The 71,512-nt window shown below is 49.5% G+C and overlaps 1 protein-coding gene across 4 annotated transcripts; it reads right to left on the bottom strand.

Moving 5' to 3' along the window:
- Positions 1-7,018: 7,018 nt before the first annotated feature.
- Positions 7,019-35,320, bottom strand: RAB11FIP4 (RAB11 family interacting protein 4). 4 transcript variants are annotated; one of them, XM_038757290.1, is made up of 13 exons: positions 35,242-35,320; positions 19,627-19,862; positions 18,866-19,042; positions 17,280-17,414; positions 16,826-16,861; positions 16,018-16,117; positions 14,916-15,019; positions 13,803-13,943; positions 12,619-12,700; positions 11,518-11,655; positions 11,256-11,414; positions 9,804-9,947; positions 7,019-8,366 (listed from the first exon to the last, which is right to left on the bottom strand). In XM_038757290.1, the coding sequence occupies exons 2-13, from the start codon at positions 19,776-19,778 to the stop codon at positions 8,250-8,252; spliced, it is 1,485 nt and encodes a 494-aa protein (XP_038613218.1). In that variant the 5' UTR covers positions 19,779-19,862; positions 35,242-35,320; the 3' UTR covers positions 7,019-8,249. The 4 variants fall into 4 exon arrangements, with proteins under 4 accessions (XP_038613218.1, XP_038613220.1, XP_038613219.1 ...); XM_038757292.1 differs by having other exon boundaries at positions 8,250-8,366; positions 18,866-18,991; XM_038757291.1 differs by having other exon boundaries at positions 8,250-8,366; positions 35,298-35,319.
- Positions 35,321-71,512: the final 36,192 nt, after the last annotated feature.

Here is a 71,512-nt window from a genome sequence, read left to right on the forward strand (position 1 = left end):
CATTCATATATGTATACATGCTTCTCTCTCTCTATATACACACTCATATATATATATATGTATATATAGAGAGAGAAGCATGTATACATATATGTGTGTATATATATATGAGTGTGTATATATAGAGAAGCATATGTGTGTGTGTGTATATATATACACACACATTCAGTTGGGCATTCAATTATTTATTTAGGCATTTCATCCTGAAAGATTTGTGCTACTAGAACCATTTCTAGAAATTCCAAGTGCCCAATATTAACCATAATAGTGATGGCATTTATTCAGCACTTAGTTTGTGGTATGTGTCTGGGGTAGATTAAAGTTCAAGAGGTCCAACAGACTCCCTGTCCCTTTCAGGGCTCCCAATCTTCCTTATACCCATTTCACAGGTGAGCTGCCTGAAGTCCCCCACGGAAGGCTGGTGGCAGAGCGGGTACCCGGACCCGAGTCTTCTGCCTCTCGGCCCCGTCTTTCCCAGAGGTCACGCATAGCGGGCGGGTGCCCTCCCCTTTCTCTCTCTCTCAACTGTTGTGCTTTTAACCATTCTTAAGCCCAGATCTGGGAAGCCCCTGGGCTGATATTTGTGTTGGAATGAGCACCGGAGCACGGTCTGACTCCCAGAACTTTCCTATTCACCTCTGTTCCTTCCCCTACCACCCGCTGTCTATGATTACTGGCGGGTCTGTACCCCAAGACCAGGGCTGGGGGCTCCCCATTCCCAGGCTTGTGGCCCTTCCTTGGGTCAGTGCTGGCCAAGATGAGCTCTCAGTGTGAGCCTTCCACCCCATCATCATCATCAATCGTATTTATTGAGCGCTTACTGTGTGCAGAGCCCTGGACTAAGCGCTTGGGAAGTACAAATTGGCAACATATAGAGACAGCAGGCCCTCCGTGGGGCAGGGGAGCGGGAACTAACGCAGCCTTTTGGGATAAGCAAGCACGAGCCACAAAACAGCCTTGAGGAAGGGTCCCAACTTACCAAAGTCAAACAGGGTGTTCTCATCCTCCCAAAGTCGAGCAACTGGATTGAGGCATAGATTGGTCACCCTGATGGGCAGTGAAGTGCCATTAGTCGTTTTCACATGACTAGTCGGCAAGAGGAAAATAAAAATTGGGCCAGGGAGTGTGGATAGCTCAGTACAGACCATCCCCTCTGCTGAAGTTCATGTCCTGCTGGGGATGGGATATATCTTTCCTCTCCACCTTTGGTGTGTGACTGATGCTCAAACGGCCAGGGAGCGGAAAGGTGGCGGATTATCTTTCTTCCACGGGGCCTTGTGTGTTAGAGATTCTCTCAGAGACATCAGGGGACTAAATCTCAGCAGTTTCCACACCGCCACCCTCCTGCCTAGACAGCAAGCCAGGAAGGGGCCTCTCCAATCTCTCTCCTGAGGCTTTTAAAGCTATGGACAACTTGTCTTGGATTGTGTGAGGGTATTGACTGAATTTCAGGCTCGGAATTGTGCCTGGCCTAGAGGAAAGATCGCATGAGTGAGCGCCCTGAGACTCAAGCTCTAGTCTTCAAACTGCTCCTTGTCTGCTTTGGGTCCTTGGGCAAGTCACCTAGCCTCTCGGGGCTTATTTCCTCCTCTATAAAATGGGGATCTGAGAGGAATTATCCACAATTCCTGTGAGATGTAGGACTGGAACGCATCAGATTATCCTTAAAAATACCATCATTTTGTCATTTCCCAGGCAGTGAGACCACCCCCTCACCCACCACCCCCTTTCCCAGCCAAAGACGCTCTCAGAGACATGAGGAAAAACAAGTCGTTTATTTACATCTCTGCTCATACCACATCGCATGTACCACTGGCTTATTCCCCAGGGCAGAGAGAGGGATCTGGTTGTCTTGACTCTGAGGAAGGTGGGGAGGCCCCGTGAGAACAACGGGGTCCCCGCCCGGGGCTACCCATTCACCGAATGTCTCCCCACCACACAATACTTCACTCCAGGTCTGCAACAAGGCCTAGGTCTCATCCCTGAGGCAGCTCGGGGAACGTAGAGCTGCGTTAGGTCCTGCCCCTCCATCCCTCCTGTTCTGAGGGTACAAGATGAGGAATTTATTGCTGGGAGAAATAGGAGAACTTACCCCCTTCTCCCATGGTTTGTGAAGCAAGAGTGAGGGACCTGCCCAGGAGGATTTTGGCCACCCTGTCTCCAGACTGGAGCAGACTATCTCAGGGAGTGGGGTAGAAGAGCACTGACCTTAGAGGACTGGAGTTGGCCTCGACTTCTAAGCCCCACGGTCTAGGGTCTTTCCCTTAACGCACCGGTATCCACTAGCCACCTCGACCTACCAGTTCGGGAGATGTCTGTCACATCCAAGTGACTCAGAGGGTAATTGCTCTCATGACATCTTCCTCCTAACCTTGAAGCCCAAAGGAAACCAATCTGACACGGGAAGTCACACCCACTCCCGCACTAGAGCCTCAACCCCCGGTGGCTGCCGTTCCTGTGAAATCCAAAGGGCAACCTGAGGAAAGCACTCGTGGGTTATCTAGGCCTGAGTGAAGTCAGCACTCCCCTCTCACCAAACAACACCTTCGCAGAAGGTGAGGTGGCTTTTCTTGCCGGGTCACGCCTCTTCTTTATACATAAAACTTCTGAAATAAATTGCCAAAGGGCAGGTCACCTCCTAGAGGGTCTTAAAAAAAAAAAGTAAGGTAGACAAGCCGAAACTCTAATCGTGTCTACCTAGGGACCAGATCTAACACACATTGAGGTTTTTCTGGTCCTTGAACATCCCGCTGCACTGGGGCTGTGGAGATGTGGTCAGTGATTTTAGGTGTTTGGAGAGTTTTTCCCTTCTGTCTTCTCGAGGCACGTTACGAATCTAATCTAGTTTACAAAAACCCACTCCAAGTCCAGGACAAAGACCGGGACCAGAATTGGCAGAAGAAATGTATTAAAAAAAAAAAAGGCTCGGAATAGCAGGTAACATGAAAAGATCTGTACAATCGAGACATTCAAGTAAAGGCACGAAGACTGCAAACCATGCAAACAATAATACAGTTTGTGCAACAAGGCAGACAGTCGCCCAGTTCTGGGCCAAATTACCGCAGCTGCCTTGCAACGGGATTGACAAACTCACCGGAAGCACTGCCTCACCTGCCCCACACTGAGGACTGAGAAAAGCCTGTGAAATGTTACGTTAGTGAGCCCGGACCTCCAGTCAAAGGAAGATGTAATGTGTGTGCTGTTTTAGCGCAAGATGAACTTTCCGCAGCAAGCGTAGCTTGCTGGCCCCTTTTAGACTGTGAGCCCACTGTTGGGTAGGGACTGTCTCTATATGTTGCCAATTTGTACTTCCCAAGCGCTTAGTACAGTGCTCTGCACATAGTAAGCGCTCAATAAATACGATTGATGATGGAAGCGAGTTTAGCAGAAACCTCTCCACAGGCAATCTGCCATCAGGGTGTCGGGCCTACTGTTTTCCCAGTGAAGCAGCAAGTGAGGTTCAGTCCAGGAAATGGTTTCAGAAAAGCCCAGGTTCCTGAGGTGGCCCGCTTCATCACAATATCCGTAGGATGAATTTGGGCCCGGATCTTACCTCACGCACTCTCCGGCTGCCTGCTCACACAAGGTGGCAGAGCCAATGTCTGTTAACGAGCGATGGGGGATCCATCAGTCAATCTATGGTTTACTGAGGACAGAACACTGCACCAAGCGCTTGGGAGAGTACAGTAGGGTTAACAAACATGATCGCTGCCCTCAAGCAGCTGACCATCTAGTCGGCCCATCTCTTTGGTCCAATTGTAGAGCTGAACGGTGGGGTAGCAGAACCCGGTGCTCTGAGCACTGGGCATCGTGGTGGCGATGGAATGAGGAGTTGCAGGTGATCAGCTGGCCCTGGGCTTCTAGAGTCCTACCAGAGCTTCCGCGGCCTCTGACCAGATACCCCCAGCCCCCCCTCCTTCAGACCTGGGCAGACAGGCCTAAACTTTCAGGGTTGCCCAGGGTCACAAGGCAGGACGGCTCCTCCTTCGTCCCATCCCCCAGGGCCAGCAGAGGTTGAAGATCAGAGGCCTCGGTCCCAGGGAGCTCCCCGTACAGGAGACTGGTTGGCCCCCGAGGCAGAAAGCCACAGCCAATTCGGCACCCGTGACCATCCCAGATCCTCCAGGACTCTGGCCTCTGAACATGCCAGCTTGGCTCAGCTGTCCGTGGCTCGGGGCACCTCGCAAACCACCTTGGTCAGACAGGGTCTCCGTCCACCCTTGACCAAAGTTTTCCCAGTTTATAAAACGCAAGGCTCCATCGCCTCCAAGTCGTGAGAATAACCACAATTGTAGTTTTGGGGGGCAAGCACCGGGCTAAAAGCTGAGATAGACACAAGATCACCACATCGAATAATTCCCGCCCCACATGGGGCTCACAGTCTAAGGGGCAGTGCTGAACCCCGAGGGGCCCACTCACACACAGATTCTACTGGGGGCTGCCCAGGCTGAACAGTAGCACCGTCCTTTCCTGAGGAAAAGGACTGTAGTAGCAGCAGTGGTATTTACTGAGCACCCACTGAGTGCAATACATTATATTAAATACCTAAGGAAAGCACAACAGAAACACAAGATGCATTCCCTGCCCACAAGGAGCTTCCACTCTATGGCTAGGGGAGCAACCCCGTGACTGACACATCTACTTTCAGTCATTTTCTTGGCTAACGCTTCACCCATGAACCCATCAAACTCCAAATCCTGCTCTCAACCCCTGTGGCTTCATTCTCTCCCTCATCCCATCTAACCCTTCCCCTTCTTTCCTTCTCAGATGCCTGCCTTACCAAACTTCTCCCTTCAGCCCAATCCCCTGCTCCTTAACCCTGGCAGCCAACCAGCTAGCCATACTGCTGGATTTCAGAGCTTCGTTCTTCAGAGTCACTACAAAGCCCAAGCCCCATCCCAGTTTTGGGGGACAGCTGAGACAACCTAGAGTGGAATTGCAGGTTCCCATTCCAGGAGACGCAAATATATTCCTGAGAGGGAGGCAGTAGGGCCTAGCAAGAGAACATGAGCCTAGGTTCGGATCCTGACCCTGGCCTGCTTTGAGTATGTCCCAACTTTTCTGGGTGCCCGTTTCCTACCTCTCCCTACCCCATGAGGGTTTGTATGAGGATAACCTAAGACGGCATCCAAGTAGTTTGGCGAGGAATAAAACTCTTGATATGTCCAAGAGATTATTAACTGCTTTCCTCTGCTCTCACTTCTCAAGGCCTGAGTCTTGCTAAGAAATGAAAACCATTAGCTTGGTTCATTTGAGATCCAGTGGGTACTTCATTTGTCATGGGATTTCACCTGTGTTAAAGAGAGAGGAAGAGAGGGAGAGTAAGACAGTGAGTGAGAGAGAGGAAGGAGAGAGAGAGAGGGAGAAAGAGCCTGCACACATTAGCAAGAATAAGGGTGACCAAGGGAAGAGGAGGAAGCTGTCAGCCTGCTGTTTCATTATTTCCTAACAATAACCAACTGATTATTAAAGGAGTTGGTCTCCAAGCCGCAGCTAGTGGCCAGCTCATAAACCCCATTCAGACCTGACCACACCAACCTGACTCAGTAGCACCCATAGCCTCAAACTATCACCTCACCAGCTCTGACCAATTAAGGAGGTAAACCAGCACCTCCCCACAGCTCTCCATCCTTCTCCTCGCCTGGAAAAAAAAAATCTGCCAGGACCCAGTGAGAGACATTTTTCTCTGACAATTTCAGGATGGTTGCTGATATTAAAATCATAAACCTAACTGTGGTTAAATAGAAAATATAAACATATCCCACTGGGTTTTCACTAGAGCTTTATTCTTCAAAGTCACTACCAAGTATGACATGCAACAAAAGGGGGAAGCTCTTTCTTTCCCTTACAGAACTGCCATCTCTTGGCCGGGCGGTGAGATCCAGTCCATAGGACCGATACAGCTGGGCCTATTTTTACTGCTATTTTAGCGAGACTGGCATTTTTTTAATTTAAAAAGAAACTCAAATCAGACTGTCTGATTTGGGGAGACAAGCGAGGGATTTTACCGGGGGCTTCTCAAGAAAGAGCCATTTCAGTGCAAAGTTTCCTTAGTTGTCAAAACAACCAATGGCCACTCCTAGCACGCTAGGGAAGGCGAGGGAATGGGCTGATTACCTTGCATTTACCCCAGTCCTTAGCACAAAGTAAGCACCTAATATGAAAATAAGTTTTCTTCCCGTGTTCCTTCTGGAGGTCACTGGGAGTGGGGAGGGCTGGGGATGGAGATTGGGTGAAGTTTGTTTTGATAGTAAGGAGCCTTTAAGGAACTAAGGAACTTAAGTCATGTGAGGCAGAGTGCCTCTGTGGATTACCATTATGGTGGTTGTCACAGCCACAATTTAAGGCAACACACGATTCTACAGGGTCAACCAGAGTAACCCCCTGTCCTGGCTCAGTCTGAGCCTCAGTGGCTGGGGCCTTTTCAGCCACGGGCCCCAGAGAAGTCCGAGGGCCCCCGTTCCTGGCTCAAGTTCAGGCCTGCTGTCAAGGATGAGGCCAACCTGGGCCCTTTTTACAGTTCCTAAGGCTTACGATTTCAACCAGGAATGGTCCTATTCCCTCACAGGCCCATTCCAGCCAATGCTGAGAGTGCATCTCCCTTCCCCACCCGGCTAACTAAGCACCTGCGAGGATCCAACTCGGAAAGACGATCCTTTTCCAAAGACGCTTCCGGCCTTAAGGCATCATCGCTGTAAAGGGGAGCCATCAGGACAATCTTTAATGGAGTTGGAAATTTTGTGGTTTACTAAGGAAAAGCAAAACTTGCACTGAATCCCACCCCATAAATCATGGGCCCTAATGAAATAATCAACCCCTGAACTGTCAGAATGAATGACGGTCTCATCACCCTGGTTCCCCCCGCCCCCACAACCGTACCCCCATGACATCGGGTTTGGGAAGAGGCTAGAAAACAGGTTTTTTTCTCCCCCCATTTTCTGGCCACCTCATCCCATCCCCCAGGTCTCCCAAGCATTTTTTTTTTGCCCATTAGAAAACAGAAGATAAGAATACAAACTGCAGAAAAATAGAGAGATATATTTGATTGAGGAAAATGCATCACAAAAAAAACAACATTAAAAATTTGCAACAACCTGGGAGTTTCCCAGCGGCACCGAACCAGACCCTCTGTGGAGAACAAAGTCCTCAGAAGTGTGAAAAAAAGTCTCAAGCATCACTTCCTATTGCATCCCAGGAATCCTTCACTTCCCCAACTATGTCCCACTGACATCCCAGCATTGCCTTCCCTTCAGAGTGCGAGTGCCCCAAGGCTGGCATCTACAGTCCTCGGACCCGATTACGTGCTCAACCGGTTTGTAAATTCGTCACCAACCCAACCAGCCCTACCCGTTATGGGGGAGATGACCCGTCACAGAGTGGCCATGGCCCCCGACCCTGGCCACAGTGTCCTAGATAGGCACCTTTGAGACCAACGTGCTAGAGATCCCAGACATCTTTGCTACAAGAAGACAAAGATATTTCACCTCCTCCTTCTCTTCCCTCCCCCAATCATCTGATTTTGTTGGAAAACCCAGGATCCCTAAGACTTACGAATGCCACGTGTGCACCCAGGAGGAACCTCCCCACCCACGGAGAAATGGAGGTGAGAAGCAGATGAGGATCCTTTGGTCCTAGTGGGCCCCTGATACCACACACCGAGCATGCAATTGACCAGTGGGAATCAGAGGAGCCGAAAGGCACCGGATCAACACCGGCAGACAGACCCGCTCATCCGGGCACCCCAGCTAAACCCAAACCCATGTCTGTTGGCCTGAGGGCCAGCCACCTCCAACCTGTGCCCGTGTGGAGGTGAAGCCGTCAAGGTCTTCAAGATAAAGAATCGTTCTCTCCCCTTTGCGGAGTGGGTAGCACAGGGTGGAGAGAACGGGTCACCCTTGCCCCAGGTCTTTGAATCCTTGCAACCAGAGGTAGAGTCATTTTTACCCAGCACTGAAAACGCAGGATTCCAGTCACTCATTATTACATTAATACAGAGCAGCCACTCTTCAACTCCCACCTCCCAAAGTGCATAAATACCTACCCAATCTGAATCTGTAGGATTCCGATCAGCCGTGGCCCCAACCGAATTAAAACATCCACTCACTCAGCCACACTCACACACGTCACACATACATATAGATATATATATATATTTTTTTTGAGGTCCATTTACAGTGTTCGAGTGATGTTTAAATCCAGTGACGTGTGCGGGAGTTCTCAGGCACGTGCAGGCTGGGGCAATCTTCCTTTCAATTTTTGATTTCCAGAATCGACGGGTTGTGGTCCAGGATGGCGAGAATGATTTTGTCCATGTACTGCCTCAGTCTGAGGTTGATCTCCTCCTGCTCTCTGAGAGCTTCCATGAGCTGGAACAGAAAGAGCACACATGGGAAGACAAAGGGCTCACAGGGAAGCCGTGTGGCCTGGTAGAAAGACAGCGCCGAGGTCTGCAAGTCCTAAGGACCTGGGTTCTAATTCCAGATCTGCCACTTATCCGCTGTGTGATTTTGGACAAGTCACTTGATTTCTCTGTGCCTCTGTTGCCTCAGTGTAAAATGGGGGTTCAATACTTGCTCCCCTTCCTATTTAGACGGTGAGCCCCATGTGAGACAGGGCCTGGGTCCAACTTAACTTGCATCTACCCCAGCACTTGCAACGTAATAAGCGCTTAGCAAAGACCACTGAAAGATGTGGCCTGTGAGACTGCAAACTCGTTGTAGGAAAGGAAGCAGCATGGCCAAGTGGGATAGAGCACGGGTCACAAAGTCAGAAGGGCCTGAGTTCTAATCCCGGCTCCACCACTGATCTGCTGCGTGACCTTGGACAAGTCACTTCGGTTCTCTGTGCCTCAGTTCCCTCGTCTGTCAAATGGGGCTTAAGACTGTGAGCCCCATTTAGGACACGGACTGTGTCCAACCTGATAGCCTTGTATCTACCTTAGTGCTTAGTAGAGTGCCTGGCACACAGTAAGTGCTCAATAAATACCATTAACAACTTCTTTATTTTGAATTACCCAAGTGTGTGGGCACCCAGGGGGCTCTCAATAAATCTTCCTACTATTGCTATTTGGGAATGAGGCCATTAGGATTCCAGACCCATGGGCTGAAAGAGGCAGCGTGGAAAGAGCCCAGGTCTGAGAGCCAGGAGAACTGGGTTCCAGTCGCAGCTCCACCCCGGACTGCTGGGTGCTCTCGACTCCAAGTTCCTGAACTTGGGTTGACACCTGAGGCACTGACTCCCAGATTCCCAAATCTTTGAAAACGAAACAGCATGACCTAACGGTTAAAGCACAGGCCTGGGAGAAGGACCTGGGTTCTAATCCCGGCTCCTCCTCCGGTCTGCTGTGACCTTAACTTCCCTGCACGGGAAGACGACCTTCCTGCTAACTGTTGTATAGTACTCTCCCAAGAGCTCAGTACAGTGGCCTGCACATAATAAGTGGTCAGTAAATACCATGGATTGATTTGATTCTCTGTGCCTCAATTACCTCGTCTGTAAAACGGAGGAGATTAAGGCAGTGAGCCCCGTGTGGGACGTGGACTGGGTCCAACCTGATTAGCTTATATCTTCCCCAGGGCTTAGTACAAAGCCGGGCACAGAGTAAGCACTTAAGTACCCATTTAAAAAATAAAAATTCGCTCCTTCAGATTTGATTCTCACTTCAGCCACCACCTTTTTCACCCACCACCTTGTTCAACTAGACTGCACACCCCAGTTCACCCTCTCCAAGGCCAGGCCCGGAGTCCCGGGCCGGGGCTGGGGTCAGGCCGGAGGCCCTGGGCGATCACGACAGGGCCACTTACCTCATCCCTCGAGGCCGTGTCAATTTCGGCGGCCAGCGACTGGGCTTTCGTCTGGGTGGCAAAGAGGTTCTTCGCTTCGTACAGGCTGAGACTTAGGATCTGCCCGTTCAGATCGTCGTTCTGGTCCCGGAGCTTCTGGTTTTCCTGCCGAGCGCGTGCGCGACAGAGAAGGGAAATGAGATAAGTTGACTTTTAGAGCACCGGGATGGCCACATTCAAGGGCGTTTAGGACGGTGGCTGCGGTTGGCATTTTCGGGAAACTCGGTCTGAGCCGAGAGGAGTTCGAAACCCTGCTCTGCTGTTGTACTTGCTGATCTTGACTTGTAAATTGTTGGGCCTTCTTTCTTGATGCATCTGTTGCCACCCTCTTCCCCATCCTACTCAGACTGTCAGCCCTTTGAGGGGCTGGGACTGTTTATCTCACCTGTGTGCTCTTTCCCCGTGCTCTGTACAATGCTTTGTTCATTTTAAGCACTTATTAAGTACTATTACCACTAGTTGATCAACGGTATTTTTTGAGTGCTTACTTTGCGCAAAGCACTGAACTGAGAGCTTGGGAGAGAATAACAGATTAAGTGGATAGGATCCCTGCCCCCAAGGAGCTTCCAGTCTGCTGGAGTGGTGGAGGGAGACCTATTATCAACACCACTCAGTCACCAGGATAATTGGGCCCAAAATGTGCCTTTGGCGAAAATGACCTAGATAATTCTCTCTGGTAGACTTGGCCTCAGTGTGAATTGAGGATTTTTCTCGACTTGAAACACCACTCAGTTACCAGGATAATTGGGCCCAAAATGTGCCTTTGGCGAAAATGACCTAGATAATTCTCTCTGGTAGACTTGGCCTCAGAGTGAATTGAGGATTTTTCTCGACTTGCAACCCACTGGTTCATCAGGGTTTTGTGGATTTATCCACAGCAATTCTGTGGGCTGTCTTCAGGAACGTCCGGATTGGGGACAAAGGGGTGGGCTGATGAGAGCCCCAACCCTAGCCGTTCAACAGGTAGCGACAACCCTCGGACTGAACGACGAGCGGTTCCCAGAAGCCGGATCTTGGGTCGCAACTTAAATCGGAACCCACTATTCCCCATAGGGACAATGGTATCGGTGGAGGATTGGTTCCTGAACCAGGGTCAAAGCCTCCGGTCTTAGCAAAAACTGACTTAAAGCTGGGTATTCAATCCATTATAGGAGTAATAGAGCCACATGAACGCATTTATATTGACTCAGGTTCCCTGAAAGCGCAGCCCAACAACCCACGTCGGTGGAGCCGGCTTCCTAAAGAGCAGGCCAGCAATGCCGAGCCCCGTAAAGCCGCAACAGGTTGTGAATTAGAGATGCCCTGAGGGAGGTTTGAAGCCAGGAACCGTCCGAAGCCCCAGGCGGGCCCCAGCCAAGAGGTCCGTGATCTTTCATCCTGGGCCTGGGGGGCCATCGGCAGCCCCGTCCTCACCTGCTTCAACCGCTTGACCTCGTGCTCCAGCTCCACTTCGCGGGCCTTGGCGTTGAACTCGCTGAGGCCCGAGGAGACGCTGCGCCCTCGGCCGGGCCGCTCGCAGTCCAGTTTGTACAGCTGCAGGTGCTCCAGCTCCTTCCGCAGGTCCTCGATCAGCTGCGGGGAGCGAACCGGCGCCGACACCGGTCACCCCCCGGGATCCCGACTGCCCTCCCCGGGGACGGGGTGGAGACCGAGCGGGGGCAGGGGGATAACCCACCTCTTGAGTGGCCTCCCGCTCCTTGTGGAACTCTTGTCGGTTCTGCCGTAGCTTGTCCATCATCTTCTTGTACAGGTCCATCTCGTCCTTCAGCCGCAGGCTGGTGTCTTCCAGACGGTCCGACATCCGCTGCCGCTCCTGGGAGAGACGAGGGGGGAGGCGGGACCACGTGGATGTGGATTGTTAGTCCCCCTCCGGGAAAGCCGCCACTCAAAGCCAGAAGAGCCTCTTTTAGACCCCAGACACTCACTCTATACTGCAGGTCCCCTTTGGCGGTGGTGGTGGTGGGGGGACACACCCACATTTAGGGGGTGAATTCCCTCCAGTCCCTTAGCAGTCTTCCTGGACCACCAATATGATTCTCTGGAAGAACAATTCCAAGGCCCCTTCTGGGTCTCTCTAAGCCCCTCAGAGTTTTTGGTGGTGGATCACTTTAGCAAGTAAAAAGATGCACAGACCCCGCTACTGTTCCCAGGGTTAGGAGGAGTTTCCCCGCTTAGTCTTCCCTTGGGCAGCCTCCAGCTCCCAGCTGTCCTGAGGACAACATTCCTCAAATCCAGTCACAGGGAGTAGTGCCCAGGGTTTCTGTCCTGACTACTTGGGACTTTCAATTTTATACACACACACAAGATAATTCAGGACAAACATACACATACATATAGAAAACAACGGAGATGAGGGAGGCGTTCTACCATTGGGCTTTCTAGTACTCCAAGCGGAAGGGAGTCATTTCTCTAGGGACCGTCTCTATACGTTGTCAACTTGTACTTCCCAAGCGCTTAGTGCAGTGCTCTGCACACAGTAAGCGCTCAATAAATACGATTGAATGAATGAATTTCACGGCATCACATTGGTAAGCTTGGCCCCATGCCACTGGATGCTCTGATAACTCCCTCTCCCCATGCCTTTTGTGCTACCAGACGTGGGAAGGGAAGTCAGGCAATTGTGAGGGGATCTCCCCGGGAACCAGTCAACATCCAGAACCCGCAGGTATCCGAGACCCTTTTGGAGACTGAATCATCAACTCCCAATAGTCTCGCTCTGCTCCCTCTCCTGGGGTCCAGAGCTTTAAACAGAACGAGAGATTCACGATGCTCTTACCTCATCTAGTTTCTCCGTTTGTGACTTGAGGCGTGTGACTGTGGTTTTGAGTTCTCCGTTTTCTTCTTCCAGCTGCAGGACTCTGAGGAAGCAGAGAGTTGCATTAGTTGGATTCCATCATTATCGTGCATTCAGAGCCTACTGCACGCAGGGCACTGTATTAAGTGCCTGGGAGAGAGCAAAAGTAAAGTTTTAGATTCCTGCCCTCAAGAAGCTTACAACCTACTGTGTGCAAAGAGTACAGGGCTGGTCGTCAGAGGGATCTGGGTTCTAATCCCAGCTCCGCCATTTGTCTGCTGTGTGACCTCGGGCAAGTCACTTCACTTCTCAGTGCCTCAGTTACCTCATCTCTAAAATGGGAATTAAGACTGTGAGCCCCAGGTGGGGCGTGGACTGGGTTCAACTTGAGTAGCTTAGTACACTGCCTGGCACACAGTAAGCACTTAAATACCATAAAAAAATACAAGTTACTTAACCTACCTTCACTTCTCTAGGCCTTAGTTCCCTCATCTGTAAAATGGGGATGAAGACTGTGAGCTCCCCCCATGGGACAACCTGATCACCTTGTAACCTCCCCAGCGCTTAGAACAGTGCTTTGCACACAGTAAGCGCTTAATAAATGCCATCATTATTATAGAAAAGCAGCATGGCTCAGTGGAAAGAGCACGGGCTTTGGAGTCAGAGGTCATAGGTTCGAATCCCAGCTCCGCCACATGGCTGCTGTGTGACCTTGGGCAAGTCACTTAACTTCTCTGAGACTCAGTTACCTCATCTGTAAAATGGGGATTAAGACTGTGAGCCCCACGTGGGACAACTTGATCACCTTGTATCCCCCCCCCCCGCACTTAAAACAGTGCTTTGCACATAGTAAATGCTTAACAAATGCCATCATTATTATTATTACCTGTGCCTCAGCTTCCTCATCTATAAAACAGCAACTTAATATCTGTTCTTCCCCTTTAGACTGTCATGTGGGACAGAGACTGTGTCTGATCTGAATGTACTGAATCTACTCCAATGCTTGACACCTAAGTGCTCAATAAATAGCGCTGTTAATCACTGATCCAAGTGCTTGGGAGAGTTCAGAGTTAGCCATGATCCTTGCACTCCAGAGATGACTTGCGGCTTCCAAGCCGGCCTTCCCCCTGGCACAGGGGCCCCCCTGAGGCTCGAGCACCCGATACCTGGAATTCAGCAGCTCGAGCTCCGTGCCCATCTCCTTCTCTAGCTTGCCGTAGGCATCACGATGCCGCTTGGTCTCCTCTTCCAGGGTCTGCTCAGCCATGGTCTCCTGATCTTTCATGATTTCTTCAAGCTCATGCACCCTGGACAAGAAGCCACATGCTAATAAGGGGCCCCCTTCATCAGCTTGGGCTTTCTCCCTCAGCCCACAGCATCCGGGGACAGAATGGTTGAGAGACTCACCTCCTTCTCCCAGAAACACTATCTAACCTTGGTTTCACAGAAACCACCCTCTCCTGGTTCTCCTCCTATCTCTCTTGCCACTCATTCACACTGTCTTTCACGGGCTCCTCTTCTGCCTCCCATCCTCCAACCGTAGGACGCCTTCGAGGCTCGGTTCTGACTCCCCTTTTATTCTCCGGCTACGCCCACTCCCTTGGAGAACTCATTTGCTCCCATTGCGCCAACTAGCCTCTCCCCAACCCACTCTGCCCCTGCCGGATGCCCTGAGCCGAGATGTGAAATTAACTTGTACCTACTCTGCCAGCCAAGCCGGGAGAGCCAAGAAGCAACAGGACACGTCTGTCTTTGTGAAAAAGGGCTGGGTGGTTGGGCAGGTGGAGGGAGAGCCTGAGCAAAGTCCCGGGTCGGCTCTTCTTCCTCCCCCTCGCCCATGCCTCCTGCTTCTCTTCCTTCCTTCCCCCTGCCCGGCTTCTGTGCTTCTTCCTTCCCCCAGCCCACGGATCCTGCCCTTCCTCCTCCACGCCCATTGCTCCTGCTCTCCCAAGGGCTCCTTCCAGTCGGGAGCAGAGAGGAAGACGGGGTAAGGCGGTGCAAGCCGACAGCTAGGCCGGCTCCTCCCTCATCATGCAACAGCACGGTAATTGGATGTTCCCATTGCCCGAGCTGGCCTGCAAACTCCCTCATGCCAGGCAGGGGCCAAGATCGCCCACTTCCATCGGCCCTCAGCTCTCTGGGAAATGGTAGCCCTCTCACCACTTGCCCCCTGTGATTCCCCAAAGTTTTCTTCAGCCCCGAGTGCTGCCTCTCGGGGGACAAAATTAACTCTTCTTTCCCTCTCAGGCCTAGCTTGCCTGCACCCCCCTGGGTGCTACCTGTGCACAAGCTGGATGTTCTCTTGTTTCAGTTTGCTCTTCAGGTCACCGTTGGTCAGGCTGTCGTTCTCCAGCTCCGTCACTTTTTTCTCCAGGAAGCTCACCTGTGGTGCAAAAAAATGGAAGGAAGGAAGGGGAAAGAGGTTGGTCCCTCAGAGGCCAACAACTCCGACTCCCCGAGGCTAGAAAAATCAGGCCTTGAGGAGTCGTGGAGTGCAACAGCTGACTGGTCAGAGGAGACCCCGTCAACTGGGTGGGAGGAGAGACTTACCCAGGCACCTCTGGATGGGGATAAAAAGAGATATACCCAGGCCAGATGTCTCTCCAAACACAGTGGAAATGGGGAAATCAAACTACATGGTAGGGCCTGAGTGGCCAGAACACTGGATTAGTTGATGGGAGACCAGAAAGATTCAAGAAATGCAAACCCTGCCCTCTTGGAATTTAAGGTGGGGAGGAGACAAACAGATTAATATAGTATGGATAAGAGTGACAGTTATAATTACGTGTATTATTTTTAACTATACATATTAATACTTGGGTTCTGGGGCAGCTGGTGGGATGTCATCCTTGGAGCAGAGAAGGGATTAAATCAGGAAAGGTTTCCTGGAGGCGGTGCCGTTTTTGGAGGACTTTGAAAGCAGGGGAGAAGGAGGCTTGGCAAAATAGAAGAGAGAAAGTGATTCAGCCTGAAGTGGAGGGCTGGGATGGGGGGGTTGAGAGAAAAAAAGGTGGGATTAATATTTATACACACCTCAGCACTTGGGCACATGTGTTTATTCAACTGCACATCTGATCATTTCCATTACTTTAAGTCCTTTTATATTAATCTTCCCTTTTCCAATGGAAGTTCCTTGTAGGCAGGGAATGTGTTGCGTGCTTATACTGTACTCTCCTAACCACTTAGTGGTGTGCACTGCACTCAGGGGCGCTCAATATATGCTACTACTTCTACTGGTTAGGTGAGCTGGGGAGCCTCAAGGAGTAGAAGCTGCGGGGGCGATAGGAAAAGAGAGCACAGTGGCTAGTCATCCTATGCCTGGCCTTGGAGGCGAGGGTCCTGGTGGGATAGGAGGCGGTGCTGGGGCCGGAGGGCCCTCACCTTCTCCGTGAGGTCGTTGTCGCAGGAGTCGATGCTGTCTCGGAACAGGTCCTCTGTGCTGCCATTGCTGCTGCTCAAGTTGCTGTGGTGGAGGAGCTGGCTGTGGAGATAATAATAATGATGGTATCTGTTAAGCGCTTACTACGTGCCAAGCACTGTTCTAAGCACCGGGGTAGATACACGGTAATCAGGTTGTCCCACATGGGGTTCACAGTTTTACAGATGAGGGAACCGAGGCACAGAGGAGTTATTGCCCAAGGTCACACAGCAGACAAGTGGCGGAGCCGGGATCAGAACCCATGACCTCTGACTCCCAAGCCCGGGCTCTCTCAAAGCTACGGGTGCGGGGGGCTTGTCACAGAGTTGCTGGCCGGCGCTCTGGGGAGCGGGTCAAGAAACGACATCCCGTCCCCGCGGCCATTCCAGCGGCTGGCAGCATTGTCTGAGCGGCCCTGGGGGTGGGCCATTGCCCTGCATAGGGGGTGTGTGTGCCTCGGGGGAGGCTGGGGCGGAGGTCACGAGCCCTTGAGGAGCTCCATGGCCATCTGACTGGGCTCCAAGCCCGCCTCAGTTTCCCCTTTTTCTCAGTGCACCCTAGCCAGCCCCCAGAGTAAGGACTCCAACAATTCTGGAGCTGGTCTCTAACCCCATGCACCCGAGGGCTCACATGTACTCAAGTGACATATGAGAGACCCAACGGTCACTTGGGATATTGTCTGTCCCCACCTGGATCCCCAGGGCGGGCGGAAGCATGTACACACACACACACCGCCGCCCCCCAACTGGGAAAGGGGAGAGACTCACTCACCGTCCAAAGGCCGTGCTGGAGATTTTCCGGTTGGGGCTGTAGAAGGGAAACAGTCTTGTTGACACCCGATTCTCTCCCCGCCACTTTCTTTGCACCGGGGCTTTCGCTTTCCCGGCCAAGAGGAGAGTCAGTCCTAGGCCCACTACCCGCTAAGCACTGTGCATGGATGCCCTGCTGGTTGGGAAGCCTGTCCTCAGCCCCACAACCCTGCCTCCGATCCTAAAGGCTCCTTTCTGGGGAAAGCAAGCATCCAAGGTTTCCCCCTTTAGCCTGCCTGGGGCTGACCTCCCACTGCTCCCCCACGCTGCTCCCCTGCACCTCTCCCGTGTCCCAGCTGCACCAAAGGGACATCACCGAGCCACAGTTGATCTGCTCTCCGCTCCGGGTTAGCGGGCACGGGGCCGCAACCCTCCTCGCTCTGCCTGAAGAGCCCCCCGCCCCGGCTCCCCCTCACCTGCTGGCCTTTAGGTGCTTCAGCCTGGCTTCCAGATCATTTAGCAGATTGATTTTCTTGCAGCACTGGGAGCAGTAGACATCCAGCAGCTCGTTATTGTAGACGTGTCGCACCTTCCTGGGGGTCTGCCCGGCACTGTCGGGGGGAAAAAAACCAAAACACCAGTCCCTGGGCAGTGAGCGGCCAGCCCTCTGGTCCAGCGACGTTACCCAGTGCGACCAAGGCCCTTCCTAGTGGAGCGGTTTGGATTGGGAGAGAGAGAGAGTTGGGGGCCCACGGCCGACATTTTATCGCTATTTATCGCTATTTTACCGCTATCCTAGCAGAGAAAAGAGCAGGTAACATAGGGTCTGGGGTTAAATCCGACAAGCTTGAGGGGCCAGGAGTCGGGGGGGGTCAAGGAGCCGCACCTCCAGATGGGCAAAGGTTTCAGTCTGGCTCAGTCAGCAGTCAGGACTATTGTGAAGCTTGTGTGTGTGTGCGGGGGTCCATTTTGGCATCTAGTTGTGTCACTACCTTATTAATAAATGTTTACATTGCTCCGTGAGAGTTTATGTGGTGGAGTAGGAGGTACCGTGGCCTAGTATCAGGCACTGTACTAAGTGCTGGAGGCAACGCGCTAGTAATGGAAAGAACACGGGCTTGGGATGCGGAGAATCTGAGTTCTACTCCTGGCTTCGCCACTTCTCTTTTGTGAGGCCTTGGGCAAGTCACTTTGCAGATGAGGGTACAGAGAAGTAAAGTGGGGATTTCATACGTCTTCTCCCTCCTGGACTATGAGCCCCTTTTAAGACCCGATTATCTTGCAACTACCCCAGTGCTTAGTACTGTGCTTGGAACATAATAATTATAGTAGCCATAGTCATAATATCAATAACAAATTAGCATTAACAAGTTATAGCTATATATTAAGTGTTCTTCCTTCCCCCTTTGACTCTGAACTAAATGTTGGACAGGGTCTGTGACTGTGTCTATCACCCCAGCACTTAGTACGGTACTTGGCACGTAAGCCCTTCAATGCCACGGTGATCATTCTTGTTAGCTTTTTGTATCACTTTGGCTAGATTTCTGTTGTTTTGGTCCATTTTCTGGACCTTGGGAATGCATCCATGTCCTTGACATTGTTTTCTATAGTAAACGGGACTCATCTTAGAGCTCTTTCCACGGAACCAGTGCCCACCAAACTGCTGCTACGAGCTGTGGTAGAGGGGAGGGCTGTGGACCCCACTGGACCGATGCCAACTTTGAAGGCTTGAAGCCAGCTGCTGTAGCGTGGGCAGAGTGGAAACTGGGACACCCCGCCGGGGTGGTCAGGGGACCAATAAAACACGGTTGTCCTCAGTGGGCAGATTGACACAGCGGCTGGACCGGCCTGAGGCTAGCACGGGTCAGAGTGGCGAAAGCCTGGAATTTCCCTGCTGCCATAGAAGGAGGGGGTTCTGTGGGAATCCCCAGCAGGAAGGGAAGGAGGAAGGACAGCACCTAACTACTAGCGGATCATAGCCGAGGACACGGAGCGCGGTCACTCAGTCTGGCCCAGGCTCCACCCTCCCTTCCGGGCCCGCCCGGTCCTAGGCAGCTCCTACCTGGAAGACACGGATGAACCAAGGTCAGAGCAGGCATTGGTTCTGGTCTCGTCGTCAGGGCAGGGGCTGCTAGGAGTGTAGTCCACATCTTCTCCTTCCCCGTAGTCCTCGAACTGCTCCTCGTTACTGCCCAGGGAGGCCGTGGAGTGTGAGGAGAGGTCGGATGGGTTGTGGGAGCTGGACCGGGAGGACAGAGGGGAACCTTTGGGGTCCCTCCCTGAGGAGTTCGGGCCATCCCAGATAGGGGCAGGGGGTGGTCCAGGACAAGAGGCGGCTCTGGCCCCCTCCCACAACAGCAGGGGAGGGGACAAACCCCATGCAGTGTGCTCTGCTCCCTGGCACTCCCCTCCCATTTCCACCCACCCCAAACTGCCAACCCCCGTTGGCCACAGTTCCCTTACAAAGCAACCTCACCTCCATCCCACTCCCGACACTCACTTCCCCACCTGCTCCACAGCTCCTGATCAGGTGAGAGCTTGCGTAGTGGAGAGCTGTGAAGGAGCACTCCTCCACAGTTCGCTGTAAAACTGCTACTGCTTAAGTGTTTAAGCATTCCCATCTACAAATCCCTTTTTCCTCTTACTTCTGTCTGTAAATTTAGTGCTCATCTCCCCCACTAGGCTGTAAGCTCCTTGCACGCAGGGATTTTGTCTAGTAACTCAACTGAATTCTCCCAAGCACTCAGGGTAGTTCTCTGCACCAAGGAGACACTCAGTAAACACCCCTGGCAGAGAGGCAACTGCATTCCCAGCCCCACTCACTTGTCTCCGGGGAAGAAGAGGCCACCCGGGCCACTCAGGCCTCCGTCCTTATCCTCGCCCGGGCTCACATCCGACAGCTCGGAGTTCGGGGCACTCTCCATGGCGCCGTCCATGTCCGGTTCATGGTGGGTCTCCTGCCGGGCCAGAGTCATGGTGCCTTCATGGGCGAAGAAGCCGGGTAGAGCGGGGATCCCGTCCTCATCCAAGGCGGCGGCAGGTTCTTGGCTCTCGCTGCCCTGAAGGCAGAGACAGAGGGCGGGGCAGTCGGGGTGAGCGGGAATGCCATGCCCTGCAGTGGGATGTGCCCGGCCAGCTGCCGGGAAATCGTGAGGCTGGGGAACGCAATGGCTTTAGCTGCTGGGTAAATAACACACCCGTCTCCCATCTCACACGTGTTAAACAGAATACCGTGGGGCACTGGGTGAAATGTGTGCCACACAACACATGTGCTCGGGAGTCGGAACAAATGTGTGGGCCCGTAGTACAGGTACTGGCCTTTCATCTTGAGCATTGGGATGGAAGGGGGGCAGGGATTTCAAGTGAGGGTGAGGTTTGGGAGGGGGCAGAAAGCTGCCATGCTGTGCCTTAGCCCTAACTGAAAACCCTCTCCCATCTTCTCATTGAGCTGGGTGGGGGTCCAATTAGAAGAGCTGTGGGGGCCATTGTCCCCACCCCCATAGTCTGGACACCTACACCTGCTCAAGAATCAAGAGAGCAATCCTCACCTCCCAAAAGACCAGGGGGAGCATGTACTGCTTTCCCTGTGCAAGGATGACACGCAAATTGGTGAAGCGTTCCATTTTTTAGACTGAGCCCCTTCCTTCCTCTCCCCCTCGTCCCCCTTTCCATCCCCCCATCTTACCTCCTTCCCTTCCCCACAGCACCTGTATATATGTATATATGTTTGTACATATTTATTACTCTATTTATCTTACTTGTACATATCTATTCTATTTATTTTATTTTGTTAGTATGTTTGGTTTTGTTCTCTGTCTCCCCCTTCTAGACTGTGAGCCCGCTGTTGGGTAGGGACTGTCTCTATGTGTTGCCGACTTGTACTTCCCAAGCGCTTAGTACAGTGCTCTGCACACAGTAAGCGCTCAGTAAATACGATTGATTGATTGATATGCAGCAAACACTCCAGGCTGTCCACTCCCAGACACAAGGCATCCAAGCCAACCCTCTCTCTTTTCAGATGGAGAAATCCAGGCAGAGAGAGCTTCAGCTACACAGAGCCACTGCAGAGCAGACTGTCCAGAGTGGAAGCCAAACTCCCTGAGCCTCAGAGGACCATCTCTCTCTCCGCCTGCCCCTTATGCTGGCCTTGCGGGGAAGAAGTAGGCCGCCGGAACAAAGGTATTTCTTTATATCAGCTGGCCCTCCTCCACTGGTCCCAACTCCCTGAAAAACGCCACTGCTCAGCAGCTTCCAGAAGGACAGGCGGGGAGGGACGTGAAAGCCACCCATATTTGGAACGGGAAGCTCCTTTTGGGCAGGGAATGTGTCCTGGACTTCTACTGAGCTCTCAGTTATTGAAGGCTTACTGTATGCAGAGCACTGTACTATCGTACTCTACAGAGCACCTACAACACAGCAGATGTAGACAGGTTGCCTGCCCATGACAAGGTCACAGTTTTGAGGGGAGACCGACATTACAATAAATTATAGAAACGTACATCAGTGCTGTGGGGCTGAAGATGCAATTCAATCGTATGTATTGAGGGCTTACTGTGTGCACAGCACTGTACTAAGCGCCACACCCAAGTGCAACTGTAACCCTTAGCCTCGCAGAGATCCACTGGACTGAGGAGCAGTAGTGTCGTGTGATGGGTTATCTGCAAGGGATGGATGCGATCCCACCCAGGACAAGGTGGACTCTGACCTCTGAGGAGCCTCCAAAGACTAAAACCCTCCATTCTTGGCCCTGGGCTATATGACACAGATTCCCCCCTTCCCTGGAGACTTTACCCATCTACACATCACTCACCCTCTTGTCAGTCAGCCCATAATTCTCCCAAGTTCATTCTGGAGGAAGTTATGCCCTCGAAGCAATTATTGCTGTCCAAAAGGGAGAAAGGCAGCAGTGTTGGGAATCTTTTCCTTTTCCACCGACAGCTCAGCAGACCCCCCCCAAACCTCCAAAGAAACCTCTGGTTTCTTCTCCAAGATAAGGTGGGTCAGCTTTGGGCTAGTCTCATTAGCAAACAATCCCAAAGAGACTGACCTGGGGGGATAGGGCAGGAGCTAAAAAAATAACCAGAGTGGGGGAAAATCCTGACCTCCAAGCTGCCCCCTGACACAGGAAGGGAGTGGAGAAAAAAGAAAAGCAATCGCTCCCCTTTGAAGGCTCATCTGGGCTCACATTAGGAAGGAAGGCACACAGTAGGCATTTATTCATTCATTCGTATTTATTGAGCGCTGACTGTGTGCAGGGCACTGTACTAAGCGCTTGGGAAGTACATTTAGTAAATCCTATTAATTGATCAGTCAACAAACTTGCTGCTCCGCCGGTGGCGCTCCAGACCAAGATGCCAGACTTGGTCCTGGCAGCCTGACCTACTCTGGAGGGGGTTTTGAGAGAGGAAAGGACCCACAGGGAAAGACCCTCAGGAGCCTCTAGCCAAGGGTAGACCCTGCAGGACTCCTAGGTTGAGAGATTAAGTTTAGGGTTACCTCCTCCCTTGTTCTTCTCTTCCCCATACCCGGGAGGGGTAGTGGTTGGGAAAGAGTCTCTTAAAGGTCCCACTGCAACTGAATAAATCATTTTAGACGGTGCAATTCATTAGTTGTGATATTCCTTAGGCACTTACTAAGTGCCAAGCACGGTGCTAAGTGCTGAGGAAGAGTCAGACAGTCAGATCGGACACAGTCCCTGCCCCACGCCGGGCTCAGTCTGAGAGTTAAGGGGTGCGGGGATCTTAGTCCCACTTTACAGATGAGGAAACTGGGGCCCAGAGAGGTGAAGCGTCCTGCCTGAGGTCTCACAGCAGGCACGGGGCAGAGCCGAGACTAGAACCCAGGTATCCAGACTCCCAATCCTGTGTTCTTTCCCCTAAGCCAAGCTACCTCCGGAAATAGGATAGTCTGTCCCACTCAACAGGTCCATGGCACCCACACCGAGTCACTCAACAACTATCTCCCTGCCGGAAACTTCCCTATTCTGGCTAAAACACTGGTTGAGCAAGAGCCAACACTGGGCTGAGAACATTCAACAAAAATAACGCCAAAAAAGAAGCATCCGCGATGGTTCAGCAAGCAGCACACATGTGTACCAAGCGTGTGTGTCACATATATCCTTACTACCTAGCAGGTGCTAGTGTAGAGTGAGAAACAAGCAGGGGGAGGAGGGGGAAGAAGTGGGATTCTGACCGCCTGGTCAGTGATGAAATCAACACTGCGGGTGGTGGGGAGGGGGAGAAAGAGCGTGAGAGAAACGGAGACAAGGAAACAGACCCACAGGCATTAAGTGACGTGGTCCAAGGTCACACAGCAGGCCAGCGGTACTAGAAACAGCTCTGACTCCCATTTTTGTTCTCTTTCCACTAGTCCACACTGCCTTACATCTGCCAAACAACAGCTCTCTCGGCTTTAACAGCCCTTCTGAAATCCCACCGTGTCCATAATTGATTGGTATTTGAGTGCTTACTGTGTGCAGAGCAGTATATTAACCACATACACAGTCTTTTAGACTGTGAGCCCACTGTTGGGTAGGGACTGTCTCTATATGTTGCCAACTTGTACTTCCCAAGCGCCTAGTACAGTGCTCTGCACACAGTAAGCGCTCAATAAATACGATTGATGATGATGATGTGGGAGAGCACAATATAGCCTAGTTCCCTTCACTCCAGATCATGTCATCCCAATGATCACCTTAGCACATATGGCTATAATTAAGTGCTCTGCCCACCGTGGGCACTCGATCAATAGTATGGATCGATTGGCCTATTTCTCAACTTTTCATTACCATTTGAATGACTTTTCCACTAAGGGGACAGCTAGCCCTGATCCCTGCCCTCATGCAGCTGACTTGAGTGCAGAGTTACAGTCCCCAGGCCTGAGTCGAACAACCTTGGGAGGAGTTGTAGAGGGAGGAAGTGAAGAAAATTTAGACGCAATCAGCAGCTCGGACCTCGTGGCCAGCCACGGTCCAGAAAACCAGATCTTGAAGGCCATTTGGAGGCTCGCAGGAGAAAGTCCTTCACGGCACCCAGGATGGCTTCACGTCTCCCCAGAGACAGAAAACTACAGCCAAGAGACTGGCAAAAGCAACCCAGTCCGCAAACCCTCCGTTGGACTTTCAACATCCTCCTCAAGCCCCACTTCCACGTCGTTCCTCTTTTTTCAAAAGCGGCATTTATTAAACTTTCACTATATGCCGAGTGCTGAGCACAAAGGAACGCTAGCGCTTAGAACAGTGCTTTGCACACAGTAAGGGCTTAAAAATGCCATCATTATTATTATCAGATCAGACGCAGTCCCTGTCTCTCACTGGGCTCACAGGCCAAGGGGAGGGAAAGACTGAGGAACTTCTTCCCATTGATACGGATAAGGAAACAGACCCAGAGAGGTTAAGTGGCTTGCCCAAGGTCACACAGCAGACCGGGAGCAGAGATGACCCACTAGGCCATACTGCCTCCCTCCTTCTGACCCATCCCTGGGGGTCAGCCCCTGAGACCGGAGAGAGCCTGCTCCTCTTGCTGCTGCCTGGCCCAGGTCTGGAGCACCATGGAAGGCAAAGTCTTCAACCAAAGAGGAACGACCTCAGGCCAAAACACCCTGAGAAAGCTACTATTTAGGGCAACAAATTACAGTTTTCAAGCAGCACATTGTTACACAGGAATATCTGATTACTTGCACAACTAGAGGCGGGGGGTAGGGTGGAGCACGGTTGATGCCTGAATCTCTTGGGAGTTGGGATTTTCGGTTACCAAGATCCCCACTAAGACAGGATGTCTCAGCCAATGCTGGAAATTCAGGTTCCTGGCCCAGCATGCCTAACATGATTCTTGTAGCTAAACAAAGGCTTAGCACAGTGCTTGGCACAAATTACTTACTTAAATAGCTGTTTTAGTATCATTAATTTTTACGTGCACCTTGGGGAAGTACCTGAAGACAGGAGTCCCCAGCTTAGGAAAATCATTTCACCAACCTTCCCAAACCCAATTTTTTGGGGTGACCTTGGAAAGACGGCCGTTTTACAGTAGGATGAACTCTGTTACCATACTTCCGTAGACACTTACATCTGGTACTATCTAAATGATTACTCATCCACACAGCCACTTTTCCAGTCTCCACTCCCTCCTACCCGTGATGATTTTCTGGTTCTCCCTCTCTAGATTGTACGATCTTCAAGGGTAGGGATCAGATTTTAACTGCTGCCGTTTGGGGAGCGCTTGATATAGTGCTCTGTGCCCAGGAGACATTCAGTACATATCACTGGTTGGTTGATGTGTTAAGGGAGGACCGTCTAGCAGGGAGACTAGTGAGTTTCATGAACTGTTTAGCGAGGGACACTTGGGCAAAGACCTGGGAACTTTTCTCCTGGGCTGATTTGTGTGCAGGCCTTCTCACGGGCAGTGGAATGGACCGGATGACCTTAAAGATCCCTGGTCTGAAGGATGAATGCAATTTGAGCTTCAGATAGGTTTCTCATTTTTTCTCCCAGGCGCTTAGTATAGTGCTCTGCATAAAGTAAGGGTGCAACAGATATGATTGATTCTTTCTCGGCGGAGAAAGAAGCCTGGCTGTGGAACGGACACAGGCATCTTCGAAAGTAGGCTACTGCTCCATCCCAGCACCACCCAGGGGGAAAAGGTAGCAGATGGAGCATTTGCTGCCCAAGCAAAGGGTGGGTTTGGGGGGAGGCAGCCTGCAAGACTTCAGGAAGAAAAATCAAGACCCACGGCGACTTTCCCACAACTTCCCTCGGCTGGAGAAGTCCTAAGTGGTGACTGGGAGATGCCCGATTGGGGCGGCTGGCTTGCTGTTCTACAGGTGGAACAAGTGGGGAGGGGCTGGAGGCCCGGCTGGGGTCTGGCCCGGTGCCAGGCAGCAACAGCACTGACCCCCAAGCCCGGGAAGGGGTGACATCGCCGGCCTTCAGGGTTGGAGATGGACAGTTTTCAAGAGGGTGGAGGGGAGACCCCTCGCAGTAAATACCATTGATTGATGGGTCAACAACCCAACTGCTCTCCCTGTGGAGCTCAGGGCCAAGCTCGCTGTGGTCAGGGACCGGCTCTTTTTATTGCTCTACTGTACTTTCCCAAGTGCTTAGTAATAATAATAATAATGATGGCATTTATTAAGCACTTACTATGTGCAAAGCACTGTTCTAAGCGCTGGGGAGGTTACAAGGTGATCAGGGTGTCCCACGGGGGGCTCACAGTCTTAATCCCCATTTTACAGATGAGGGAACTGAGGCCCAGAGAAGTGAAGCGACTTGCCCAAAGTCACCCAGCTGAGAATTGGCGGAGCCAGGATTTGAACCCATGACCTCTGACTGCCAAGCCTGGGCTCTTAGTGCTCTGCACACAGTAAGCTCTCAAGTACAATTGAATGAATGACTGTGGGGTTGTTGGGGGTAGAGGAGGGGTTGATTTATAAGTCTTCTACTGACTCTTCTCCAAACCCCAGCCAGCCTGGGCGTCCTCTCACTGTGGGCAGGGAATACATCTGTTCATTACATTGTACTCTCCCAAGTGATTAGTTCAGTGCTCTGCACACAGTAAATGCTCAATAAATATGACTGAGCAAGGAGAACCAGAGGTCATCTAAAAGATTTGCTCAAAATGGAGGAGACAGAGGTGGAAGCTTTCTATCCACCTGGACAGAGAGGCAACTTCATCTAGTGGATAGAGGGCAGGATTGGGAGTCAGAGGTCCTGGAATCTCATCCTGGCTCTGCCACTGGTCTGCTGTGTGATCTCAGCCAAGTCACTTAACATCTGTGACTCAGTTATCGATGTAAAAATCGGGATAAAGACCGTAAATCTCAAATGGGACAGGGACTGTGTCCAACCTGATCATATTTTATCTACACCCAGCAATAAGTATAGTGCTTGGCACACAGTAAGCACTTAATATCATTTTTTTAAAAATAAAGAGCCCCCTACAGATAAAAGTTGCCTATACACAAGGGCCCCCAAACTTAATTTTCAATTCTGAGCCTTCTCCAAGGCAACACTTTGTCCAATCCTAAAGAATCTGGAGTATCTGGTGGCGAGAGAAGAAGAATGCGGGTAATAATAACAGTGCTCAGTCAGGTGAATGGCTATTGTTCAAAGAATGTCCTCCAGCTGCACAGAAAAAAAAAAAATAGTCCTACAGCAGGAGGGATCTGGGTTAGACACGAGGAGGATTTTTCCAGAGAAGGGAAGACCCAGCTCATCAGTCAGTACCTTGTGTCGAAGGTCCTCTGGCATAGGCATTGTACCCAAATTAATATTATCTACTGAGCACTAGCTATTTGCAGAGCACTTTACTTGGCACTTGGGTAAATTAGTAGACAGAATCACTGCTCTCAACGATTTTATAGCCTAGCAGAGGATTTAGTCTAGTGGGTACTGTGAAAATTTAGAGTAAAGCACTCTCAAGCAGGCTTAATGTGAAGGATGAAAGGTTTTATCAAGGTGGTTTGGGGTGGGTGGGTGGGGAAACCAGTGAAGGGGAAACCGCAGGTGGGTGGAATTAGGGGAAAACTAGGAGGAGGGGAACAGGAAGAATGTGTCTTGTGAACCCATCAAGAATCACTTTAGAGTTTTCATCTCTAAAGACCATCCAGCGGTGGAAAAGTGGTTTCTCCATCTTACCCCACCCACAGCTCTCTTTCTTCCTTTCTCTTTCGCCTGTTACCAAATGAACACAGTCCGCTGCTCTACTCAAAGACGGAAAATCCAAAAAGCAAGACAAGAGAACGCTGCAGGGCTGAGTTTAGTTTAGGATACTCAATCCTGTTGAAGGATTCTGCAGTCAAATTGAAGAAGAGTGGTATTCTTAGATCTGTGAACAGTAGAGTTTTCGGCGCTTTGGGCTCTTGTGAATCTGCTTATCTGAATATCTCACTTGTAGATTAGGATATCTGTACTTGTCCTGACAGCTTCTTTGAGTGCTTAGAACAGTGCTTCGCACATAGTAAGTGCTTAACAAATACCATTATTACTATTATTATTGTTGTAAACTCCTCAGAGGTGGGAATCGGTCCCATTCTTTGACTAACTCGGGCTGGCACAAAATGGGTGCTCGAAATCATACTGTGAGTTCCTGGAGGGCTGGGTCCATGTTTTCTTTATTGTTCTCTCCTAATTGCTCAGTACAGGATTCCTCACCCAGGAGATGCACAATAGATACTACTGTCTGTTCATGTCGTATACAGCATAACAGGGACAGATTCTGGGTATGCAGTGTGATAGGGACCATCAATTATCTTTTTGGCCCCACCCACAGATAAATTCTCTGTCCGGTGGCCCCTTGACAGTTGGAAGAGATATATACTGCGTGTGTTCGTATCTATGTTAGCAAAGGTCCACTGAGAGTACATGTAATCAAATATCAAGTCCTAGAGGGCAGGGATTCTCAATCAATCAATCATGTTTAGGGCTTGCTTACTGGTGCAGGGCACTGTTGTAAGCATTTAGGAGAGTTCAATATAATTGAGTTGGTAGATAGGTTCCCTGCCCACATAGAACTTACAGTGTAGAAGGTTCGTCTCTCCCTTAAGCACTTAGTACAGTGCTGGGCACACAGTACGTGTTCAATAAACACCAGTGATTGATCGGTAGGCACTGTTTGATGTGCGAAATTTAACACCCACTCCCGGCAGCTGGATGATCTGCCCTGACCTCTGGAATAATAATAATAATAATAATAATAATAATAATAATAATAATCATGGCATTTACTAAGCGCTTACTATGTGCAAAGCACTGTTCTAAGCGCTAGGGAGGTTACAAGGTGATCAGGTTGTCCCACAGCAGGCTCAGAGTTTTAATCTCCATTTTACAGATGAGGTAACTGAGGCCCAGAGAAGTGAAGTGTCTTGCCCAAAGTCACACAGCTGACAACTGGCAGAGCTGGGATGCGAACCCATGACATCTGGCTCCAAAGCCCATGCTCTTTCCACTGAGAATGCCTTCGCGGTTCCAGATTCTGCCTTCTGAGGCACAGAAGGGAGCCATTCCACGCACAGGAGCCCCAGGCCCAGTGCCATCGAAACTCTAATGAGATACAGAGGTCAAGAGGGGAATGTCCTGCAAAAGACGGACCGTGACTGGCTCGGGAGCCGTGGGGGCTGCTTTGGGGAGTTCCTGGCCAGAAAAACAAGCCGGGCAGCTCCAGGTTGCCACAGGGGCCGCGGGAGTCAGTGGCAGCATAGATGAGGTCAGGCCCCTCCGGCTTCTCTAGGTTTCAGTTTCCTCATCTGCAAAATGGGGATTGTTCTTAGGCTGTGAGCCCCACGTGCAGCAGGGACGCTGTTGGAGCTGATAGCACTACATCTACCCACAGCACTTAGCACAGGGCTTGTGTGCCCTCAGCAAATACTACAATCGGTACTTTTCTTCTCCTGTTGATTCACGCCCTGGGCATCTGACGGTGCCAGACCTCCCCGACTAGAGTGTAAACTCCTTGTGGGCAGGGACCATCTCTCATGCTCTCTGTTGCACTTCCCCCAAGTGCTAAATGGTATTAATAATAACTCCCCAGGGAAACTCAACAGATCTGGCTGCTTTGACTACAGGGAGCTTGGGAACAGAGAGTAGATTTATAGCCTGATGACCCCAGAGAATCAACTGCTGAAATGGGGACCACTACCCACCCTGGAGATACAATAAGTATAAATGCTGTTTCAACCCCCCCGTCTAAGTCATCTCCTAGCGAAAAGGAAGCTTATCTCCTCTATGGCCGGTACAGAGTCCAACCCGCTGCCAGCACATCCATAAATATTGATAAAATAATAACAAATGAATTCAAAGATCTGCGGGAGCTATCAATAGCTCCTGGAACTGGTAAGCGTGGTCTACTGGCAAGAACCTACAACGGGGAGTCGGGAGGAACTGGGGTCTAATCCCAACTCCGTCCCCAGGCCTGCTGTGTGACCTTGGACAATTTATTTAACCTCTGCGGGCCTCAATTTCCTCATTTTCATTACTTCATTCAATTGTATTTGAGTGATTACTGTGTGCAGAACACTCTACTAAGCTCTTGGGAAAGTACAGCACAACAATAAACCGACATTCCCTTCCCACAATGAGCTTACAGCCTGGAAGGGTAAAACAGAGGTAGGAAACCTGCTCTGCCCACCTCTTAGGTGAGCTTTGTGTGGGACAGGGACTGTGGCCAAACTGATTGTATTAGATCTACCCCCAGTTTTTGCACCTAGTAGTTACCAAATAAAACTTGCCTCTAAGGTAAAAGAAAATTAAAAACCTCAAATTGTAAGAAATCTCTAAAAAAGCCCCACAAGTCATGGGTTATCCAGGAAGTGACCATAGGGAAGAGATGATTGATAGCCTGGACCCACTGAATTGAGTCTATAAGCTCCTATTTCGTTTCGTCCCGTCCCCCCATAAAAGGCCCAGTTTTCCTGGAACCTGTTTGCCTCGGGTACAAGGGAGGGGCCATCTCGAGCTTCTAATTAAACTGAGGAGACACATCTAGTTGAGTTTACTAAGCTCCCCCAGATCTACACCTCGGCATTTGCTAAACGGCATTAGAGAAGCAGCATGGCCCAATGGAAAGAGCACGGGCTTTGGAGTCAGAGGTCATGGGTTCGAATCCCGGCTCCGCCACATGTCTGCTGTGTGACCTTGGGCAAGGCACTTAACTTCTCTGAGCCTCAGTTACCTCATCTGTAAAATGGGGATGACGAATGTGAGCCCCACGTGGGACAACCTGATCACCTTGTATCCCCCCTAGCACTTAGAACAGTGCTTTGCACGTAATAAGTGCTTAACAAATGCCATTATCTTTTAGACTGTGAGCCCACTGTTGGGTAGGGACTGTCAACTGATATGTTGCCAACTTGTACTTACCAAGCGCTTAGTACAGTGCTCTGCACACAGTAAGCGCTCAATACAATTGATTGATTGATTGATTGGTGTCTGCCATCACCATCCCAGCAGAGTGAAGGCCTTCCCCGCTCTGCACTTCGGAAAGTCTCAGTGGGTGGCAGGCTGAGTCAAAGCACAGTCAGCTGACTTGGGCAGCGCTGACTACTGCAGGGGAGGGGCACGGCGACACACACACACATAGGCCTTGTCTGTGGGTCCCCGGGATGGCCACCATTTCAGGGAGGGGACGTGTGAAGATGAGGAAGGAGAAAGTGGGGGCGGAGGATGGGAGAAGATGATAGAATTTCAGATCCCTAAAAAAGTCCTATTGGAAAATCAGCCTAGGGACAAGTGAATGGGGACAGTGGTTTCATCCCCTGCTTCACCTGAGCTGGATGACCCAACAAACAACAGCAAAGCCCTTCTGTGACTAGAAAGTCCAGCTAGCAGCAGAACAAGAGGGGAAAAAAAAAAACTGATTAAGCCTCACTTCTCCTTTCACCTTCCCTTCTGCCTATGCATTTGAATCTGTACCCTCTAAGCCCTTCGTTATTCACCCCATCTCCACAGCATTTCTATACGTCTTACAGGTTGCCATTTCTCCCAGCTAATTTATTTGAGTGTGTTTCCCTCTCTGCCCAAATTCCTTATGGGCAGGAACGTTGTCACCAACTCTTGAACTGCACTCTCTCAAGTGCTCCATATAGTGCTCCGCCCATCTAAACACTCAGATTAATTAAAGAATGCGGCCAAAAGCGTGAGAAGAGGGGAATTGTTCAGTACAGTGCTCTGTCACAAAGCATTCAATAAATACCATTGATTAGGTATTTTATTTGGCTTACAGTGCTCTGCACATAGTAAGCGCTCAATAAATACAATCGATGATAAATACGATTGATGATGATGATGGGGAGCTTGGCCATCTCCCAGTGAACCAAACCAAGACCAGAAAACCCCCACCCCCACCTGGGACAAACCTCCACTCAGCAATCAATCCAGAGATCAGCCCATGTGCTGAGGCCTGGATTTGAACCCTGGCTCTGCCCACCTGCATGCTGTGTGATTTAGCAAAGACATTTAATTTCTCCGGCCCTCTGTTTTCTCATCTGCAGGGTTAAAATGTGTGGTCTCCCTCTCTCAGACTGTGAGGCCCCGGTAGGACAGGGACTGTGTGGTGGTGAGATCTGTTGAGTGCTTACAATGTGCCACACGCTGCACAACGCACTGCAGTAGATGCAAGATAATCCAGCCCGATACTGTCCCTTGGCTCACAGTTTTAGCAGAAGAGAACCTTCCTCTCCCCCTCGTCCCCCTCTCCATCCCCCCATCTTACCTCCCTCCCTTCCCCAAAGCACCTGTATATATGTATATATGTTTGTACATATTTTTTTAACTCTATTTATTTATTTAATTTATTTGTACACATCTATTCTATTTATTTTATTTTGTTAGTATGTTTGGTTTTGTTCTCTGTCTCCCCCTTTTAGACTGTGAGCCCACTGTTGGGTAGGGACTGTCTCTATATGTTGCCAATTTGTACTTCCCAAGCGCTTAGTACAGTGCTCTGCACATAGTAAGCGCTCAATAAATACGATTGATGATGATGATGATGATGCACACAGTAGGCGCTCAATAAATACGATTGAATGAATGAATGACGACACGTTTTGAATCCCCATTTTAAAAGTGAAGGCACAGAGAAGTTAAGTGACTTGCCCAAGCAGGCAGGTGGCGGATCTGATTGCATTATATCCACCCAAGAATTTGGCGCAGGAAAAGTTAAACAAACATGGCTATTATCATCATCATCAATCATATTTATTGAGCGCTTACTATGTGCAGAGCACTGTACTAAGCGCTTGGGAAGTACAAATTGGCAACATAGAGAGACAGTCCCTACCCAACAGTGGGCTCACAGTCTAAAAGGGGAGACAGAGAACAAAACCAAACATACTAACAAAAGAAAATAAATAGAATAGATATGTACAAGTAAAATAAATAAATAAATAGAGTAATAAATATGTACAAACATATACATATATACAGGCGCTGTGGGGAAGGGAAGGAGGTAAGATGGGGGGATGGAGAGGGGGACGAAGGGGAGAGGAAGGAAGGGGGTCAGTCTGGGAAGGCCTCCTGGAGGAGGTGAGCTCTCAGCAGGGCCTTGAAGGGAGGAAGAGAGCTAGCTTGGCGGATGGGCAGAGGGAGGCCATTCCAGGCCCGGAAAGTCGTTTGGCTGTGACCTCTATTTCCCAGTTCGAGCCACCTCCTAATAGCAAGGACCCAGGTCGGAGATGCAGACCTTCAGCAGGGCCCAGGACGAGGGGTGAGGCACAGGTGGTCGAGCCAGGCAGGTGGGACCCAGGGTCCAGCAACCCCATTTAATAATAATTACGGCATATGTTAGAGAAGCAGCGGGGCTTAGTGGAAAAAACACGGGTTTGGGAGTCAGAAGACATGGGTTCTAATCTCAGCTCCACCACTTGTCTACTGTGTGACCTTGGGCAATTCACTTAAAGTCTCTGGGCCTCTGTTACCTCATCTGTAAAATGGGGATTAAGAGTGTGAGTCCCACATGGGACAGCCTAATTACCTTGTATCTACCCCAGAGCTTAAAACAGTGCTTGGCACAAAGTAAGCGCTTAAGAAATACCATTATTATTATTTAGGCATTTCATTCATTCAGTCGTATTTATTGAGCACTCACTGGGTTCAGAGCACGGTACTAAGTGCTTGGGAAGTACAAATGGGCAACAGATAGAGATGGTCCCAACCCAACAACGGGCTCCCAGTCTAGAAGGGGGGAGACAGACAAAAAAAAACCCCAAAATACGATTGAATGATTGAATGCTCTGCACCCAGTAAGCGCTCCATAAATACGATTGGATGAATGAATGAATGCTCTGCACCCAGTAAGCGTTCCATAAATACGATTGGATGAATGAATGAGTGCTCCGCACACAGGAAGCGCTCCATAAATATGATTGGATGAATGAATGAGTGCTCCACACTGTACTAAGCGCTTGGGAAGTCCAAGTTGGCAACATATGGAGATGGTCCCTACCCAACAGGGGACTCACAGTCTGGGAGGGGGGGCAGACAACAAAACATAGTAACAAAATAAAATAAATAGAATAAATATGTACAAGTACAATAAATAGAGTAGTAAATATGTACAAACAGATGTACAAAGATGATCCGGGCAGCAGTGTGAAGTATAGATCTACACACAGTAAGCGCTCCATAAATACGATTGGATAAATGAATGAGTGCTCCGCACCCAATAAGCGCTCCATAAATACGATCGGGTGAATGAATGAGTGCTGTGCACCCAGTAAGCGCCCCATAAATACGATTGGGTGACTGAAGGACTACTCTGCACCCAGTAAGCGCCCCATAAATACGATTGGGTGACTGAAGGAATACTCTGCACACAGTAAGCGCCCCATAAATACGATTGGGTGACTGAAGGACTACTCTGCACACAGTAAGCGCCCCATAAATACGATTGGGTGACCGACGGACTACTCTGCACACAGTAAGCGCCCCATAAATATGATTGGGTGACTAAAGGACTACTCTGCACACAGTAAGCGCCCCATAAATACGATTGGGTGACTGAAGGAATACTCTGCACCCAGTAAGCGCCCCATAAATACGATTGGGTGACTGAAGGAATACTCTGCACACAGTAAGCGCTCCAAAAATACGACTGGGTGACTGAAGGAATACTCTGCACCCAGTAAGCGCCCCATAAATACGGTTGGGTGACTGAAGGAATACTCTGCACACAGTAAGCGCTCCAAAAATACGACTGGGTGACTGAAGGAATACTCTGCACCCAGTAAGCGCCCCATAAATACGGTTGGGTGACTGAAGGAATACTCTGCACACAGTAAGCAGCGTGGCTCAGTGGAAAGAGCACGGGCTTTGGAGTCAGAGGTCATGGGTTCGAATCCCGATTCTGCCACATGTCTGCTGTGTGACCTTGGGTAAGTCCCTTAACTTCTCTGAGCCTCAGTGACCTCACCTGTAAAATGGGGATTAAGACGGTGAGCCCCACGTGGGACAACCTGATCACTTTGTACCCTCCCAGCAATTAAAACAGCGTTTTGCACATAGTAAGCGCTTAACAAATGCCAACATTATTATTATTAAGCGCCCCATAAATACGATTGGGTGACCGAAGGAATACTCCGCACACAGTAAGCGCCCCATAAATACGACTGGGTGACTGAAGGAATACTCTGCACACAGTAAGCGCTCAATAAACACGATTGGATGAATGAACCCACGACCTTCTGCCCCCCACGCTGCTTCCGATCAACTGCTGTTGCCAACTTGTACTTCCCAAGCGCTTAGCCCAGTGCTCCGCACACAGTAAGCGCTCCATAAATACGACTGAATGAATGATCAACTTTGGCACCACACAGACACCTGAGCTCTCCGAGCACAAACAACCAGGTAACCAGGTAACCTGAGCAGAAGGGCGCCAGCCAGCCAGCCAGGACGGGCCCCCGGCCAACCCAGGTGTCCCAGCCCCCAGCCTCGCTCGCCCCCGGCCGCCTTACGTGTCCCCGGGGTGTCCCTGGGGTGGCCCAATGGCTCCTTTGCTCGCCCAACCGACCTCCTTCCGGGCCGCAAGGCAACGGTTGAAAGCAGCGATGGCAACCCCGCCTCCTCCCGTTGCCAGGCAACGCGCCCGGGCCCCGCCGTTTCCGTAGCAACGCCTCGGTGACGTCACGGGCGGGGGAGGAGAGAACGTGGGAAAGGGGCGTGGCTTATATAAGGGCGTGGTTTGCGTCAGGGGGCGTGGCTTGCGTCAAAGGGCGGGGCTCGGGTGACTCCCCCGGGCGGGCCGCCACCGTCACCAGGTGGCCAGCAGAGGGCGGTGGAGGCGAACGGGCCGTGGGGCGGAGTCATTCATTCATTCATTCAATTGAGCGCTTACGGTGTGCAGAGCACTGGACTAATAATAATAATAATAATAATAATTGGCGTGGGGTGGAGTCATTCATTCATTCATTCATTCAATTGAGCGCTTACTGTGTGCAGAGCACTGGACTGATAATAATAATAATAATGATTGGCATTTGTTAAGCGCTTACTAGGTGCAAAGCACGGTTCTAAGCGCTGGGGAGGTTACAAGGCGATCAGGTTGTCCCACGTGGGGCTCACAGTCATCCTCATCAATCGTATTTATCGAGCGCTTCCTGTGTGCAGAGCACTGGACTAAGCGCTTGGGAAGTACAAGCTGGAACCACGTAGAGACAGTCCCTACCCAACAGTGGGCTCACAGTCTAAAAGGGGGAGACAGAGAACAGAACCAAACATACTAACAAGATAAAATAAATAGAATAGATATGCACAAGTAAAATAAATAAATAAATAGAGTAATAAATATGTACAAACATATATACAGGTGCTGTGGGGAAGGGAAGGAGGTAAGATGGGGGGATGGAGAGGGGACGAGGGGGAGAGGAAGGAAGGGGCTCAGTCTGGGAAGGTCTCCTGGAGGAGGTGAGCTCTCAGTAGGCCCTACTGAGAGCTCATCATCATCATCAATCGTATTTATTGAGTGCTTACTGTGTGCAGAGCACTGGACTAAGCACTTGGGAAGTACAAGTTGGCAACATATAGAGACAGTCCCTACCCAGCAGTGGGCTCACAGTCTAAAAGTCTTAATCCCCATTTTACAGATGAGGTAACTGAGGCCCAGAGAAGCGAGGTGCCTTTCCCAAGATCACACAGCAGACATGTGGCGGAGTCGGGATTCGAACCCATGACCTCTGACTCCGAAGCCCAGGCCCTCTCCACTGAGCCACGCTGCTTCTCTGAGCGCTTGGGAAGTACAAGTTGGCAACATTTTCATTCATTCAATCATATTTATTGAGCGCTTACTGTGTGCAGAGCACCGGACTAAGCGCTTGGGAAGTACAACTTGGTAACATGTTCATTCATTCCATCGTATTTATTGAGCGCTTATTGTGTGCAGAACACTGTACTAAGCGCTTGGGAAGTACAACTTGGCAACATGTTCATTCATTCAATCATATTTATTGAGCGCTTACTGTGCGCAGAGCACTGGACTAAGCGCTTGGGAAGTACAAGTTGGCAACATGTTCATTCATTCAATCATATTTATTGAGCGCTTACTGTGTGCTGAGCCCTGGACTAAGCGCTTGGGAAGTACAACTTGGCAACATGTTCATTCATTCAATCGTATTTATTGAGCGCTTACTGTGTGCAAAGCACTGGACTAAGCGCTTGGGAAGTCCAAGTTGGCAACATAGGGAGACGGTCCCTACCCAACAGCGGGGTCGCAGTCTAGAAGACTGTGCTCACAGTCTAGAAGAATAATAATGATTATGGTATTTGTTAAGCACTTACTATGTGCCGGGCACTGTACTAAGCGCTAGGGTGACTACGGAGAGTGAAGCCACCGACCCCCACTACCCAACGCCACGTGGGGTTCACAGTCGCAATCTCCATTTTACAGATGAGGTAATAATCACAATAATTCATTCATACAATCGTATTTGTTGAGCGATTACTGTGTGCAGAGCACTGTACTAAGCGCTTGGAAAGTACAAGTTGGCAACATATTCATTCATTCAATCGCATTTATTGAGCGCTTACTGTGTGCAAAGCACTGGACTAAGCGCTTGGGAAGTACAAGTTGGCAACATATAGAGACAGTCCCTACCCAACAGCGGGCTCGCAGTCTAGAGCGGGCTCACAGTCTAGAAGAATGATAATGATAATAATGATTATGGTGTTTGTTAAGCACTTACTATGTGCCGGGCACTGTACTAAGCGCTGGGGTGGATACGGAGAGTGAAGCCACCGACCCCCACTACCCAACGCCACGTGGGGTTCACAGTCGCAATCTCCATTTTACAGATGAGGTAATAATCACAATAATTCATTCATTCAATCATTTGTCGGGTGCTTACTGTGTACAGAGCACTGTACTAAGAGCTTGAAGAATAATATTAACAAAAATAATAATTATGGTATTTGTTAAAGCGTTTACTTGGTGCCAAGCAGCGTTCTAAGCGCTGGGATCGATACAAGGTAATAAGGTTGACCCAGGTGGGGCTCACAGTCTTCATCCCCATTTTTCAGATGAGGTAATTGAGGCACAGAGAAGTGAAGTGACTTGCCCAAAGTCACCCAGCAGACAAGTGGAGGAGTGTGGATTAGAACCCATGACCTTCTGACTCTCAGGCCCCTGCTTTATCCACCACAGCAGGATGAATCCCACAGGTAGTTCGGGTGAGCCCTCAGGGGAATTGCCGTAGTTGGAGAAAGTTATTTAAACTCCTCCATGGCTGGGTTGTTTTTTTTGTGGGGTGGGGGTAGGGTGGTAGGGTGGTATTTGTTATAAGTGCTTACTATGCACCAAGCACTGTATTAAGCACTGGAGTTGATAACACGCTAAACAGTGGATACAGTCCACTTCCCATGTGGGGCTCACAATTGTGACTTAACCATGGTCACACAGCAAAGTGGCAGAGGTAGGATTAGAACCCAGGTCCTCTGGCGCCCTGATCCAAGCTCTTTCCATTGTGCCACACTGCTTGGAGTTGCGCTCGTAATCCTAGTACTGACAATCTAAAAGTAATAATAATGATGATGATGATGGTATTTGTTAAGCGCTTACTATGTGCCAAGCACTGTTCTAAGCACTTGGGGGATACAAGGTAATCAGGTTGTCCCACGTGAGGCTCACGGTCTTCATCCCCATTTTACAGATGAGGTAGCTAAGGCAAAGAGAAGTAAAGTGACTTGCCCAAAGTCACACAGCTGACAAGTGGCAGCGGGATTAGAACCCGTGACCTCTGACTCCCAAGCCCGGGCTCTTTCCGCACACCTCACCCAGCCTCCCACCTCGCCGTTCCAGAGACCGTGAGCCTCGTCCCTGACTGCTTGCATAATAATAATGGCATTTGTTAAGTGCTTACTATGTGCAAAGCACTGTTCTAAGCGCTGGGGTGGATACAAGGTAATCAGGCTGTCCCACGTGGGGCTCACAGTCTTAGTTGCCATTTTACAGGTGAGGGAACTGAGGCACAGAGAACTTAAAGTGACTTGCCCAAAGTCACCCGGCTGACGAGTGGCAGAGTCGGAATTCGAACCCATGACCTCTGGCTCTAAAGCCCGGGCTCTTTCCACTAAGCCATGCTGCTTCTCTAAGCATCCCTTCTTCTTCTGCATCCCTCCCCTCCCCATTTAATTAAGGGTCTGTGGCTTTCCACAGCAGCAGTATCCCAGGGGAATTCCAGGCTCGCCCTCCCTGGGCTTCGGGGGGCTGAACCACTCATATCCTGTATATATGTATATATGTTTGTACATATTTATTACTCTATTTATTTTACTTGTACCTTTCTATTCTATTTATTTTATTTTGTTAGTATGTTTGGTTTTGTTCTCTGTCTCCCCCTTCTAGACTGTGAGCCCACTGTTGGGTAGGGACTGTTCTATTTATTTTATTTTGTACATATTTGTACATATTTATTACTCTATTTATTTATTTTACTTGTACCTTTCTATTCTATTTATTTTATTTTGTTAGTATGTTTGGTTTTGTTCTCTGTCTCCCCCTTCTAGACTGTGAGCCCACTGTTGGGTAGGGACTGTCTCTATATGTTGCCAACTTGGACTTCCCAAGCGCTTAGTACAGTGCTCTGCACACAGTAAGCGCTCAAATACGATTGATTGATTGTACTTCCCAAGCGCTTAGTACAGTGCTCTGCACACAGTAAGCGCTCAATAAATACGATTGATTGATTGATTGATATCCAGCTGGCCTCCTTTCAGTCCAGGGGCCCAGGGGGGCACCAACGGGGACAGGCTGGCATGGCAGTCTGCAGAATGGGAGGGGTTCACACATACCACAACATGCCTATTTCCCTGCAGGCGAGGCCCTTTAAACACAGCAAATTGACGCTTATCCCGAGTTTAAATAGAAAGTTGCATTGGGCAAGGGGAAAAATGCAAAAAAAAATAGAACTTAAGACCACAGCTAGCTCTCCTCTCTGCCTCCCCCACTCTCTCTTTGCTTCAGATCTCCCCCTCCCTAAGCCATTCCTCTCATCCCCACCCTCTCCCAAGGGGAGGGGGAGAGGGGAAAGGACCACCAAGAAAAGCAGCGTGGCTCAGTGGAAAGAGCCCGGGCTTTGGAGTCAGAGGTCATGGGTTCGAACCCCGGCTCTGCCCATTGTCAGCTGTGTGACTTTGGGTAAGTCACTTCACTTCTCTGGGCCTCAGTTACCTCATCTGTAAAATGGGGATTAAGACTTGAGCCCCCCGAGGGACAACCTGATCACATTTTAACCTCCCCAGCGCTTAGAACAGTGCTTTGCACATAGTAAGCGCTTAATAAATGTCATCATTATTATTATTATTAAGCTGGGCTCATCTGTCTGATAGGCTTAGAAACTTCTTGGTTAGAGAAGCAGCGTGGCTTAGTGGATGGAGCATGTGCCTGGGTGTCAGAAGGGCCTCTGGGTTCGAGTCCCGGCTCTGCCACGTGTCTGCTGTGGGACCTTAGGCAAGTCACTTAACTTCTCTGGGCCTCATTTACCTCACCTGTAAAATGAGGATTGATAGTGCGTGCCCCATGTGGGACAGGGTCCAACCTGGACAGTGGTCCAACCTGATTACCGTTACTATCAACTGTATTAATTGAACACTTACTGTGTGCAAAGCACCGCACTAAGCACTTGGGAGAGTACAATACAACAACAAACATATGGGAAACAGACATTAATATGAATAAATAAGTAAATTACAGATATATACATATCATCATCATCAATCATATTTATTGAGCGCTTACTGTGTGCCTTGGGGAAGGGAGAGAGGATGAATGAAGGAGCAAGTGTGAGGGGCGCAAAAGCGGGTGGGAGAAGAGAGGAGGGCTTATCAATCAATCAATCAATCGTATTTATTGAGCGCTTACTGTGTGCAGAGCACTGTACTAAGCGCTTGGGAAGTACAAGTTGGCAACATAAGAGACGGTCTCTACCCAACAGCGGGCTCACAGTCTAGAAGGGGGAGACAGAGAACAAAACCAAACATATTAACAAAATAAAATAAATAGAATAGATATGTACAAGTAAAATAGAGTAATAAATATGTACAAACATATATACATATATATATACATATATACAGGGCTTAGTCAGGGAAGGCTTCCTGGAGCAGATGTGCTTCAATAAAGCTTTGAAGTGGGGCTAAGTCTTTGAAGCAGAACAGTACTTAGCACATAGTAAGTGCTTAACAAGTACCATAATTACATATTATGCTTAAAAGCGCTTAGTACTGTGCTCTGCACATAGTAAGTGCTCAATAAATACGATTGATGATATACTATTATTATCATCATTATTATCGCTTAGACCCCACCAGCTGCTGACCTCTCTCCTCCTCCTCTCCGTGTGCTTCCGTCCCCCCCAAGCTTCATCCCCACCTCTTTGCTTCTCCCCAGGGGACTATGACTAAAGACATATATCGATCTGGCGGCCATCTCTAATCAATTAGTGGTATCTGAATTCATTCATTCATTCAGTCGTATTTATTGAGTGCTTACTGTGTGCAGAGCACGGTACTAAGCGCTTGGGAAGTACAAGTTGGCAACATAGAGAGACGGTCCCTACCCAACAGCGGGCTCACAGTCTAGAAGGGGGAGACAGACAACAAAACAAAACATATTAACATAATAAAATAAATAGAATAGTAAATATGTACAAGTAAAAGTAAAAATGCTTACTGTGTGTGGGGAGAGCACTCTACTGAGAGGGTAATGGGACCAAAGCCCCTGGGTCACGTATGGTTACTTCAGAACCTTTGGAAATGTTTGCATCCTCATTTCAGGAGGCTCAGGGGTGGGTCATATTCACTAGAAAGCAGCGTGGTATAGTGGATAGAGAATGGGCCCAGGAGTCAGGAGATCGTGGGTTCTAATCCCAGCTCTGCCACTTGTCCTCTGTATGATCTTGGGCAAGACGCTTCACTTCTCTGTGCCTCAATTACCTCATCTGTAAAATGGGGATGGAGACCGTGAGCCCCACACGTGGGGCACTGTATCCAACCCGATTTGCTTGTAATAATAATAACAATAATAATAATAATAATAATAATTAATAATAGTATTTGTGAAGCGCTTACTATGTGCAAAGCACTGTTCTAAGCGCTGGGGGTGATACAAGGTGATCAGGTTGTCCCACGTGGGGCTCACAGTCTTCATCCCCATTCTACAAATGAGGTAACTGAGGCACAGAGAAGTTAAGTGCCTTGCCCAAGGTCACACAGCTGGCAAGTGGCTGAGCCGGGATTCGAACCCATGACCTCTGACTCCTGAGCCTGGGCTCTTTCCACTGGGCAATGCTGCTTCTCTACCTACCCACCTGTATATATGTATATCACCTGTATATATGTATATATGTTTGCACATATTTATTACTCTATTTATTTATTTATTTTACTTGTACCTATCCTATTTATTTTATTTTGTTAATATGTTTGGTTTTGTTCTCTGTCTCCCCCTTCTAGACTGTAAGCCCACTGTTGGGTAGGGACTGTCTATGTTGCCAGCTTGTACTTCCCAAGCGCTTAGTACAGTGCTCTGCACACAGTAAGCCCTCAATAAATACGATCGATTGATTGATTGATTACCCCAGGGCTCAGTATAGTGCCTGGCACGTAGTAAGTGCTTAACAAAAAGCATAATTATTATAATTAGGAACATTAATATATTCCAGACGCTTATCTCTCATCAGTCTGTCTGGGCTTTTTTAATTAGTGTTCCATCTCAGTTTATGACCACTTCAGTGGCAGAACGAACTGCCGTAACTGTTTTACTTTAGGTTTCTGTGAGTTTCATTGGTGGCATAAGATCCCCAGCCGTGGTGTGGACTCCACTCCGAGCTTCATCCTCACCCCTGGTTAAGGTTCCTCTGGGCTTTGGCCAGATTTCAGCCCCTTGTCCAAGGAGCACCACCCTCTCTGACACAGATCAAGCACAGGTAATTTAAGCCCTGCTGGGGCCAGGCTTAAAGGAGGGCCTTCCTCTGTAAATAATAATCGTGGTATTTGTTAACCTCTGGCTAGTGCCAAGCACTGGGGTAGAGGCAAGATAATCAAGCGGGGCACAATTTCTATCTCGCACAGACCACAGAGGTTACAGAACCGTGGAATCAATCAATCAATCAATCAATCAATCGTATTTATTGAGCGCTTACTATGTGCAGAGCACTGTACTAAGCGCTTGGGAAGTACAAATTGGCAACACATAGAGACAGTCCCTACCCAACAGTGGGCTCACAGTCTAAAAGGGGGAGACAGAGAACAGAGCCAAACATACCAACAAAATAAAATAAATAGGATAGAAATGTATAAGTAAAATAAATAAATAAATAGAGTAATAAATATGTACAACCATATATACATATACACAGGTGCTGTGGGGAAGGGAAGGAGGTAAGATGGGGGGATGGAGAGGGGGACGAGGGGGAGAGGAAGGAAGGGGCTCAGACTGGGAAGAGTGTAATGTAAGAATGTAAGAGTGGAAGAGGCTGTAATGATAATTGTGGTATTTGTTAAGCGTTTATTATGTGCCGGGCACTGTTCTAAGTGCTGGGGTGGATACAAGCAAATCCACGTGGAGGGTCTTCATCCCCATTCTGCAGATGAGGTAAATGAGGGACAGAAAAACCAAGTGACTTGCCTTAAGTCACACAGCAGACATGCGGCGGAGCCGGGATTAGACCCCAGGTCCTTCTGACTCCCAAGCCTGTCTTTTATCCTCTAGGCCTCGATACTTTTCAGGCTGTAGATGAGTTCAATCCCTGGCTCCCAGACAAAGTCTTCTGGGTTGAGAGAAACAGTGCCCACTCCCTGCTGTTCTAGAGCATCCCACATGGACTCACAGTCTAAGGGGGCGGAGGAGCACAGGTATTTTAGTCCCATTTTTACAAATTAGGGAACAGAGGACCAAAGAAGTGAGGTGACTGCCCATTGTCACCCAGCTGGCAAGTGGCGGAGCCCAGGTTAGAGCTGGGTCTCCCGAGTCCCGGCCCCGGGCTGTTTCCATGTGGGAGGCCAGTCAGTGGCCATTCAGCTTCCTGTTTGTTGTTGTATTGTCCTCTCTCTCCCAAGTGCTCAGTTCAGTGCTTTACACAGTGGGTGCTCAATAAATATAATTGATTGAATTCGGGGACCTGTGGGTGAAAAGAGAGAGCTAAAGAGGGTGCAACGACTGGGCAGTGATAAAAATTAAAAGAGGGTGCCAAAGAAGGTGATAAGAGGCAAGCCTCTTCCCCCCTTGTCTTCATCTGTAGGGCACTGGTCCCTCAGGGGGAACAAGACAGGCAGGGAAGAGGGAGGGTGAATGGTTTCATCCTTCACTTGCTCGGAGATGGGGACTGGGCCTATTGACCCGAAGAGCCCTCCCTCCCAGCTCTACAGTTCTGGGTTTTGCAGGACTGTGAGCCCACTGTTGGGTAGGGACTGTCTCTATATGTTGCCAATTTGTACTTCCCAAGCGCTTAGTACAGTGCTCTGCACACAGTAAGCGCTCAATAAATACGATTGATGATGATGATGGTGCTATCTGGGTTGGATCCAGCCGCTGCTGGGAATATCTGTGGCAGAGCCCCTGTGGGGCTATCACTCCAGTGGTTACTGGACTGTAAACTCTTTGTGGGCAGGGAATGTGTCTGTTTATTGTTATATTGTACTCTCCCAAGTGTACAAAGCACAATGCTTTGTACACAGTAAGCGCTCACTAAATATGATCGACTGAACGAATGGACAACTCTTGCCAGCCTGGAAGCAACCGAAAAATGTTCCGTGTAATGTGACAGAAGGATGATGGCAATCTGCAGAGTGTAAAGACATTGTGGGCTAGGAGATAGAACATGGCCTGGGAATCAGAAGGACTTGGCTTCTCATTCCGGCTCCCGTCACCTGTCTGTGGTGCGATCTTGGGCAAGTCACTTAAATTCTCTGTGCCTCATTTACCTCGTCTTTAAAATGAGGATTAAGACTGTAGGACACGGACTGTGTCCAACCTGTTTAGCTAGTGTCTATCCCAGCAGTGTCTGGCACGTAGCAAATGCTTAACAAACATCGTTTAAAGAAAAAAGACAATCACCAGAGAGACCCTAAATGCCCTTACCCCCACCTTACTCCAGAGCCCAAAAACACGGGCATCACTTCCGAGTCACGGAACTTGGCATAGGAGCCATGGACCAGGGACACCGGGCACCATGGCTGAGCCCTGAAAAGACCTACAAAGGACCTGCTGTGCTGAACGACAATTACATTATCAGAAGGAAAACACAGAATCGTGGCAACGAATGTATTTGCCCTGAATCATCAAAGGCAAGTTCTACCAAGGGGATGATTAAAGGCCTTTGAAGCGTGAAAGAGGACGCCAGTTTCCCTAAGATAATTAAGCTCTGTTGGGGCCCACACTGTCTGAGGGTCTCCTTGTTGTCCTCATTACTTTCTGTACCTCCTATAATAATTGTAATAATAATGACATTTATTTAGCGCTTGCTATGTGCATTACTTTCTGTACCTCCTATAATAATAGTAATAATAATGACATTTATTAAGCGCTTGCTATGTGCAAAGCGCTGTTCTAAGCGCTGGGGAGGTTGCAAGGTGATCAGGTTGTCCCACGGGGGGCTCACAGTCTTAATCCCCATTTTACAGATGAGGTAACTGAGGCACAGAGAAGTGAAGTGACCTGCCAAAGTCACACAGCTGACAATTGGCGGAGCAGGGATTTGAACCCATGACCTCTGACTCCAAAGCCCATGCTCTTTCCACTAAGCCACGCCGCTTCTCCTATATCAGCATCAGTTTCCTACTATTAGCATAACAGGGCCAGAGTCTGAGTTCAGAGAGGATTTGACTTAGTTTGTTGTATTTATTCAGGGATTGTTAGGTGCTCGGACTTGTGAAAAGACAACTTTCATAGACTGGGTTTCAGTCATGGGATTGGGGGTTTTGAAGGTGTCAGTCATTGTTTGTTTTGTGGTATTTGATTAGCACTTACTATGTGCCAAACACTGTTCTAAGCGCTGGAATGGATACAAGTTAATTAGTTTGGACACAGTCCCTGCCCTGCAAAAGGCTCACAGTCTAAGTAGGAGGGACTTAGTCTTTTTAGACTGTGAGCCCACTGTTGGGAAGGGACTGTCTCTATATGTTGCCAACTTGGACTTCCCAAGCGCTTAGTACAGTGCTCTGCACACAGTAAGCGCTCAATAAATACGATTGATGATGATGAGGGAGAACAGGTAGATCCCTGCTATTGGCCTGGGGAGTGGATACCATTTCCTCTACCTCTGCAGCTCTCATCTCTAGGGTTTTAGGTAAAAAAACCGTGGCACTTATTACACGCTTACTATGTGCCAGGGCAACTACTAGAGTAGTTACAAGCAAATCAGGCTGGACACAGTCCTTGTCCCAGGCGGGGCTGACAGTCTCAATCCCCATTTTACAGATTAGGTAACTGAGCACAGAGAAGTGAAGTGACCTGCCCAAGGTCACACAGCAGACAGCTCTCTGGGCCTTAGCCTCTTCACCTGTAGAATGGGTCGACATTACCTGCTGTTCCTCCTCCTAGACTGTGAGCCTGATTTGGATTTGGATTTGATTTGGGTAGCTGTCCCAGCCACCCCTACCCCCTTCCTCCACCTTCCCATCTCCTCCACACCTCCCTCTGCCTCTTTCCTTCACCTCCTTCTCCCCCATCTCCTTCCCCCTCTACACTTAGCCCCTTCTTCCCACTTCCTCCTTGCCCCACCTCTGCCTCCGCATCTCCTTTCCATCCATGGAGAAGCAGCGTGGCTCAGTGGAAAGAGCCCGGGCTTTGGAGTCAGAGGTCAGGGGTTCAAATCCCCGCTCCACCAATTGTCGGCTGTGTGACTTTGGGCAAGTCACTTCACTTCTCTGGGCCTCAGTTACCTCATCTGTAAAATGGGGATTAAGACTGACAGCCCACCATGGGACAACCTGATCACCTTGTAACCTCCCCAGCACTTAGAACAGTGCTTTGCACATAGTAAGTCCTTAATAAATGCCATTATTATTATTATTATTAAGTAGGAGGGGCCATGGATTGTGTAAGCCCTCTATTGGGTAGGGACCGTCTCTATATGTTACCAACTTGTACTTCCCAAGCGCTTAGTACAGTGCTCTGCACACAGTAAGCGCTCAATAAATACGATTGAATGAATGAATGAATGAATGTTCCCTATGCCCATTTCCCCGAGCCCTGCTTCATCTCCATTGAGCACCACCTCAGCTCGGTAACCTTCCCATGCCACAGACCAATAATAATAATAAAATTATTACTGTGGTATTTGTTAGGTGCTTATTATGTTATCAAGCCATGTACTATAGAGGAGCAGCGTGGCTCAGTGGAAAAGAGCACGGGCTTTGGAGTCACAGGTCATGGGTTCAAAGCCCGGCTCCGCCAATTGTCAGCTGTGTGACTTTGGGCAAGTCACTTAACTTCTCTGTGCCTCAGTTACCTCATCTGTAAAATGGGGCTTAAGACTGTGAGCCCCCCGTGGGACAACCTGATCACCTTGTAACCTCCCCAGCGCTTAGAACAGAGCTTTGCACATAGTAAGTGCTTAATAAATGCCATTATTATTATTATTGTTATTATTACTAAGTGTTGCGGTAGATACAAAATTATCAAGCCCCGCATGGGATTCACAGTCTAAGCAGGAGGGAGACCAGAAATTGATTTTTCATGCTCTTTCCCCTGGGGCATGGAGTTTCTCTTGCTTCCCCCAGATCTTGACCCCAGCACAATGTTCATTCATTCATTCATTCATTCAGTTCATTCAGTCGTATTTATTGAGCACTTACTGTGTGTCTCTTAGAGCCAATAAGGAAGCGTTCTGTGGGACTCACAACGAAACACATCCCACAGAGAGTCATTTCCCACCAAGAGATGGTGGAGAGACAGCCGAGATTACCCATCCTTGTAGGCTGCGTGGCTTAGTGGAAAGAGCCCGTGCTTGGGAGTCAGAGGTCATGAGTTCTAATCCCGGCTCCGCCGCTTGTCAGCTGTGTGACTCACTTCACTTCTCTGTGCCACAGTAACCTCATCTGTAAAATGGGGATTAAGACCGTGAGCCCCACGTGGGACAACCTGATTCCCTTGACTCTACCCCAGCGTCTAGAACAGTGCTTTGCACATAGTAAAGCGCTTAACAAATACCATCATCATCATAGGCTGTGACTCAAATGGGGATTAAGACTGTGAGCCCCACGTGGGACAGCCTGATTTCCTTGAATCTACCCCACCGCTTCGAACAGTGCTTTGCACATAGTAAAGCGCTTAACAAATACCATCATCATCATAGGCTGCGACTCAAGCTCTCACCCAGAAAATGTAGAAGTAGAAATGTCCTAGTGGGGAGAGCATGTGCCTGGGAGTCAGAAGGACCTGGGTTCTAATCCTGGCTCCACCGCTTGTCCGTTGTGTGACCTTGGGTAAGTCGCTTAACTTCTCTGTGCCTCAGTTGCCTCACCTATAAAATGGGGATTGAGACTGTAAGCTCCATGAGGGACAGGGACTGTGTCCGTTCTGATTAACTTGTATCCACTCCAGCTTTTAGAACAGTGCTTGGCACCTAGTAAGTGCTTAACAAGTACCATTACTATTATTATTATCTTAATTGTTATTATCATCATCATCATCATCAATCATATTTATTGAGCGCTTACTGTGTGCAGAGCACTGTATTAAGCGCCTGGGAAGTACAAGTTTGCAACACATAGAGACAGTCCCTACCCAACAGTGGACTCACAGTCTAAAAGGGGGAGACAGAGAACAAAACCAAACATACTAACAAAATAAAATAAATAGAATAGATATGTACAAGTAAAATAAATAAATAAATAAATAGAGTAATAAATATGTACAAACATATATACTTATATACAGGTGCTGTGGGGAAGGGAAGGAGGTAAGATGGGGGGGGACTTCCAGCCCCCATGGACCCAGTGGATTCCCCCACCTCACTGGCAGCACGCTCACCGATGCTGCCAAATAAAGCTACAGTAAGTGCTCGATGAATATGATTAATTGATTGATTGAGGCTGCTTTTCTCCCCATTTTACTTTATGTAATGGCACGCAACAGATTGCTTTTGCAGCTCTGCCTCCCTGTTTCATGCACAATCATTAGACAGCAATGAAACACTCCCAGATAGGACTGGTGGAATTTCATTCATGGGCTGCTTTGTTTCAGAATAATTTGCTTATAGAATGCACACCCTTTCCCCAGCGCTTACAACAGTGCGTCACACTCGAAAGCTGCTCAGTAAATACCATTGCTCACCCTCCTCCTCTTTCCTTTCCTCTCCCTTTACCTCCCCACCTCCTCCTTTCGGGGGAAAACGGTTTCACTAACCTCCGAGGACTCCCTTCCCGGTTTGTTTAGAAAAGTCTTGACCAGGTAAGAATCCTGGAACTTGCACCCAAATAGTATCTTGGCTTTTTCCCCATGAATTGCATTTATCATGTGAGTCTGCTGCTGAAAAAGGATCCATTTTAACTTCATAGCAAAATGGGGTCGTTTTCCTAAGCATAACTGAGCAGGAAGAAGAGCAAGGATGTGCCAGCTATCTTCAATGTGTCAGTGTGAAATACATGTAAATGTAAGAGCTGAAAAAGATGGGCATAAATGCCTAAGTCCTAAGGGTGGCTTTAGTGTGTCGGCAGTTAAATCAGGGAAGGCTTTCTGGAGGGGATGGTGGTTTTAGGAGGGTGGTGGTCTGCCCCGTCCTTCTCCCATCCCCACTCCTCCCTTTTCTCCCTCCATTCTGTGTTTCCTTGGAACTTGGGACTGTTACCCCAGCTCCACCCCAGCCCCATCACCCGTAAATACCTATCCTTTTTAGACTGTGAGCCCACTGTTGGGTAGGGACTGTCTCTATATGTTGCCAATTTGGACTTCCCAAGCGCTTAGTACAGTGCTCTGCACATAGTAAGCGCTCAATAAATACGATTGATGATCCTTCTCCTTGGTTGCTTCCCCCTACCTGTAATTTATTTAATGTTGGTCTCCCCGGCTCCTTGCTGGCAGGGATTGTGTCTACTAATTTTATTGTACTTTCCCAAGTGCTTAGTACAGAGATCTGTATGCAGTCAATAAATACTACATTAATATGATCACTCATCCTATCCCACCTAGATCATCAGCCTCCTTGCTGACCTCCCAACCTCCTGCCTCTCTTCACTCCAGTCCATACTCCACTCCGCTGCCCAGATCTTTCTACAGAAACATTCAGGACATGTCGTCGTCGTCGTCCCCCACCACCACCCGCCTCAAAAATCTCCAGTGGTTGCCCATCCACCTCCCAAAACTCCTCACCATGGGCTTTAAAGCCCTCCATCACCTTGCCCCCTCCTACCTCATCTCACTTCTCTCCTTCTACAACCCAGCCCGCACACTTTGCTCCTCTGGTGCTGATCTTCTCACTGTGCCTTGATATTGCCTGTCTCACCGCCAACCCCTGGCCCACATCCTACCTCTGGCCTGGGTCCCTCAAATCCTCAAATCTGCCAATTATTCTCCTCTCTTTCAAAGCCTTACTGAAGGCATATCTCCTCCAAGAGTCCTTCCCAGACTAAGCCTCACTTTTCCTCATCTCCTACTCCCTTCTGCATTGCCCTGACTTTCTCCCTTTGCTCTTCCCCCCATCTCCCTGCCCCACAGCACTTATGTATATATCTGTAGTTTTATTTATTTATATTGATGTCTGTTTATTTGTATTGGTGTCTGTCTCCCCCACCTCTAGATTGTGAGCTCGTTGTGGGCAGAGATTGTGCCTCTTTATTGCTGTATTGTACTTTCCCAAGCACTTAGTCCAGTGCTTTGCACACAGTAAGCACTTAATAACTCCGATTGAATGAATGAATGAATAATTGATGGATGGGTGATTGATTCTTGCTCAGGCCACAATATGTAATAATAATAATGGTATTTGTTAAGCGCTTACTATGTGCCAAGCACTGTTCTAAGCTCTGGGGTAGTGCTTGGCACATAGTAAGCGATTACTACAAGGTAATCAGGTTGTCCCACGAGAAGCTCGCAGTCTTAATCCCCATTTTACAGGTGAGGTAGATGAGGCACAGAGAAGTGAAGTGGCTTGCCCAAGGCCACACAGCAGGCCAGGTGCAGAGCCGGGATTAGAACCCATGTTCTCTGACTCCCAAGCCCAGGATCTTGCCACTAAGCCCCGCTGCTTCTCTAAGAGCACAGGATCGTTGCTGACAAGCCATGGCCTGCCCAACTTGCCCTATTTCCTTTCAGGGATGATTTTCCCCTTAATGGTAATTAGGGGATTTTGTTTTTTGGTGCGCAGTTACTGCTGAAACCCATCACAACTTCCTGAGTGACAGGACCTGACCTGTCTTATTATCTTGTATTTACCCCAGGGCTTAGGGCAGTGCTTGGCACAAAGTAAGCAATTAAATCGCACAATTATTATTGTGCATATACTGTACAGTTATTCTTAATGCTTATGCATGTAGAGCCACCCTTAGAACATATGGACATATATCTCCCTAACCCTTATGTACAGAAGTCTGTACATAGGTGCTTAGTACAGACCCTCCAGTCCTCTGAGGGAAGAGAGTGGAGGAAAAAGGGTTCTAAGTTCAAACAACTTGACTGAAGTGAGGAAAGAAAGCTGCTGGAATCCATGGGATTAGGACGGTTTTCTCTGGAGGTAGCAGATGATTACTTCATAGATCAATTCTCTCCCATCTCTGGGGGCTTCTCCTCTTTTGTATCTGTTTCCTCATTAAAATAGCCAGGCCTGATAATCGGCTTTTGTGAGGCAAGTGACGGCGACGGTGGTCTCTGCCCCTCTTCTCCCTGCCTTCCCGGGCACCTCCAGCCCCCCACTGCTAACCCGACAGCTTGGGAAAGACGAGCAGGGGAAGACCAGAGAAAAGTCCAGGGAAGAAAATCTTTGAAAGTGCCCAGACCGGGCCTGCTGAGCCACCCTTTGGGGGTGCACATGACTTGCATTTTAAAGGCCTGGAAATAATGCTGCCCACAAGCCACAACAATAGCTGTGGGCAGGGAAAGGAGAAATTCCTTTAGAAGGAGAAATTGCGAACAGCTAACCAATGGGAAAGGTCGCCGGCATTCCTGGATACTCTCAAATCGCCCGTGGCCCGCTCCTCATTCTTCGCACATTCTCCCATCCTCACCTTCCCCGCCATCTGGGCCCCTCCACCAGGGTCCATCCGGGGGTGGTGGTGCAGGAAAGGAAATCTCAAGAAACCAGCTGGGACTCTGCATTTGGCCTGGTGTGGAATAATGGGACCGGACATTTCAAAATGGGAGGGACTGGGACAGATTTCAGGATTCCAGCCCTCCACCCTCGAAAGCTCAAGATGAGACCCACCGGGGGGGCCGCTTCAGTCGGGGTCGGGGAGAGGGGCTCCTGAGACTGGCAACAATACTCCCGGGGTGTTTCCAAGCATCCAGTACAGTACTCCGCGCACAGCAGGCACCCAGTACAGTACAGCACCCTCTAAACAGCAGGCCACCAGTGCAGCCTCCTGTGTGTAATAGATCCCTAGGACAGTACTTAGTACATTGTAATGGCTCAGTACAGTCCTCTGCATGCAGCAGGTGCCCAGTACGGTGCTTTGCACACAGTAGGGGTCCAGTACAGTGCTCTGCACACAGTAGGAGTCCAGTACAGTGCTCTGCACACAGGAGACCAGCACGATTGTGAGCTCCCTGAGGGATAAGGACCGTATCTAATTCCCAACTGTGTCGTCTTTCTTGGTGCTTACTACAGTGCTCTGCACACAGTAAGCGTTTAATAAATACCGCTACTATGATTACTACTATTATATCACTCTACACATAGTAGTGGCCCAATACAGTCCTCTGCACACAGCAAGTGTTCAAGCATATGTTGCCAATTTGTACTTCCCAAGCGCTTAGTACAGTGCTCTGCACATAGTAAGCGCTCAACAAATATGATTGATTGATTGATTGATTGAGAAATACCATTGCTGTTAATGATAATGATGATGATGCTGATGAAGAAGAGGAGGAGGAGGCTAGGCAGGACCCTCTTACTCCTGCTTCCCTTCAGCATTGACTTGGTTGTGTGTGTGTGTGTGTGTGTATGTGTGTGTTGGTCAGGGGAGCTTGTCCCTTTTGATTTTCCTCATTTTCTTCTGAAATGAATGACTCTTATTATAACAAAAATTGGTGAAAACTGATGTGAAGTATGTTGATTTCTGGGGAAATATCCGACTTTACTTTGGGGCTCAGAAGGACAAGCCAGGATAGTGGTCTGTTAAGAGGGATTGGCTGCGGTTTGCCACACAACCAAACTGAGGCAGGATCTGCTCCTGCAAACAATGTATTTTCACACAGCGAAGAAAAAAACCTTTTATCCGACTACTAAGTTTCCTGCTGGAGATCTGGTACCGTTAGCCCACATTTGTTAAGTAAACATCAGATGAGTATTTTAAACCACACGTGGACATTTTTGTGTCTGCCTCCCCTGTTTAAATGGAAACAGGGAATGGCCTCTTGCGTCGGTTTCAGTAATAAACTGTGGTATTTGTTAAGCACTTAGTATGTACCAAGCACTGTACTGAGCACTTCGGACACAATCCTTGTCCCACATGATGTTGTCACAGTCTTATACTTCCCCAAGCGCTTAGTACAGAGCAGTACTCCCGGGGGACATCCAGTAAATAGCACTACAACCAATACAATATTCTTGCACTCTCTTTGGCTCCAGTACCGACTCGGATGCCTTATGCCAGCACATCCTGCTTTGCTCAGAATCTGAGAACGCTTCACTGTTTGCCGAAACATATTGTATCTTTCATCTCGCGCAGCAGTTCAGCCTCAAGAGCAACCATCTGCTTCCCGGCCTCTCCGTGGCCACGTGAACATGGGGGAATGACAATCAGTGTTAGATCTCCATGGATGCGTCCCGGAGAGTGACCGTGAGGGGTCTTTCTAGCCTGCTTCGGTCATCCAGAAAATGGAATCGATGAGGTTAGGTCGCTATTACCATCAAACGTTCCTCTGGGTGTAGTCCAAGCTGCCCGCAATGAGGAATTGGGGATTTTGAGCTCCTGGAAAGCGGGAATTGTGTCTAATAATTCTACTGCACTCTTCCAAGCTCTAAGTATGGTGAGCTTACTAACCACTTGGGAGCACATGCTGTGTAGACGTGTCTGCTAACTCTGTTGGATTGTACTCGCCCTAGCACTTAGTACAGTGCTCTGCCCACAGTAAATGACATAGCTGCTGTGTGACCTTAGGCGAGGCACTTAACCTCTCTCTGCCTCAGTTACCTCATCTGCTGCTTACCTCGGTTACCTCACGCTGCTTGGAGAAGCAGTGTGGCTCAATGGAAAGAGCATAGGTTTGGGAGACAGAGGTCATGGGTTCAAATCCTGGCTCCGCCAACTGTCAGCTGGGTGACTTTGGGCAAGTCACTTAATTTCTCTGTGCCTCAGTTACCTCATCTGTAAAATGGGGATTAAGACTACGAGCCCCACATGGGACAACCTGATCACCTTGTATCCTCCCCAGTGCTTAGAACAGTGCTTTGCACATATGTCAGACTGTGAGCCCGTTATTGGGTAGGGATAGGGGATAGCTACCTTTTCCCCCTCTGCATTATACATGAGGCTGTACTAAGAGATAAATGAGATTTTCCCCTTCACCCGGCCACAGCTGAATGAAGCGCTACGAAGCCTGACAGGCTTCCTGAGATCCTGGAGTTCTCCTGATGACTGAATCTCAGAAAACCTGTCAATGCCAACTAAGTTTGGAATGGCCTTGGGCACCGTCTCCCAGTGGCCCCTGCCATTTCAGCAGCTCTTCCTTCTTCCCCAGGTACTTAGGCATGCCTTCACTCCAAGGTGCTTCTCTTGCTCCTCCTCCTCCTCCTCCTCCTCATCATCATCAGTATTTTTTGACCGTTAGGCTCCTTGTGGGCTGGGAACATGTCTACCAACTCTTTTATATTGTAATCCCCTAAGCGCTTAGTCCAGCACTTTGTAATAATAATAATAATAATAATGGCATTTATTAAGCACTTACTATGTGCAAAGCACTGTTCTAAGCGCTGGGAAGGTTACAAGGCGATCAGGTTGTCCCACGGGGGGCTCACAGTCTTAATCCCCATTTTACAGATGAGGTAACTGAGGCCCAGAGAAGTGAAGTGACTTGCCCAAAGTCACACAGCTGACAATTGGCAGGGCTGAGATTTGAACCCATGACCTCTGACTCCAAAAGCCGTGCTCTTCCCATTGAGCCACACTGCTTCTGTGTACAAAATAAGTGTTCACTAAATACCACTGATTGATTAATTGAGTGCCTAGTCTGTGCACAGCACTATTCACGTGCCTACTGAGTCCTGTACGGAGTGCCAACTGGGGACAAAGCTCTGTACTGGACGCCTGGTGGATGGAGAGTGTTGAACTGGATGTCTGCTGGGTACGGAGTCCTGTACCGGGCATCTATTGTGTGCAGAGACTATACTGAATAGCTACTATGTACAGAGCACGGAAATGGGTATTTGCTGTGTGCAGAGCACTGTACTGGATAGCTATTGGGTGCAGAGCAGGGAACAGATAGTTGCCGTGTGCAGAGGCCTTTACTGGGCTTTTGCTGTGGATGGGTTGCTAAGCTGTGTGCCTCCTGTGTGACTTGCCCAAGGACACACAGCGCACAAGCGCTTAGTACAGTGCTCTGCACACAGTAAGCGCTCAATAAATACGATTGATGAAGTGGCAGGACTGGGACTAGGACCCAGGCCTCCTGGTTCCCAGCACCGTGTTCTTTCCCTTGGACCCTCTAGACTTTAAGTTCATTGTGGGCAGGAACGTATCTACCAACTCTGCTATACTGCACCCTCCCCAAATGCTTAGTACAGTGCTGCATACAGTAAGCGCTCAATAAATGTGATTGATTGATCGATTAGACCCATAGCTGGCCTAGGATCTGATAAAAGCATTCATAGTAATTCATCGTCATAATTCATTCACATTAATAAGCATTCATATTAATGTTTTAATGCATATGTACTAATTTATTCATAATAATGGCTGTTTCCACCTCTAAGCTCATTATGGGCAGGGAACGTGCCTGCTAATTCTGTTATAGCGTACTCTCCTAATCGCTTAGAAGAGCACTCTTCCCATAGGAAGAGCTCAATAATACCAGCCCCCGGGGCTGGCGGGGTCACTTTCACCGGAGCGGGTCCGTGGGGGGGTCTCACCTGGAAGTCACAGTCCTCCAACTCCGCCTGGCTCTCTCCAACGCCTGCGTTCTGCACCGGCAACACCTCCTTCAGCAGCTCTTCACACCCTAGGGACACACAAACCCCGCTCAGACCCTCCGCCTGCTCCACGGTGGTTCCTGTCGGGGCCCACCGCGGTCGGGGAGACCCCCGCCAAAACGCCAGAAGGGGATCTGGTCCCCAGCACGGAGGGAACCCAGATCTGCGGACCGAACTGGAGTCTATCCTGGAGCCCCAGGCAGCAAGGCAACTTAATAATAGGCAGAGAAGCAGTGTTGCCTAATGGATAGAGCACGGATCTGGAGGTCAAATGGACCTGGGTACCAGTCCCGGCTCTGCCATTTGTCTGCTGTATGACCCTGGGCAAGTCACTTCACTTCTCGGTGCCTAAATTATCTCACTTGTAAAACGGGGATTAAGACCGTAAGCCCCACCCGGGACACGGACTGTGTCCAAACTGATGAACTTGTATCTACCCTAGCGTTTAGTACAGTGACCGGTACATAGTAAGTATTTAACAAATACCATTAAAAAATAGTAGTAATCGTAACTGTGGTATTTGTTAAGCGCTTAATATGTGTCAAGCACTGTACTAAGCACTGGGGTAGATAGAATCCAATCAGATCAAGCACAGTCTCTACTCCTCAAGGGGTTTACAGTATTAAAAGGAGGGAGAACAGGGATTTAATCCTTATTTTACGGATGAGGAAACTGAGGCACGGAGCAATGAAATGACTTGCCCAAAGTCGCAGAGCAGGCAAGTAGCAGAGCTGGGATTAGAACCAAGATCTTCTGGCTCTTAATCCTGTGCTCTTTCCACTAGGTCGTGCTTCCGGATTTAAAGCAAAACCCATTAGATGCCTCTGGCCCGTCAACCTCAATAACACCTTGAATTTGAAGAGCCCTTTAATTTTTCCCAAGTGCTTCCTCAGAAAGCATTTTACTGTATCCCCAAAACATCGCCATGAGGTAGGACAAGGCAGGTATTATTAGTGCCATTTTACAGATGAGGAAACGGAGGCCCAGAGAGGTTAATTGACTAGGTCGCCCAGCAGGGTGGGGGCCGAGCTGGGACAACTGCAGGAGGCTCTCCAAATTGACTCCAAAAGTCATTTCTCAGAGTTCCTCGTAGACAACTGTGCAAGACTAAGGTGACCATGACTCTCTCTGTCTGTCCATCCTTCCTGCCACCTGGAAGGCAGTCAGCAGGACGCCCCGAAACATGCCACTTTGGGGGGGGAAGAGGTGGAAACAGCCATTATTCTGAATAAATTAGTACATATGCATTAAAACATTAATATGAATGCTAATGAATTATGACTATGAATTACTATGAATGAGTATGAATTAATATGAATGATTTTGTCAGCATTTATTTATTTATGGGCATCCAGCAGTGGCAGCAGCAGGCAGGCCCAGGACACTGGCAGTCAGCAGTGCCTCCCATCTTGCTAACAGTTACTGCTGCTGCCACGGAAGGTGCCCGGCAGGAGCCAACAGGCGCTCCGGTCAGGGAGGTCACCGAAGGACCACTCAAAGCAGCAGAACTGGCGTTGGAAGGAGCGGCACAGAGGTGGTGGTGGTGGTAGAGACCCTGGAAGCTATGAGAAAGGGGACAGACAGCACCCAAGCACTCAATAGAGTGCCCAAGTGTATCATACGGCGTCCAAGCAGTACCATGTCTCGGTACAGAGCCCAAGCTCCCAAGCGCACCCTCCAGCCTTCTGGCCACCATAGGTTGTCAATCAGTTGTGGGGAGGGCTGTCTTACCTGTTTAGGCCTGACAATAGCACTTGCTTGCACTTATCTACATACACTTGTACATATTCATTACTCTATTTATTTATTTTATTTGTACATATCGATTCTATTTATTTTATTTTGTTAGTATGTTTGGTTTTGTTCTCTGTCTCCCCCTTTTAGACTGTGAGCCCACTGTTGGGTAGGGACTGTCTCTATATGTTGCCAGTTTGGACTTCCCAAGCGCTTAGTACAGTGCTCTGCACATAGTAAGCGCTCAATAAATATGATTGATTGATTGATTGATTGATTATCTGGGGAAAAGCGCAGTTCAGGCCTGGCTCTCGGGCCGAAAGGCCGGACCTCGTTCTGTCCCCGAAGCAGGGCAATGCTGACCTCTCCTTCATCAGCCTGTGGCTTGTTAGGAACCCCCAAAGGCCTCTTCCAAGGAAGAGCCAGTCCAGTATATCCAGAGGGATCTAGGACAAGACTCCTTCAGTGCCAGATCTGGCTTATACTTAACCTGTATATATGTTTGTACATATTTATTACTCTATTTATTTATTTATTTATTTATTTTACTTGTACATATCTATTCTATTTATTTTATTTTGTTAGTATGTTTGGTTTTGTTCTCTGTCTCCCCCTTTTAGACTGTGAGCCCACTGTTGGGTAGGGACTGTCTCTATAGGTTGCCAATTTGTACTTCCCAAGCGCTTAGTACAGTGCTCTGCACATAGTAAGCGCTCAATAAATACGATTGATGATGATGATGATGATGTGCCCTGTACTCCCCGCCTGTTCTGTGGCCCTGGGCCAGTCACTTAACCTCTCGGGGTCTCTGTTTCCTCATCTGCAAAATGGGGATGTTACCCGATTTCCACAGCTCTTAGACCGTGAACTCCGTATGGGGTGGGTACTGAAATCCGATCGTATCTACTCCAACTTTTAGGACAGTGCTTGACATTTACTAAGCACTTAATACACGCTAGCCTCATTATTATTAGAAGCAGCGTGGCTTAGCGGATAGAGCACAGGTCTGAGAGTCAGAAGGACCCAGGTTCTAATTCCGGCTCCCCACGTGTGTGCTGTGTGACCTTGGGCAAGTCGCTGAGCTTCTCTGAGCCTCAGTTACCTCATCTGTAAAATGGGGATTAAGAGCGTGAGCCCCATGTGAGCCAGGGATTGTGTCCAGCCTGATTAGCTTGTATCTACACCAGTGCCTAAAACAGTGTTTGGCAGGTAGTAAGTGCTTAACAAGTACCATAATTAAATTAAATTACTATTTATCTCCACTCAGACCCTGCAGCGGCCACATCGAGAGCATGGCCAGTCCCATGGGAAGCCACCAACCCCCTGGCATCAGGCCCGAGGGCCCAGCGGCCATGGTTCCTCCAGGAAAATCCCCACCTTTGATGGCGAACACGCCGTGGCAGAAATCCTCGAAGGTGATTCTCCCCAGGTCATGCGGATCCAAGAATTTCACGAGCTTCTCCACCTGCCAGGAAGGAAGCAGGAAGAACACAGGTTAGGGGCCGGGGAGGGGGCTGCTTGTGGCTATGAGAACCTTCTTCCCCCAACCCAGTATCCCTGCCCAGTGTTAGTCCAATCTTTCCAGATCTCCCTGCCTTATACTTTGCCTTGGGAATTCTGGAGAGAGGGTTTTTTTTAAAAAAAATTGTATTTGTTAAGCTCTTACTATGTTCCAGGCACTGTACTAAGCTCTGGGGTAAATATAACTTAATCAGGTTGGACACAATCCTTGTCCCACCTGAGATTCACAATTTTAATCCTCATTTTACAGATGAAGCAACTGAGGCACAGGGAAGTTAATCAATCAATCAGTCATAGTTATTGAGTACTTATTGGGTGCAGAGCACTGTACTAAGTGCTCGGGAGAGTACAAAATAACAATTTAACAGACACATTCCCTGCCCACAATGAGCTTACAGTCTAGAGGGGGAGGCAGACATTAATAGAAATAAAGTAAATTACAGCTATTAATTAAAGAATTAATTAATTAAAGAAGCAGCATGGCTCAGTGGAAAGAGTACGGGCTTGGGAGTCAGAGGTCATGGATTCAAATCCCGACCACCAATTGTCAGCTGTGTGACTTTGGGCAAGTCACTTCTCTGTGCCTCAGTTACCTCATCTGTAAAATGGGGATGAAGACAGTGAGCCCCACGTGGGACAATCTGATCACCTTGTATCCTCCCTAGCGCTTAGAACAATGCTTTGCACATAGTAAGCGCTTAACAAAATGCCATCATTATCATTATATGGACATAAGTGCTATGGGGCTGGGAGGGGGATGAATAAAGGGAACAAGTCAGGGAGAGGCAGAAAGGAGTGGAAGAAAGGAAAAGAGGGCTTACTTAGGGAAGGCCTTTTAAAAGGAGGAGCTGTGCCTTCATTAAGGTTTTGAAGTGGGAGAAAGTAATTGTCTGTTATTCCAGGCCAGAGGCAGGACGTCGGCTGGAGGTCGGCGGTGAGATAGATGAGACTGAGGCACAGTGAGTAGGTAGGCATTAGAGGAGCAAAGTGTGTGGGCTGGGTTGAATAGAAAAGTTGTGAGGTAAGAGAGGGCAAGGTGATTGAGAGCTTTTAAGCCATTGGTAAAGAGTTTGATGCAATTCCGGCCTCTAGACTGTCAACTCATTACGGGCAGGGAATGTTTCTGCTACTTCTGTTGTATTGTACTCTCCCAAGTGCTTAGAACAGTGCTCTGCACATAGTAAGTACTCAATAAATGCCACTGATTGATTGATTGCCGAGGTGGGAGGGCAAACATGGACTGAAAGTTTCTGTAGAAAAATGATCTGGGCAGCAGAGTGAAGTATGGACTGGAATGGGGAGAGATAGGAGGCAGGGAGGTCAGCGAGGACGCTTGGCTTAGCCATTTGGATGGGGAGGAAAGGGTGGATTTTAGCGACGTCATGAAGGTTGAACCAACGGAATTTAGTGATAGATTGAATATGTGTGTTGAATGAAAGAGAGGAGTCAAGAATGATGCCAGCGTTATGGGCCTGTGAGACAAGAAAGATGGTGGTGCCGTCTAAAGGGATGGGAAAGTCAGGAAGAGGCCAGGGTTTAGGCAGGAAGATAAAGTGTTCTGGGCAGCACTTCTTCCTCAATGGGAATAAATGTCTCCTGGGCTCCGCCCCCACCCCACCTCCTATAAGCCTGGGCTGGCTTCTGCTTTGGTTTTTTCAGTCTCTGCTGAGCAGGTGATACTTGGTCCTCCCTGGGCTTAGAACGTGGAAAGCAACTGGGGCTCTGCTGCAGATGGTTCCCTGCTCCTTCAGTTAAGGGCTGCTGCTCGGGGTTGAATTGGCATCATTGATCCCCAGGGAAGGGGGATTTCTTGGACACTGGGGTAGAAAGGCTGAGAAGCTGGGATGGATGATGGTGGTATTTCCATTACTCCTGATGATTACGTTACTGATCAGTTGAGGCTGAGTCTCTATATCCTGTATGAAGTGGGAGGACTGCTATTCTGCTCCAGACGGAGGGCAGGTGGTTCAAAGCCTAGTAACTACTAGCTTTCTGAAGGTATTACTTTCTTGCACTCTTTCTCTGTCTTCCGCCCTCACCCCCAGCATAGAACCCTTGCCTATGACACTTCATTTATGTGACGCTTGTGCCTATTCTGTCTTCCGGTGTCACGAAAAAGTCACCCCTTAGAACTGCAGCTAAAGGCAACGTGGGTTAAAATAGCTTGGTGTGTAGGCAGGCTGAGGCATAACCCTCAAGGAGTGAGGGTTCAGGGTGAATGAGGGACCCATAACGAGACTATTCCACCTCTTCTGCAACCCCCACTGACCGTGCCAACCACCTTGTTGACAGAATTGAAAGCCACAGAATGCGGTAGCTGTCTGACTCCTCGCCGAGGTGAGGGAGGTGTGTGTTGGGATTTGGGGAAGGCTGGGGCTGGGAAAGAGCTTCCTTGGGCACTTGTAGGGCGTTGGGGAGCTAAAACCAAGGGTAAACGATGGAGGTTCTCACACACCTGGAAACTCGAGTCTCCACCCAGCCAGACTCGGGGCAGCTCTGGAAATGGAGGTGGTGTTAGACTTGGTTAGGGAATGGCAGGAGGGGGAGTGGTGTTGCTGCCTTGGGTTCTGAGGGGGGAGTGAGCACTTCTAACTCCATACAGCTATTCTTTGTTGTTTTCTTTCTCAGTGGACAGATTCCAGGACAGATGTCCTGCCCTCTTCTTCCCTTCCACCCCCAACTTTCTGTTCTGTCGCGACTTCTCTCGTGTGACCGATAGACACCATCGTGCTGCCATTTGCCCATTGGGGGGTTATACGTATGTGTGTCGGCATCCTTCCTTCCCCTCGGACTGCGGATTTCTCAGTAGGTTTGCTGGGCTCCTTTGTCCACTCCTTCTCACAGAGACTTTGCCCCCAGGGACACTCAAACCTGCCCAGTGCAGGGCACTGTACTAAGTGCTTGGGAGAGTACAGTATAACGGAGTCGGTAGACACGTTCCCTGCCCATAGGGAGATAACTCTGCATTGCGCTTTGGGAAAAGGAGGAAAAATCAGTCCTCCAGCTGCCCTCCTTCTCTGGCGACGGTCCCACAAGCCAAGTGGCAGAGATGTGCACTTAAGTCAGGCTCCTCGCTGCTGGGTACGACCGGCCAGAAATCCATTCATGTGGCACTGACGCTGAACAATACAGTGTCTGTTCGCTTTATGTTCACGGGACTTCGTCTCGTTCACTTTCTGTGGGCTGAGGCGGTGCACACTTGACAGCTAACCTCACGTCCTGCTATGCCAGCCCAGCATGCCTTTCCGATGCTTGTGCCTATTCTGTCTCTGGTGTGAAGAAAAAGTCACTGAGAACTGCCGCTCAAGGCAAGCTGGGTTAAAATAGCTTGGTGTGTGTGTGGGAGTGGTGTAGGTTGACTGGGGTGTATTTTCTATGAAGCCCCTGGGGAAGGGGAGGAGAAGCAACGCTCTGATAGACACGCAGCATGGTGCCACGTGAACTTTTTGCCCAGTTGCCCTGCCTGGAATGGGAAAAAAGCATTCTTGTTTCAGGAGGGCCTGGGAATCAGAAAGACCTGGGTTCTAATCCCCACTCCACCACCTCTCTGCTCTGTGACCTTGGACAAGTCACCTAACTTCTCTGTGCCTCACTTAGCTCATCTGTAAAATGGAGATGAAGACCGTGAGCCCCACGTGGGACATAGACCGTGTCCACCTTTATTACCTTGTATCTACCCCAGTGCTTAGTGCAGTGCTTGAGTCATAGTAAGTGCTTAAGAAATACCACAAAACAAGGAATTTTCAGAACTGGTCTTGAATCAGGGGTGAGATTTTGCAAAAAATACTGATCACATCCGGTATGGCTCAGGTCGGGGTAAAAAGCAGGAGATTGTATAGTTTTAATAGGACTTCTTATGCAAATCACTCGCTGAGACACAAAGAGAACTGGTGTTCCTGACAGACACAGGATGTTGCTGAATATGTTTGTACTGCATTTTGCTTGGGGAGCAGCTGCTCGTATTATTTTTGCATGTGCTTTGCATATTGTCCCCCAAGGCAAGGTGAAGGGGGAAAGAGCCAGGATGGCATGTTGGCATGGAGCAAAACATCTCCTATGTGTTCCTCTCTAACGGATGCCATTGTCTTTCTAATCAACAGATAGTATTAATTGAGCACTTAATGTGTGCAGAACAGTATGCAAAGTGTTTTGGAAAATGCAACAGTTGTATAGGTGCAGTCCCTGCCCACAAGAAGTTTACAGTCTACAACAAGGCTTGTCTCTTGACTTCTGGCTGGGTCATTTAATATTTACGGTCTGGACCAAGAACATTTCTTCCTGTCACAGGCAGTGAGCAGGGATGCTCAACTCTGGGTGGATGGTTTTGGTGGGGGCTTTCTGAAGAGGTTTACTTTCAGGAGCAATTTACTCCTTGTTACTTTGGTGGCTCTAGTTTTGGCCCACTCAAAACTCCCCAGTGTCACTTGGATAAAATGGGAAAGGCACAAGGTTACCATCGCTGTTGGTTCAATGGGAAGGAATGCGTTAAGAGATAGACAGTTGGTAGACAAAATAGGAGTTTAGTTGATGCGAGTAAACCTTCAACTTGAGAGATAACAGGAGACTGGTCTCTTTTTATTACGAACTAGAGGAGGGAACAGGTCTTGCGTCACTCAAAGTATGGGCAGAGGCAGGGTTTGTGTGAGTGTTTCCGTCTCTCCCTCCTGGCACTCTCTCCCCCCAGTCCCTTCCCTTCCAAACTCAGCTCTCCCCTTACCCTTGCAGTTCCTGCCTTATTGTCTTTGTAGAGCTGTTTCCACCGCAAATGGAAATGAAATGAAATGCAATTTAAAATTTCATGAAAATGAAACTGTCAGTTAAGTCCATCAGTCAGTGGTATTTAATGAGCACTGAATGCATGCAGAGCACTCTACTAAGTGCTTGGGAGAGTACAGCAGAGTTGGTAGACCAGTTCCCTACCCACAAGAAGCTCACAGTCTAGAGGATAAGCAATCCCCTCAGCCCGGGAGGACACATTAAATCATTTCCAACCCAGCCCACCTATGAAACTCTTTACAAACAGAAATCCTCTTTTGTGTTTGGTATTTCTCTCGTGTTTTTCTAAGGGCTCAGTATAATGTAGTGCCCTTTGTAGGTGCTCAATACATACTATTTCCAGTAAATGCTCATCCGTCTGAAATGGTTTGGCCTGTAAGCAGGAGGATGACCACGATGACCGCCTCAAGCCTCCTTTTGGGTCAGGAAGCACTGAGGAAAGGGAATCTGAGGGCAATTTCCCTATGTTCAGAGTAAAAGCTGAGTTTGGATAAAAATCTGGTTCTTTTAGTCAGCAGAGTTCTCTGCAAGCGTTGGGTCTCCCCTTATCGACCCCGGACCACTATTTTGGGAAGCAGCATGGTGTAGTGGATAAGGCGTTGGGCAAGTCACTTCTCTGTGCCTCAGTTACCTCATCTGTAAAATGGGGATTGAGACTCTGAGCTCCCCGTGGGACGGGGACTGTGTCCAGCTCAATTTGTTTATATCCACCCCAGCACTTAGTACAGTGCCCAGCACAGAATAAGCACTTAACAAATGCTACAATTATTATTATTATTATTGAGGTCCCCTGGGGGACCAGTGAGTTCCCACTTGGGCCTGTTTCCACACCATCCTGGAAACATTCCCTGTGTTTCAGCCCAAGAAGGGCTCCTTCAAACTCTGATTCCAGGTAAGCAGGGAAATGGTAGTGGGGCTTACTGGCTACTGGAGTCCATTTGACCCCTAGAGCATTTTTCTTGCGGGGACACCCTAACTTCATGCCCACCCCCCAGGTCCCCACTCACATGGGAGCCTCTTCCACCATGGCGAGGGGGTCTTTGAGAGGAGTCTTCTCACTGAGATAGCAGGGAACCTTTGACGGCACCCAAAACATCCAAATTAAATAGTGAGGCCCCTTCCCCCAGGCTGGAGAAGACACATTTCTACATGTAGGGAAGGAAATCCAACGTTTCACTAACACAAAGAACCATAAATCCTGAGTGCAGGGGTTAGGGGGACTGGAACTTTTCAAATAAAGGGACTAAGGTCACGGGGTTTCTGATGTTTCAGGAAAATCCCTAGTGTCTTGAATGGCCCAAATTCACTCCCGCAGTGACCCCCAGAATATACGATCCCTTAGCTTTTTCTCATAAATCCTCCCATCTCGACACCAGGGGAGGAGGTGTTGAGCATCACGAGGACTGGAAATAAGCAGAGAGAACAGACAGCTCCATTGTGACTGACAGGGAGCTGTCAGTTTGTTTGCTATCAGGACACCGATTAACCCAAATTCCCCGGGTTTGCTCCACTGACCAGCGCCTGGAGACACAGTAGAGATGGTCCTAAGTTCCCTGTTTCCCTCTGAACCCCAGAATCGAATGAATTGGGATCAGCGAAAGGTCACCTGCTCGGATGCCACCAGCAGGAGCCTGAATCCGAACATTGATGATTTCCCCCTAAAACCTCTGGAAGTGCCAATTCCAGTCACTGTGTTGGTGTATTTATTCAGAGGGCTGAGCCGCAGGCTGGGACAAACCGGGAATGGGGGCAGATCCAGGCCCTCTCTCAGGGAGTCTCGTTTTCTTCCCACCTGCGTTCCAGCCCCTCTCCCTAACCAGCAACCGACAAGAATGCCAGTCAGCACAGCCCATTCAGAGTCCAAACACAGAGTTGTTGAGCACTGTGGAAGAGGGGAGTTCCCTAGAGTCGCAGAGCCCAGCATCAGTTCGCTCGATTAGTGACAAGAGCGTGTGCAAATTGCCAGTTCTGTCCACCTGGTTAGGACAGCACATTAGTTTCAGCTTGCTGGCTAGCTCAGATCCAATTCAGAGAGTCTGGAAATCTTTCTTCTTCTTCTACTTCTTTTTTTTTTTTTTTTTGTCCAAATGGTACTTGTTAAGAGCTTACCATGAACCAATCACTAAGCTCTGGAGAAGATAGGAGATAATACGAGTATTCTATCTGTCATTCAAAGTTGGGTTTTTTTTAAGGAAACGATTCTATTTCCCAAGATAGCAGTTCGTGAAATGATAATAGCCTTTTCCACCAACAAATATTTCCTGAGCATAAACAAGTGGAATAACACCCAAGTGGAAGAGTGATTACACACCTATGCCGGACGCTTACGTAATCTCCTGATGTGTTCATTTACACTCATTTTCCTATTTAGCCTGCCACATTGCTGTTCTCAACAGCTGAAGTGATGTTCTTTCTCCCCTTCCCACTCTCTGTAAATAATTTGTCATTCTACTCCCCCCAATACATTATCAACTCCCTATAAGCTCTCTGTGGGCCAGGAATGTGTCTACCAACTCTGTTGTATTGTACAATGCTCTGCACACAGTAAGTACTCTATATATATTGCTGATTGAGGGAAGGGACTCTGGCTTATGCACTTGGTATTCACCTCATCCTCAGACCCACAGCACTCATTATTATTATTATTGTTATAAGTGCTTACTATGTGCCAAGTACTGTACTAAGCACTGGGGTAAATAGACGATCATCAGATCTTACGTGGGGCTCACGGTCTAAGTAGGACGAAGAACAGAACAGAAAGAACAGTGTCCCCATTTTGCAAATGAGGTAACTGAGTCACAGGGAAGTTAAACGACTTGCCTGCAGTCACACAGCAAGTACCTGGCGGGGTGAGGATTAGAATCCAGGTCCTCTTTCCACTAGGCCATGCTGCTTCGAACAGTGTTTTGCACATAGTAAGCACTTAATAAATGCCATCATTATTATTATTATTCTCCTGTCCTTAGGTCTGTGTCCATAAACTCTTTACTTATATTAATGTCTGCCTCTCCCTCTAGACTGTAAGCTCATTATGGACAAGGAGCTTTGTACCTATGTGCCTCCCTAGGAACTGAATTCTGGAACTGCAGAGTGGGGTGGGAGGGGGGAAAGGTCAGTCAATCCCACCAAAAGAGACATGAGCTGTGGAGAGGTGATCAAGACAAAGAAGAAGAGGACATGTGTCTCCTGGGGAGCTTGGGAGTGGAAGGGAAAGGGAGATGTGGGGAGAGGGAGGAAAATGCACAGGACAGAAGGAGGAATGAAGGGAGAGAAAAGACTGGATTCTTTTCAGTGGAGAGAGAGGGAGAAGTGGAGGTGGAGGCAAAGAAGATTTGGAGGAAGGCTCCGAGCAGGGATGAAGGAGTAGGCTCTTGGGGATTCTTGGAGAAAAGACTGGATTTTGCCAGCTTCATGCCAAATACCGGACTACGATGAACCCTCTTAGGTTGATCTAGAGCAGCAGGAGGTTGTTGCCATGCCTCAGGGCAGTGAAAGCGAAAGACCATGCTATTGATGATTTCTACCCCGATCCAAGAGGGCAGTTTCTGGTTCAGAGCATTTTATCTTGATCTGCTGCTGTCTGCAACATCAGACAGGACAATTTCCAAGCAAGGCAGGCTTGCATAGAAATTCCTCACGTAGGGAAGATCCATGGGCTCCAGTGGAAAGGATATAAGATCTGAGAGTCAGAGGATCCGATTCTAATCATCCCACATTCCTCAAATGTCACCTCAGCACTTCTGTGCAGTCCTCTGAAGAATGGGAATCAAAATCAATCGATAGATGGTATTTTCTGAGCATCTATTGTGTGCAATGTACTGTACTAAATGAATCAATGGTATTTATTGAGTACTTACTGGGTACTTAGAGCATTGTACTAAGCACTTGGGAGAGTAAAATACAACAGAGTCGGTAGATAGATTCCCTGCCCACAATGAGCTTACAGTTTAGAGGGATTAATTTTTCATCTCCCTATCCTAGAGCCCTTTCCCAAATACCACTTGAGCACTGCTGATTCATCTAGGCATTGGGGACTTACATGCCCCTATAGCACTTGAATATGGATCTTTGTACCCAATTGCTTCTTCCTGTGTATACACTTTAGTACAGTCTCCATCCCCACCACCCTACATGGTGAGCTCCTTGAGGGCAGGGATCATGTCTACAAACTATTACAATCTTCCAGTGCTTAGTATGGTGCACTGCACACTAAGCGCTTAATAAATATGATGGATTGATTGCCTGGCCAACTAAAAACCAGACCGTCTGGTATAACAGACTGTCTGGAGAAGCAGTGTGGCTCAGTGGAAAGAGCGTGGGCTTGGGAGTGAGAGGTCATGGGTTCGAATTCCAGCTCTGCTGCTTGTCTGCTGTGTGACTTTGGGCAAGTCACTTAACTTCTCTGTGCCTCAGTTACCTCATCTGTAAAATGAGGATTAAGATTGTGAGCCCCTCATGGGACAACCTGATCACCTTGTATCCTCCCCAGTGCTTAGAACAGTGCTTTGCCCATAGTAAGCGCTTAACAAATACCAAAAATATTATTATTATTATTATACCGCAGACCAGTGGCTCCTCCACTCCAGACGGAGGAGGCTCAGAGAAAGTACTGGTCAAGCCCTGGTTTCAGAGAAACATACAGCAAAGAGAACCCACATGGACCTGCCTATTTTGGCTGCTGCAGGTGCCAGGAGGTGCTGGGTGGTAAGGGAGGGAGGTACCTCCTAAATGTGATTCCCAACAACACAGAATGTCCCAGTTTTCCCTTTCCGTGTGGCGGAATCGGTCCAGGGAAACCCACGCTACCTCTGGATTGCCAAATGTGGGCTGGGTGATTGTAAAGTGATTGTGCTGGTTTTAACCCTTCCCCTCCACCCCCTCAATGCTGACGCCATCTTGCCCCCAAACAATTCATTTTTACACATTGCTAAAACACCTTCAAAGATATTTAAGCGAACAGCCGGTTTGGTCCCTCTTCCCTCCACCTGTCCATAACCAAAGGGATGGGAAGTGGGAAGCACAGTCAGGTGTGTCTCCTGTTACCCAGGATGGTGATGGAGAGGGAAGAGTCAGGCCCGGTATTCCATGGCTGTGTCCTGAGTGCCCCTTTCTGTGCCACCACCCCCTTCTTACCAACTCTGGCGGTGAGCGGTGACTCAAACCCACCCCGAGATTAGGCCAGTTTTAGGGGTGGCATGGATTCTGACTCAACCCAGAGAGGAGTCATAGGAGCAGCTGCCTCATGCTGAAGAGCTCTGTTCGGATCAGTCCCCAAGTCATATTTGCTGCAAGAGATTTCCAGATGGGGGCAAAGAAACCAGATCCTTCCTCCTTCCCAAGGGAGATGCTCCCTCCTGGGAGCAAAAGAGGGTACTGTAGTGGAGACCAAAGATGAATTCCACCGTCCACTCTGCCGGTTTCTTTTGGGCCCTCAGAGGGATGGGGGGAACGCAGCTCTGGGCGGTCAAGGATTGGTGGGTCCGCGCCTGGTGCCCTGGGGCATTACCCAACTGGAGTGGGCATGGTTAGGGTGAAGAGGAACAAGGGGAAGGGTAACTGGGGGAAGGAGAATGACAGGTTGAAGAGGGATGGGAGAGTCAGTGGAGTAGGGAGGGAAGAACAGAGGGGGCAAAGGGGAACAGGTGTTAACGGGACATGGTGGGGGAGTTCTGGGGGTCCCCAGTTTGGACTGGCTACAGGAGCATAGGCAGCTGGGCCTCTCCACTCCCAAGTTAGAATCAGGAAGAGCCAGCTTGGGGGCTCCAGAGACACGCCGTCTCCACTCACACCCCACCCTGGAGGAGAGGATGGGAGTGTTCGTCGGGGGAAGGTAGGGTTGAGGGGGGGTGGGAGGGAGGAGGGAGGACCGATCCACGAGGCACCAGAGGGCAGAGAGGACACAGGCTGGCCAGGTACCACTCAGGATGGGCCCAGTTGGGGTCGTCCGAGGGAAACCCAGAGAACAGAGCCAGTTAGGCTGGGGAGGAGGCGGGCTGGGGGAAGGAAAGGTGGGCTAAACGCTGAGCTCACCCGCGCTGCCCACGCTGCCAGAAGGGGGACGTGTTCTGGGAAGGAGGATGGGAAGCAGGGGGGCCCAGTGGACAGAGCTCTGGGGGTGCAGAAGGGTGGGGACAGAATTGGGTCAGCAGGGCCTGGCCCGGAGGGGCTGCCACCGGGCTGGGAACGGGGGCTGAGCAGGAGGAGAAGGGCGGGTCGAGCCACTGTGCCCTGCTGATTGAGAGGGGCAGCCCACTGTGGGACAGGGGCCGTGCCCAACCCGATGAACTTGGATCTAGCCCTCTGCACGCAGTCAGCGCTCGATAAACACGGTGGAATGAAGGACTGAATCTACTCCAGCCGTTAGAACGGTGCCGGGCACCTAGTAAGTGCTTAACGGGTACCGTCATCAGCAGTATGATCAGGAGAAGCTAAGCAAGCAGCGTGGCTCAATGGAAGAGAGCCCGGGCTTTGGGGTCAGAGGTCACGGGTTCAAATCCCAGCTCTGCCAATTGCCAGCTGGGTGACTTTGGGCCAGTCACTTCACTTCTCTGGGCCTCAGTGCCCTCGTCTGTAAACTGGGGATTAGGACTGCGAGACCACCTGATTACCTTGTAACCTCCCCAGCGCTTAGAACAGTGCTTTGCACATAGTAAGCGCTTAAGAAATGCCATCGTCATCATCAGGAGAAGAGAAAGGGGCAAGAGGGGAGGAATTGGGCGGGGGGAAGGAGGGGATGGGGTGCGGGGTCCCTACCTCCTCGCCCTGGCCGAACTGGAGGGCCAAGGCCACGAATCTCTCCACCCGCAGGAAGCCGTCAGGGTCGCGGCCGCAGACGTCGAACACCTCCCGCAGGCGCCGCACCGAGCGGGCCAGGGGCTCCACGGGCGACGGCCCCCCGGCCCGGCCCAAGCCCCCCGCCATCCGGGAAGCCCCCCGCTCCTGGGCCGGGGGCCGGGGGACAGCTGGGCCTCCTAGCCCGCCCTCAGGCCCCCCGCCTCCGTCCCCGCCTCTCCCTCCATCTCCCACCCCGGCTGGGGCGCTCAGGGTCCTGGCCGCCTCCCCCCCGCCCTCCGGGGGTCCGCACCGCCCCTCCTCTCCGCGACCCCCGCCCCAGCAGCAGCTCTGGGTCATCTGCCGCCGCCGCCGCCGCCGCCGCAGCCCTGGGAGCCGAGGGAGGCTGGGGGGAGGAGTGAGAGGAGGAGGAGGAGGAGGAGGAGCAGGAGGACGGGGAGGGGATGGGGAAAGAGAAGCTGGAGGGAAGAAGGGGATGGAGGCGGGGGAGAGGGAGGGGCAGGGGTTGGGAGGGGGGAGGAGAGCTGGAAAGGGAGGGGGAAAGACCAGGAGGAAAGGGGAGAGAAGGGAAGGAGCCGAGGAGGAGGGGGGCGAGGGGAGGAGGAAGGGGAGAGAGAGGAGGGAGGAGGAG

This window comes from Tachyglossus aculeatus, chromosome 15 (genome assembly GCF_015852505.1).
Source record: "Tachyglossus aculeatus isolate mTacAcu1 chromosome 15, mTacAcu1.pri, whole genome shotgun sequence".
In the NCBI taxonomy this organism is placed as follows: Eukaryota; Metazoa; Chordata; class Mammalia; order Monotremata; family Tachyglossidae; genus Tachyglossus; species Tachyglossus aculeatus.

Bases quoted from the DNA above. Each gene is read 5' to 3' on its own strand.
- RAB11FIP4 (XM_038757290.1), bottom strand. From the start codon at position 19,778: ATGACTCTGGCCCGGCAGGAGACCCACCATGAACCGGACATGGACGGC. The intron at 15,020-16,017 runs GTGAGGGCCCTC...TTTGCACCACAG, and splicing joins ACAACGACCTCACGGAGAAG to GTGAGCTTCCTGGAGAAAAA. The intron at 11,415-11,517 runs GTGGGTTATCCC...CGCTCCCCGCAG, and splicing joins AGCGGGAGGCCACTCAAGAG to CTGATCGAGGACCTGCGGAA.